General features: G+C 48.7%; 1 long non-coding RNA gene across 1 annotated transcript; it reads left to right on the forward strand.

Moving 5' to 3' along the window:
* The first annotated feature begins 14,895 nt into the window (after positions 1–14,895).
* LOC143824894 (uncharacterized) lies at positions 14,896–44,237 on the forward strand. Its single transcript, XR_013226906.1, has 3 exons — positions 14,896–15,028; positions 15,217–15,409; positions 43,933–44,237. It is a non-coding gene; the product is annotated as an uncharacterized LOC143824894 (long non-coding RNA).
* The last annotated feature ends 27,852 nt before the right edge of the window (positions 44,238–72,089 follow it).

Raw genomic sequence — 72,089 nt, forward strand, 5'->3', positions numbered from 1 at the left:
TCCAGTCCTCCGGGACATCTCCAGTCCTTAAAGAGGTCCCGAAGATGATGGACAAGGGCTGTGCAAGTTCTCTGGAAAGTTCTTTGAGCACTTTCGGGTGCATTTCATCCGGACGAGGGGATTTGAACTCATCCAGTGCAGCTCTCGACAACCTCTCTATCCATGTTAACCTGCCACCCAGACACTATCCTTTGGCTAGGGCCATCTCTAGATGTGCCTAAACCCTTTGACCTGTGGGAAAAAACAGATGTAAAATCATAGAATCATAGAATCATAGAATCATAGAATCATAGAGTTGGAAGGGGCCATACAGGCCATCTAGTCCAACCCCCTGCTCAACGCAGGATTAGCCCTAAGCATCCTAAAGCATCCAAGAAAAGTGTGTATCCAACCTTTGCTTGAAGACTTCCAGTGAGGGGGAGTTCACCACCTCCTTAGGCAGCCTATTCCACTGCTGAACTACTCTGACTGTGAAAATCTTTTTCCTGATATCTAGCCTATATCGTTGTACTTGAAGTTTAAACCCATTACTGCGTGTCCTCTCCTCTGCAGCCAGCAGAAACAGCATCCTGCCCTCCTCCAAGTGACAACCTTTCAAATACTTAAAGAGGGCTATCATGTCCCCTCTCAACCTCCTTTTCTCCAGGCTGAACATTCCCAAGTCCCTCAACCTATCTTCATAGGGCTTGGTCCCTTGGCCCCAGATCATCTTCGTCGCTCTCCTCTGTACCCTTTCAATTTTATCTACATCCTTCTTGAAGTGAAGCCTCCAGAACTGCACACAGTACTCCAAGTGTGGACTGACCAGTGCCGTATACAATGGGACTATGACATCTTGTGATTTTGATGTGATGCCTCTGTTGATACAGCCCAAAATGGCATTTGCCTTTTTTACCGCTGCATCACACTGCCTGCTCATGTTTAGTTTACAATCCACAAGTACCCCAAGGTCTCGTTCACACACAGTGTTACCTAGAAGCGTATCCCCCATCCAGTAGGCATGCCTTTCATTTTTCTGACCCAGATGCAGAACTTTACACTTATCTTTATTAAATTGCATCTTGTTCTCATTTGCCCATTTTTCCATTGTGTTCAGATCTCGTTGAACTCTGTCTCTATCTTCCGGAGTATTTGCCAGTCCTCCCAAATAGACACTAAGCCTTTCTGCTTTCTCTGCATCTTCTGTTACAGTTTGTCCATCTGCACCCAACAGTGGGCCTATTGCCTCCTTTATTATACGTTTGCTCCTCACATAACTGAAAAAACTTTTCTTGTTACAATGGGCTTCCCTGGCCAATCTTAGCTCACTCTCAGCTTTGGCCTTTCTGATGATTGATCTACAGTGCCTAGTAACCTGTAGGTACTCTTCTTTAGAGCTCTGTCCTTCCCTCCATTTCCTGAACATTTTCCTTTTCTTTCTTAGTTCCTCTTGAAGTTCTCTGTTCATTTCTTAGTTCCTCTTGAAGTTCCTCTTGAGGTTCTCTGTTCAGGTGGTTAAGTGACATCACCCAACATCCACTGAAGAAATGGCTGAGAAGAAGGATAACTGAATACAGCGGGGTAGTTCTTGATCTTATTGTTTCTGTTGTATTTTAACTAGAATTTTAATATGTTGTAAGCCGCCCAAGCCTGTCCGCAGAGGGTGGGGGGTGGGGGTGGGGTCTATAAATTAAAGATGTCAGTCTAGATCGGGGGGAGGGAGGCTACTTTGATGAGCTGCACCTTAGTTTCCCGGCCTCCGCTCTCTACCCGGAGATAAAAATAATAATCCACTCAACCCAATGGCTAATCGCTGCCAGGTGGCTGTGGGGGGGGGGGGTGCACACGCTCATTTTTCCGCCTAATACACACATTCATATCAGCACTCTATAGGAGCCACAGAGCCTGTCACTGCGGAGAAGCCGCACAGCCTAAGTATAACAAATGCTCGCTCCTTCGGCAGCTCTCCTTCCTGGAAGGGGCCCGAGTCAAATTCAATCTGGGTGCAAAACGCCCAGGGCTGCCGGAGGAGGGGAGCCACACAGGGGTGGGTCTCGGCAGTACATCTAGCTAGGCCTGGGGGTCCTCCCCTTTCCCCTTGTGGTGCACATCAGTCATGCTTGCAGCTGTCCGCTGAGAAAGGCAGGAGCAATAGACACAATCCGGTGTGGGGAAATGGAGGGATCCCCAGTGCGGTGTTGGTGGGCATTGTGGCATCTGACAACACCTTTCCTGATGCTCACCAAGGTGGGCAGCAGGGCTTCTGATTGGCCATGCAGATTAAGAGGCAGCCTGTTAAACAGACTTCTGCTTGAAATATCAAAGAGTTACTATTACATTCATTCATTCATTCATTCATTATATTTATATACCGCCCTCCCTGGAGGCTCAGGGTGGTTTGCATAACCAAGGCATTTGGTGGGCTTCACCTCCCATGGCTGCCATTTTGTGATTGTGCACGTGGTCCTGTGTCAGAATTCCAAAGGCACCCATGGGCTCAAACTGGTTGGGACCCCTGATGGAACAGAGAAACCCATCAGCTGGAAATCCCCAGGCTGTGATAATTATTTATTTAAACTCCATTTTCTCCCCCAAAGTGGACTACAACAGCCTGGTTCTCTGTCCCTCCATTTTATCTTTGCAACAGCAACCTTGCAAGGTAGGCAAGGCTGAGTGACTGACCCCAGGTCACTCAGCAGGCTTCCGCGGCAGAGGGGAGATTGGAACCTGGCTCTCCCGGAGCCTAGTCTGGCAGTCCACACTGGTCCAGTCCCCCACCAAATTAGGCAACCAGTCGCCAGAAGGCAGCATAACGGCCAGTCGTGGAATAATTTCTGAAGGGCTGAAATGCACAATCAATTGGAGTTAAGAACGACTGGCTGGAAGACCAGGTGGACATGCAAAGCTCTGTTGGGCAGGGAAGCTGACGGGATGTGGGGCGGGGCCAATGGTGTATTTTGGGTATCGTGACTGGGGCGTATGCCCTGGATGCCATATTTAACGTGGGCGCTGTCAAGCCCCCATGGGTGGGGGGAGGCATGAACCCCAACCAGCCCACACCCAGTGACAGCAGACAGAAGATGATGACTTGAAGGCACATGTGCTGGCCACAGGCAGCCTGGCACTCCAACGCTGTAGACCAGGGGTAGTCAAACTGCGGCCCTCCAGATGTCCATGGACTACAGTTCCCAGGAGCCCCCTGCCAGCATTCGCTGGCAGGGGGCTCCTGGGAATTGTAGTCCATGGACATCTGGAGGGCCGCAGTTTGACTACCCCTGCTGTAGCCCCACGACTGCGCATGGCAGGTTCTCACATCAGACAGAGAGACACATGACGGCTGCTGGCATGAACCTCCACAGTCTTCCCTCTGGCGCAGGATTCAGTCTGGGCTCCCCCTCCCCTGATGGCTCCACCCTCCTCAATCGCTGCCACTCCCCATCCACCTTTTCCAACGGTGGGAACAGCCAAGGGGGTCCTGGTTTGGGGGGCCGATGCTTCGGCTGGGTGGGACAGGGGCCGGTTGTGGCGGACCCTGCTCTTTCCCCTCACTTTGAGCGGGTCAGGCTGTGGGCAGGAGTTGTCTCTGAATGTGGAGCCAGCCACAGAAGTGCCCCCTTCCCGTTAAGCATGGAATTCTCTCCCCTTTGCCTTATTGCGAGGAGGGTCGGTTGGCTAGACATGCCAAACGTTCATTGATTTGTTTGCTTATCTAATTATTTATCTAATTATTTATCTATTTGGATTTGTTTCCCGCCACTATCTGAAGCCGTCTCGCAGCAGGTAACAGTCATACAAACCCCACATAAAAAGTAAAACAACATGAAAACCCACAATAACCAGCGGCAAGCTAAAACCCCGTCCTCCCCCCAGCACCTCAGGGGTCTGGGTCCCGGTTGTGTGGATGTTGCTAAACATGGAGGGGCCCCTCGATCTTCCTGGCTCTGGCCTCAACCAAAGACCTGGCGGAAGAGCTCCACCTCGTAGGCCCTGCAGAATCTAGGAAGTGCCTGCCGGGCCCTCGGCTTCTCCAGGAACTCATCCCACCAGGCCAGGGCCAGGAACCACCAACATGTATTTATTTATTACATTTCTAAACCGCCCTCCCCTAAGGCTCAGGGCGGCTCACACGGAACGAAAACAAAGAACAGTACAACGAACTCCATGACTATATCAAATAAGGGTAAGAGTAATAATAATAGCAATAATAATAATAACAGTAATAACAACAACAATAGCAATAATAGCAGTAGTCATAATAATGACATGTTCCTAAGAACCGGGCATCACCGCACCTGAGGCCAAGGCTGCTGAGGAGGGACTTCTGCCCACTAAAAAGAGAGCGGCTGGAAGGGCTCGCGAACATGCAGGGCAATCACTGGACAAAACCAGGCGCAGGTGTCAGTTTTGGGGGGAGGGTGTGTATGTGTGGGGGGGGGGGGTGGAAGGACTCCTCAGAGGAGAACTGGAGTCAGCCAGGCAGCCTCTGAGAAAGGGCCTTGAGGGCAGCGCTTCCTCGTCGGAGACATGAAGGACTTGCGGCTTATTTCACAGCCGTCAAAAGCTGACCAGGTCTTAGTAGTGGGAAGTGGTCCAGACCGGTGCCTCTGACCTCATAAAACTGAACTGGAAATGCAGGCATGATTAACTCCCCATAGATTTATGGTTCTCGACATAGGTCTTAGAAGCGCTTGTGTGTGTGTGTGTGTGTATACGGGGGCGAGGGGGCTTCATTCTCATTCTGTGAATTGTTCCGGAAAGCTCCCCATGTCGGACGCTTTGGCGTGGCGACCCAGCAGAGGTGGGATCATGTGGGGGATTCTTAACGTGTTCACAAAAGGGTGACTGGGGTGGTGGAGGGTTCAGAGTCCAGGCCTTACCAGGAGAGGCTGAGAGAGCTGGGTCTGGATAGCTCGGAGAAGAGGAGGAGAAGGGGTGACAAGAGACCTGTGATTAACTGTGTAAAATGGCAGACAAGTTAAACTTGTTTACTGCAGCTTTAGAGACATGGACTAGGAGCTGTGGGTTCAAATCACAGGAAAGGAGGTTCACTTAAATATTAGAAATCAGTTTCTGACAGTGAGGGCTGCTTGTAGATGGAATAGACTGCCTCGCAGGGCGGTGAAGTCTCCTTCATTGGACGGTCTTGGGAGGAGATTGGACCAGTATCTGTCAGGAGGGTGCGATTTTTAAGTTCCCAAGGAGGCTGGACTGGATGACCCTTGCGGTCTCCTCCAGCTCTGTGCAATTCTGATGCCTCGGAATGGGTTTCTCTCATTCTGCTGGGTCCTGGGAGTCAGCTGTGCGCCTAATCCTCCACTACATTTTGTGAGGTTTAACTGGGAGAATTTCTAAAATCTAATTAGAATCATAGAATCATAGAATCATAGAATCATAGAGTTGGAAGGGGCCACACAGGCCATCTAGTCCAACCCCCTGCTCAACGCAGGATTAGCCCTAAGCATCCTAAAGCATCCAAGAAAAGTGTGTATCCAACCTTTGCTTGAAGACTTCCAGTGAGGGGGCACTCACCACCTCCTTAGGCAGCCTATTCCACTGCTGAACTACTCTGACTGAGAAAAACTTTTTCCTGATATCTAGCCTATATCGTTGTACTTGAAGTTTAAACCCATTACTGCGTGTCCTTTCCTCTGCAGCCAGCAGAAACAGCATCCTGCCCTCCTCCAAGTGACAACCTTTCAAATACTTAAAGAGGGCTATCATGTCCCCTCTCAACCTCCTTTTCTCCAGGCTGAACATTCCCAAGTCCCTCAACCTATCTTCATAGGGCTTGGTCCCTTGGCCCCAGATCATCTTCGTCGCTCTCCTCTGTACCCTTTCAATTTTATCTACGTCCTTCTTGAAGTGAGGCCTCCAGAACTGCACACAGTACTCCAGGTGTGGTCTGACCAGTGCCGTATACAATGGGACTATGACATCTTGTGATTTTGATGTGATGCCTCTGTTGATACAGCCCAAAATGGCATTTGCCTTTTTTACCGCTGCATCACACTGCCTGCTCATGTTTAGTTTACAATCCACAAGTACCCCAAGGTCTCGTTCACACACAGTGCTACCTAGAAGCGTATCCCCCATCCAGTAGGCATGCTTTTCATTTTTCTGACCCAGATGCAGAACTTTACACTTATCTTTATTAAATTGCATCTTGTTCTCATTTGCCCATTTTTCCATTTTTTTTTTTTCTGTCATTGGTGCCTGCACAGCTTACTAATTCCTTTGTTCCATTGACATTGTTCTGCCCTACGTGTAGGTGCCATGGCATCAAAGATGCCACTTATTTTATCAATGGGCAAGAACACATGTGCTTATCTGTAGTGGGGGATGCTCAAAGCTGTTGCAAACAATGGGTTCACCACGTTTTGGGGGAAATCTGGAAGTAAAAACCCAAATGAGTCCTGGCAGAATAGGGCATGGGAATTGGTGCTCTCATAAAACAAAATAGGGGAGGGAAAAGAAACAAGCTCAACCGATCAAAGAAGGTAGGACTAGGGATGTGCGCAGCATCAGCGTCCGAAGTGGCCGTTCTGCGCCTCCCCTCCCCCCCTGCGCCACAGCGCTGGCTGCACATCCTGGAATGGCCGCTTTGGACACTGACGCCGCACACAACCTAGGAACCAAAAAGGCTGAGGAGTCTAAAAATTATTATCATAAACATCTATTAATTGCACATTTTATTGCACAGTGCTAAAGGTTTATAAAACGATGCATTAAAATTAATATTCAGGAATGCTAGGATCAGTATAAAACATACTACGATTTGATGTGTTTCCCAATGTACCTGGTGCCCAATGTACCGGCGGATGCCCTGTTGGGCCTGCTGGAGGCCCACCAGCCAGTACCAAGCCTCATCACCTTGGGACTCTTCAGCATCCATGCGGAGGTGCCTGCATCCGGTTCAGGTCCAGGCCTAGCATTTGTTATCAGCCCAACCCACCAAGCAAGCCATGCCCTGGATCTCATCTTTGGTGCAGGGCTGGAAGTGGAACAGATTGCTAGTAATCCAGTGTCATGGTCAGACCGCTATACTCGAAGGGCCCGGCTCAAGCTTCCACCTCCTCCCTTAGTGGGCAGAGGGCCTGCAGAGCCTTAGGGGTTCTAATGGTTTCCTGAATGCTCTGCATGACCCAAAGCCTCCAAGTGGGATGCTAGATGAGATGGTCAATGACTGGCAAGACAGGATGTCAGCCACCACCAATGTAATCACTCTCCAACATCCTCTCTTCCTCCAACCTAAGCCAGCCCCCTGGTCCACAGAGGAGACAGGGAGGCATCTGGAGCAAGTATGAAGGAAGACTCATAATGAGGCATCAAGAACATCTTACAGGATGCTTATAAAAGCCTATGAGATCATAGAATCATAGAGTTGGAAGGAACCTCCTGAGTCATCTAATCCAACCCTCGTTGCAGGTACAGAGCCGATCCTTGAGAGGGAGTCCATCAAATTTCCCACTCAAGTAAGCAGAGGGAAGGGCATTGTGACGAAGGAGGGTAAAGGATCTAGTAAATACTCTGTTTTCTCTTCAGATTGCATCTAGTCCAACCTCCTGCACTATGCAGGACACTCATAACCCTATCGCTCATGCACTGTAACCTGCCACCCCCTTGAACCTTCACAGATGGTGTTAAGCATGGCAAAGAGAGAATTCTATGGAAGCTCACACCCAACTCAAATAGTAGTAAATTGCACATAAGCTGTGAGGCCTTTGAAAGCTATTTTGCAGGTAAGATCTCTCCGCTCTGCCAGGACCTTCCCCCAACTGTTGATGCAATAAATGAGCTAGAGGCCCTTTGGCCACTTTCAGAGGGAAACCTTTGTGGTTGCAGACCACTTAAATAAAGGGGGGGCACAATGGCACTGCCAATGACAACAGCCCCCTCTCTTGAAAATCCTGATTATTTAAGGCAGGGGTAGTTAACCTGTGGTCCTCCAGATGTTCATGGACTACAATTCCCACGAGCCCCTGCCAGCATTTGTCCATGAACATCTGGAGGACCACAGGTTGCCAACCCTAATTTAAGGCATGCACAGGGAGAAATTACCCCACAATTGCAAATACACACGTGAGGAAGAACTGCACAGAAATGAATCGGTGAAAAGCTTCTTTCAGGGCCCCTTCTGCATGATGGAAAAGCTGATGAAAACTCACTAAATACAGCATGGTTTTTCTGATCTGTGCCCAGAACAGTTAATTTACTCAGCAAAACTGATTTCACTCTGCATGATAAACTGCCTCTTCAGTGCTTTAAGCATATTTTAAGCATTGTTTCTGAAAGAAGCTTTTCACCGATTCATTTCTCTCCTGCCTGCCTCATGCTTCCTATTAGTCATGCAGAGAAGCTCCTTGGTTATGCAGATTAGTGACTGCATTAGAGAACAAAGCATGTCACTGGCAAAACTGCAGGGGGCTGGGCTATGAATTGTTCCATGCAGAAAGCATTGCATCATTGTTTTTCTACAGACTATATTCAATGCAGAATGATTGTAGTATAATTGAGCAGTTTGGTGTAGTGGTTAGGAGTGCGGACTTCTAATCTGGCATGCTGGGTTCGATTCTGCACTCCCCCACATGCAACCAGCTGGGCGACCTTGGGCTCGCCACGGCACTGATAAAACTGTTCTGACTGAGCAGTGATATCAGCGCTCTCTCATCCTCACCCACCCCATAGGGTGTCTGTTGTCGGGAGAGGAATGGGAAGGCGACTGTAAGCCACTTTGAGCCTCCTTCAGGTAGGGAAAAGTGGCATATAAGAACCAACTCTTCTTCTTCTTCTTCTTCTTCTTCTTAACTGGTTGTTTTTAAAACTGTTTTATTTGGCTCCGTTCAAAATACCTCCAGAAACAACACTTAAAAGATGCTTAAAGCACTGAAGGGTCAGTTCACCATGCAGAGCAAAATCAGTTTTGTGGAGTAAATTCACTCTCCTGTGCAGAGATGAGAAAAACCATAATGTATTTAGTGAGTTTTCACCAGCTTTTCCATCATGCAGAGGGGACCTTGGCTAGGCCAATTAACATTTGAAGCCAGTGATTAATGGTGCCCCTCCTCTCTTCCCAAAGTTCAGAGGGCAAAAACCCCTGTGTCATTTGGAAATGGGGGGTGGGGGTGGGCCAGTGCGGGATTCACCACAAGAACATATTTCCCACCTGACATTCCAAACAAGTGATCCCTCGGTCAATTCTAGCTTTCAGTACCCCTATTATTCAAGCTGTGATAACTGCTACTAGCTAGGAATACCCCTAACTTCCCAATCCCAAAAGAGGATATTTTCATTTATTTAAAGATCCCAAAAGAGAATGGAGACCAAACAAGAAGACGGGTCCTCTTGAAAAAGGACATTTGGTCACCCTAAACTCTTCACTGGATTGATCCCATTTTAGCACACGGAAAAATCGAACAGCCCCGTCTTGGTAAATAAAGCAGAATTGTAGCATACGGTCTAGCTTGTACCATCACAGCAGGCATCTATCTATCCCGAGGGCGAAGGCTGGTACTGGTAAAGTGACTTTCCTTTCAAGCATACCTCCCTTGCAGTTCACCCTCTCTGTGCACCTCGGCAGTCAAATGCATCATTTAAACGGTCTACACTGCGGGGAGGATGTTGGGAAATGCCAGTCCCCATGAGGCAGTGATGGTTGCAGATGGGGACAGCTGGTCTGCCCTCAGCAGGCCGTGAGCCAGGCAGCCAGAAGGGCTCAAAGGAGACTTCTCTCGGCCTGAAGCTGGACAACCTGAGCAACATGTTTTGTGCTTGGTTAGTTCAGCCTTGTTGCTTCCCATTTGAGACTTCCTGTGCTGTGTCGCTGGGTGACTTCCCGTCAGCTCCTGCTCTGCCTTTTCCCGACCACTTCATTTTTAATCCAAACACTCTTTCCTTCTTTTTTCTTGCCTTTTATAATAAACCTTCTTATGAAGACATTGTTTGGCTGCACTTAGTACAATTTAATTATCTGGGATATTGCTCTTAATCTTTACTGCACGTGCTCAATCACACAGGCACTGCACAATTGGTTCTACGGTGTTTTCTAGGGATTCTAACATGTCACTGTGCTATCGTTCTAATGCTGTCCTAGGAGGAAATTGTCTCGGTGGGTCAGTCTACATTCGAGATGGGCAAACCGTGGCTCTCCAGATATCCATGGACTACAATTCCCATGAGCCGCTGCCAGCACATGCCACAGTTTGGACACCCCTGGTCTGGTTGTTCTTCGGAGGACTTGAGTGGTGGCAGCTGGTTACCAGCGTGTTACTAGTAAGAGAATGCTTGCTCTAAGGGAGTTTCCCAGCAAGGAAAGGCGCTCTCTCCTTCCGGGGTAGTCAAACTGCGGCCCTCCAGATGTCCATGGACTACAATTCCCATGAACCCCTGCCAGCATTCGCTGGCAGGGGCTCATGGGAATTGTAGTCCATGGACATCTGGAGGGCCGCAGTTTGACTACCCCTGAATTATACCTTTGACTTCACTGGATTTCAATAGATTTCAAAGGGTATGTTTAGGAGGGCACTGTAACATATTTTAAAAATGGGTAGAGCTAGGGGATGTGGGAAGGGAAGCATTGGTGGCTGAAGTCACAGGAAAGCCCATGATCATGCCCATGTACAGCCAATCCTTCTTCTGCCTTTGTACAAGGGACATATGCAGACCTTGGAAAGACAACTAGTTTGTCAAACATTCCACTATGTTGGTTGCAACTGAGATCCAGGCAAGGCTGCACAGCCTGGTGACCCTGAGACCCACAGTCCCCACCAGCCCCTTTCCTGGTGTTAGGAAGTAGAGGGGAGTTAGGAAGTAGAGGGGAAGTAGAGGGGAGTTAGGAAGTAGAGGGGAGCATGTGGGGCTCTTCCCCAGCAGGGCGTCTGAGTGGTCACCGGACATCTGATGGACTGGACAGATTCAAACAATGTCATTTGGGGACTGCTGGCACTACTGCCTTGGCTTCCTTTTCTCTCTCCTCTATCCCTGATTGATTCAGTTTCTGCTCTTCTCCCTGCACTTGGGGTTCTTGTGTGCATGGATCCCTCTCTAGTTGCCCACCAGGCTCTGTTAGAATTCCAAAGATGCCCACAGGCCCAGAAAAGTGGGGAACGACCCCTGGGCTGCGGTGTTGGACAAGGATCTCGGTGACCTTAGGCCAGGCACATAACCTACCTCACAGGACTGTTGTGAGGATAAAGTGAAGGAGAGGAGAGTTATGTAAGTCCCTCTGGGTTGCCATTGGAGGAAAAGGGCAAGGTATAAAAAAGGCAAAATAAACTTGCAAAAGGGTCACTAACCCAATTGTTTGACCATTTCTATATCTGATGCACATTCTATTAATGAGAGGAGAGAGGTTTATGAAATGCTCCCTGTCCAGATTTTCCCCCAGATTTAGGTTCTGAATCACTTGGCCTTCTGAGAGCAGCAATGGGCCAGGGTGGGGGGTGGCACAGGCATTCTTGACAACCCCTGGAAGGTTTTCCAGACAAGAGAGGAGCAAAAGTGGCCTGCCAGTGCCTGCCCCTGCAAAGCTGCCTCAGACTTCCTTGGCGGGCTCCCACCCAAGTGCTCCATGCAGGCCAGGGCTGGGAGCACCAATATCTCAGCAGAAAATATACAAGGATGCTAGGAGCAACGCAAAAGATGACACAGGTAACAAAACGACCGGATGCATTTCGATCCACACAGAGAGACTTTCTGTCACTCCAGCAATGTGCTAGAATAAACTCTGGTCCATTACATCAAGCAAATCTGCAAAACGCTGGAGGGATTTTGAAGGGGCAAACAAAAAAAAGGGTTACTCAGAGGGGTGGTGGTATTTCTTGGGAGATTTCATAACGCATCTAACATCCAGCAAACCCTGCTTGCCCGGAGGTGACAACCAGGAGGCGTATGGCACACAAAACAATGCACCTTTACACCCCCCTTGCAAGCTCACCCCAACCTGAAATGCCTCCAACTTTGCATGGTCTTTCAGCCCTTGAGCCTTCTTGTTTTCCTTGGAGGAGAAAGGGTTACAATTTCTTAGGCTCAGCAATGCAAAAGGCAAAAATTAAACAAAGGATTAAGCAATGCATTCAAAAGGCCGATGAGATGGGGTGGGGACTGGTAAAATGAGTTGGGGGGTAAGCCCAGGGAGTGAATGGAGCGGGGGACTGGTCTACTTTCGATTTTTGGCTTCGAGGAAGAGGATGTAAATGTTCCAGTCTGTTCGGCCACGGGCAGCTATTTTTATCCAGTGCTACAAAATGCAGCAGGACAATGCAGGGAGGGTGGGGGGTGGGGGAGCAGGGGGGACGCCGGTAAAAGGAAAGGTTAATAGGAAACCTGCGGAAGTGGCGGGGGAGGCCTCATCAGCATGGGCGGCACGTCAACAGCCTCGCCACTCGGTGATGGGTTCGAACTGAGAGCTGACATGAGATATAGAAGTGTTCATTGAAAATAATTCAGAGTGACGTCTGAAAATGGAGCGGGCTGCAGTTGCCGAACGGGAGAGCTCGGGGCCGCGGGCCCTTCGGCCAGCCGTGGAAGCAGGCCCTGCGTGGCTGGCCAGGGCGACGGGCAAGGGTTGGATCGGCCAGCACGCTTAGAGAGCTCGGGGCTAATGCATCGACTCCAAGATTATTAACAGGGCTGGAGCTATAGGGGCTAGGGTTGCCACCCTCCAGGGAGTAGCGGGAGATCGCCTGGAATGGTACTGGGGCTCCAGGCAATAGTGATCAGTTCCCCTGGAGAAAAGGGCTGCTTTGGAAGGGGAACTCTCTGGCCCCACACCTGTTCTGCAGTGCCTTCCTCAGGCCCCTCCACCCAAAATCTTGCGACCTAGTTCCCAGCCTAGACCTCCAGGGGGCAATCTACACATTTCAGTTCAGCATTCAGAACTGGGGGGGGGGGGGTGGTGGAGGCATTTGGGAAGCCTCTTCTCTACTAGGGTTGCCACCGTCCAGGTGGAGCCTGGGGATCTCCCAGAATTGCAAGTGATACCCAGACGACACAGTGATCAGTTCCCAGAAAGGAAAGTCTGTAAGGGGGGGGGGGGGAGTTGGTCTGGAATTTGCCCTGATAGTCCCACCTTCTCTCAAACACCTATGCTGAGTATCACGGGATTTCCATAATGAGCTCAGGGGGACACACAAGGCTCTCTCCTCCTCCTCCGCTCTGAGACTGCTTTGGGTAGAGAAAAGCGGCATATAAGAACCAACTCTTCTTCTTCTTCAGTAATCTCAGGGCTCTCTCAGCCTCCCCTCCCTCACAGGGTGTCTGTGGTGGGGAGAGGAAAGGGAAGGCGACTGGAAGCCACTTTGAGCCTCCATTGGGGAGAGAAAAGCGGCATAGAAGAACCAACTCTTCTTCTTCAGTAATCTCAGGGCTCTCTCAGCCTCCCCTCCCTCACAGGGTGCCTGTTGTGGGGAGAGGAAAGGGAAGGCGACTGGAAGCCGCTTTGAGACTCCTTTGGCTAGAGAAAAGCAGCATATAAGAACCAATTCTTCTTCTTCAGTCATATCAGGCAAATGTAAGCCACTTTGAGATGACTTTGGGTAGAGAACCAACTCTTCTTCTCCATTTTCTTCTCACAACAACTCTGTGAGGTAGGTTAAGCTGAGAGAAAAGCTGGCCCCAAATCACGTGTGGAACTTGAAAGCAGAGTGGGAATTTGAACCCGTCTCCCGCAGTCCAAGTCCAACCTTCTAACCAGTACATCATACAGACTCTAGCCTGTTTTCAGTCTTGGCCCCTACTTGGTGAAATGGGCTCCTGGAGGAGATCCAGGCCCTGTCGGAGTGGGCACAGTTCCGCAGGGCCTGCAGGACAGAGCTCTTCGGCCAAGCTTTTGGTTGGGGCCAATGACTCAATAACATCTATGCCCCTCTCCCCTACAAAACACCCCCACTGAGAGACATCTGGCCTGGAGACTTCTGGGCAGGGAATACCTTTGTGTCTAAAGGGAATGCCCAGTTGAAAACAGCTGGCTACCTCAGAGGAGGAGGTCTGGCTTGGAACTTGTTTATTTATTTAGAGCAATCTTATGCTGCCTTTTCACCTGATTAGGATCCCCAGCGCTCCATACAGAAAAACATCAAAACAATTTCAAATGGAAAAATTAAATTTTATTATAAATTTATTTTATTTATTTATTTATATTTATATACCGCCTTCCCCGGAGGCTCAGGGCGGTTTACATAAAGCATATAAACAATACATAACAGATAGCCATAAGATTAATACTGATACTTGTAACAGTGCAAAGTCTAGGGTTGTGCGATTCGGCAGCCAAAGCAGCCGTTTCCGCTGGTAGCAGCCAGTGCCGCGCTGCGCCTCAGCGACGTGCGCTGGCTGCTACCGGTGGGAACAGCTGCTTTGGTTGCTGAATCGCACAACCCTAGTGCAAACAGTGCAAACAGGTCCATGAGCAGAGCGCACTGAAGGAGTTCTGGGAGGGAGGGAGGGAGGGAGGCAGCAGGGGCCCTGCAGATGCTGTTGGTTAGGCCTGGTCTGACAAAGTAATGCAAGAAAAACACATAAACAACACCAGAACCAGAGAGGAGGGCCAATAACCAAACCTAGGTATATACCAAATGGAATAAAAAGCTTTCCGACTGCTGGTGAAAGACACCGATAGAGCGAAACACACAAAGCTCTGTGGGAAAATGTACCAAAGTTGGCTGTAAAGGCCCTTTCTTAGGCTGCCACCACCCGTCTCGCTTCAGGTGGTGAGGGCACCTAATCAGGACCTCCGAGTATGTCTGGAGTGAACGGGGAGGTCCATTTGAGGGAAGGCTGCCCAGGCATTCTATGACTGTCCTCAGCTTCACCCAGCAGCCATTTTGTGTAACCCCCCCCCCCCCCCCGCCCCAATGACACCCATTTTGTGGTGGTGCCCCCTCCCTGTTCCTTAACATTCCAAAATTCCCCACCGGCTCATTAAGTTTGTGGAGCCCTGTTCAACTCACCATAGCATGTCTTTGCAGTGTACCAGGGAGCCTGGCTGTGGAGGCGGCATTGTCAACATCCAGGTGGTGGTTGGAGATCTCCTGCTATTACAACAGACCTCCAGGTGAGTTCTTCTGGAGAAAATGGCCACTTTGGAAGATGAACTCTGTGGTTTTATAATCTGACCGTTTCCTTCCCAAACTCCCCTTTTCTCAGGCTCCACCCTCAAAATCTCCAAGTATTTCCCAACCTGGAGTTGGCAAACCTATATGGTTAGACATAAGTACACAAATATTTGGTTCTCCTTTTTAGGTGAAATCAGGCCCAACCCACTGAGGGTTGGCCCCACAACAAGGGACATTTTGGCACTTACTAATACAATATTTATTAACTGAAGAGACAATCTACATCAAGGCATACAAAATGAAGAGCAATGGAAACAAGCCCCAGAAACCTCAGTCCGGATTGATTTGGGGCCTAGCTGACTCCTGAGGATTGTAGCCAGGTATGAGCAAAGCTTCTATGTTCGATTTCTTTTATGCTTGTTTATATGTTTGTCAGTGGACGGGGCACCCCAATTTTCATGGTTGAGTTTGCAGGTTTGTTTGTAGGGTGCATCTCACCAGCATATTTTAAATTCAACTTTCCCCATGAAGCCAGGGCAGCCCTTGTGACTCACCAGCTCCAGCTTGAAACATTCTTGAAGCTTTGGGGGCAGTGCTTGGGGCGGGTGGAAAGGGAAGGAGCTCAGCGGAAGGGCGATGCCAGCGCCCCCCTTCCTCGTGGGAACTGATCTCTGTAGTGTGCAGAGCTGAAGGCCCCATCTGAAGGTTGGACAGCGACTTGTCTTGTGAGGGAGGTTGGACTAAGAAATGGTCTGAACAATACCCTCCCTCACCCTCAGGAGTTTCAAGTAATACATGTCTTCATTTGTAAGAGTTCGTGTGCATTTGGTGTGTTGAGTTGCTAGCATGCCCTGATGTTGTGACCTGGTCTTTTGAGCCCAGTTCATTCTGCACATCCATTTATCTATTTAGAATATTTCTATGCCACCTTTCCACCTAAAAAGGGCTCCCAAGGCGGCAAACATTTGCATTACGCTCTCAGGACGGATGGGGCTGGCCACCGGTCTCTTCTAATTATTTCTTTCCACAACTGGGAACATGCCTGCCATTAGTCACTAATCTTAACATTTTTATTTCCCCTTGTTTTTGTGAATGACAATTGAACCCAAAGGACTGATTTGTTATTCTAGCAAGGAATGATCCAATCTTCATTATCATGCTGCATATGTGTGGAAATCTCTCTTTTTTAAATCCTTTATACCATGGAATGTGTGTGATCATTTCCAAAAAGCCACACGTGGCAAGTACCTATGACTACTTTTACATTACCAGCGAGGAACATCCCTGACAGCACGTAACTGGCCCAGGGCTACCCAGATTCACAGCACTGGAGATCTGAAATTCGCAGATCCTTGTCTAACAGGCTTCCTCGGGAGGTGGTGGGTTCTCCATCTTTGGAGATTTTTAAACAGAGGCTAGATAGTCATCTGACAAAGAGGCTGATTCTGTGAAGGCAAAGGGGTGGCAGGTTTCAGTAGATGAGTGATTGGGATGTGAGTGTCCTGCAAAGTGCAGGGGGTTGGACTAGATGACCCAGGAGGTCCCTTCCAACTCTATGATTCTATGACTCTAACTCCCAAAATACGCTGAAACTTTTCAAGGAATGTATTGGTGCAAAATGTGGCAGCCCAAGTCCTAACTATAACTTCTTGGAGGGCTCACATCCAACTTGACCTCTGACAGCTGCACTGGCTTCCAATTGCATTCCAGGTCAGGTTTAAGGTGCTGGCTTTAATCTTTAAGGCCATCCAGGGTCTGGGCCCAGCATATCTATGGGACTGCCTCTCCAAATACATCGGCAGAAGAGCCTTGTGCTCAGCCAATACCAACAGGTTAGTGGTCCATGGCTCCAAAGAGATCTGTCTGGCCTTGACCAGAGCCAAGGCCTTCTCGGCTTTGGCTCCTGCCTGATGGAATGAGCTCCCAGAAAACATCAGGGCCCAGTTGGGACTCAGTGAGTTCAGCAGGCCTGCAAAACGGAGGTCTTCCACCAGGCCTGGGCTTGAGACCAATAAAATGACTACCAACAACACTGTTCTGGCCTCCCTCCTGTACTCGCACAGAATATTATATCTGTGGGCAGAGTTGCTAGAAGTGTTTTAGAAATGATTTTAAAATTCTGAATTTTGATTTTGAACTGCGCTGTTTTTATACATGTTGTTCACGGCCCCGAGTCAATTTCAGCAGGGAGAGCAGTCTAGAAATTCAAAGAACTAACATAAAAAATAAAGTAAATTTGTGTCCTCTGAGAGGTCCAGAAAAGCACTTTCCATTATTGAGATCCCTTGCCATAATTAAAATTTAAAAATTACAACATCTGATACATTAGGATTGTGAATTTGGGGAGAACGCTAGAGCATCACCTGATCCGGTCATGCTGGATCTGACATCACGAAGCTGCCATGCTAATTGCACCCTCCTCTGCCCATGAATGTATCCCACATGTCCAGTTTAGCAATACGGTTGCCGGGGAGTGCAACTGGCAGGAGGGCTGTGGGCAGGGACAGGAGGAGGCTGAGAAACTGGCTTTGGTCTTACATCTTTTCTGGTAGTAAAACCAAGGGGATATAGGAATTGCTAGAAACAATGAAAAAAAGTAATGTTTCCAGTGATTCCTAGAGCTACCCTTTGTTGCTTCCTGTTTCTTACCAAAAGTGACATGATGTCACAGCTAGCATCATTTTTCTTTAAATATCTCCCTGCCGCTGTTCAGTATGGTGGTGGGTAATAAGAGCAGGGCAGGGGAATCCCTCACCCTGGCTGGGGGCTTGTTTAACAGCAGTGACAGAGACTGTGGCCAGGGATGGTTGTTGTTGTTGTTGTTAGGTGCGAAGTCGTGTCTGACCCATCACGACCCCATGGACAATGATCCTCCAGGCCTTCCTGTCCTCTACCATTCCTTGAAGTCCATTTAAGTTTGCACCAACTGCTCCAGTGTCTCCATCCAGCCACCTCATTCTCTGTCGTCCCCTTCTTCTTTTGCCCTCGATCGCTCCCAGCATTAGGCTTTTCTCCAGGGAGTCCTTCCTTCTCATGAGGTGGCCAAAGTATTTGAGTTTCATCTTCAGGATCTGGCCTTCTAAGGAGCATTCAGGGCTCATCCCCTTCACCTCTGCTGCCTTTTCTTCCCTGCTGAGCTTAAGTCACCTCTAGGACTGACTGATTTGTTCACCTTGCAGTCCAAGGGACTCACAAGAGTCTTCTCCAGCACCAGAGTTCAAAAGCCTCAATTCTTTGATGCTTGGCCTTCCTTATGGTCCAACTTTCACAGCCATACATTGCAACTGGGAAGACCATAGCCTTGACTAAACGCACTTTTGTTGGCAGGGTGATGTCTCTGCTTTTTAAGATACTGTCTAGATTTGCCATAGCTTTCCTCCCCAGGAGCAAGCGTCTTTTCATTTCTTTGCTGCAGTAATCTGCAGTGATCTTAGAGCCCAGGAAAATAAAATCTGTCACTACCTCCATTTCTTCCCCATCTATTTGCCAGGAGGATGGGAGAGTATTAAATGCCAAATAATGAATAGGTGCCTATACTAAAGGTTCCCTTTGAGCTTGAGGCACAAGCCAAATGCCTCCCCACCCACCACCTACCCCACCCCGGTTGGTCCTCCCAATGTTTTATATTTAATGCCCACTGCATTTATTTGTACAATGAGCATCATTTCTGCATAATGATGTATGTATAATGCTGACTTGTTGATGAACAAATAGCGCTGATAAATGCATCTCTGTCAGGCAAAAGAAATAGAAGATGGTATAAAATAAAGCAAGTCTGATTCACACACGGAAGAAGGGAAAGCAAAATGGATCTTTTCTGCCTGCAGCGGGATGGATAAGAGCGGGGGTAGTCAAACTGCAGCCCCCCAGCAAATGCTGGCAGGGGCTCATGGGAATTGTAGTCCATGGACATCTGGAGGGCTGCAGTTTGACTACCCCTGGTATAGAGAATGTAAACCATCCCTTAGCACAGAAAACTAGCAAAATCTGAAAGCAGTCTACCTATGCCAGAAGTGGCCAAACTGTGGCTGTCCAGGCCTCCGGACAGCCACAGTTTGATTACCCTGATCTATGCAGACATTCAGGGTTGTCAACTTCCAGAAACCTGCCACAAATGAACTGCTGAATTGCAGCTAGGCAAAGCACCAATTGCAGCTAGGCTAAGGTGACCAGACATAACGATTTTGGTGGGACCATCCCAATATTCAGCAACTTGTCCTGTTTCCCACATCCTTTTACAAAAATCCAAATTTTAAAAAATCTGCTGGCCGGCCGCAGGATCCGGTGAGGCCGGCCCCTGCTGTGTGGGCTCCAGGCTCCAGGCGCTGCAGCAGGAGGCCAACGAGGTCAAGGAGCGTGCCCAAGTCCTACAGCCCCAGCGCAACCAGGAGCAGAAGCTGCACGAGAAAGTGAGCCCAGCCTGGACGGACGGCGCTCACTGCTCGCCCGCCTCCCTCCTGCCCACCCACCTGCTTTGCTCCCTTCCGGGCTGCGCCCCGACAGCTGCCTGCCTGCCAGCTCGAGCAGGATGCGGCCCGGCCCCCTCGACGGCTGCCTCCACCGGCGCACCGCCTCCAAGGCCATGAGCAAGATGGGTGGGCGAGACCCAGGCGCTAGCGGATGGACGGCCAGACGGAAGGGCTGGAGGGCAGGCTGGGGTGGCCAGACGTGCCTCCGGGCCCAGCCCGTGCTACCGTCCAGCGCCTCTCCTCCCCCTGCAAGTGGTGGCGCTTTCCCGGGAGCCGCAGGAGTCACTTGCTCGCTGGGCTGGTGGGCTGTCCGTCGGGTCGCTGCTCTCTCTGTCTCTCTCTCGGCCTGTCCCCTTCACTTCTCTGCTGCCTTTTCTTCCCTGCTGAGCTTAAGGGGGCTGCGAGGAGGGTGTAGGGAAGTGTGCGTCCTCACGGGCGGCCAGGTGAGCCCAGCCGGAGGGAAGGCGGGAGGGAGCTCAGCTGGGCCTGGGCCGCCACCTCCGCCCCGTGACCTTCGGGCCAGGCTGGCCCCCTCCCGGGATGGTGTCCCGCTTTATCTTGGTAAGAATCTGGTCAGCTTAAGCTAGGCACTATTGCACGTGGCTTGTGGAATTCACACATGCACATGTAGTGACAGCAACACTGTTCCTGTTAGTCAAAAAAACAATGCCCACTTTTGGCCACCAGACCCTAGCTGCCGGCTTCAACATGCGCACGCGCACAGAGTCTGGCAACTGGCCCAGAGGCTTAGGAAGAATAGGTAGGCCCGGTCGTCATAGCAACCAACAGAGCCATGTGCTTGAGGCCTCTTGGCTTTCGGCATTAAAGCCCTCAAATCCACACGGCCATCCTCACCTGCTAATGCAACATGGTTTCAGTTGCAAGCCTTTGGAAAGTCTTTCATTAAGTCTTAATTCTGCCCAGCCGCAGAGGGCGAAGGAGGCGGCCTGTCAGCCATGGGCCCTGTTCTGAAGAGGCACTTGGCCTTTATCCTTGCCTCTTGGCCACATCTGCAGTGGCCGTCGCACATCCCACCTAAGGGGAACTGGACTGGCTGCTTCCGCTTCCCCCGCAAAAACAAGAGAAGAAGAAGAGGAAAAGAAGAAGAAAGTTGCCTCTGAAATCATAAATCTGCAGGAATTGAGCTAGCAACACGGCCTTGACAATCAAAGTGCTGCAAGAAATGGGCTGGCTTTCCCCCGTCTCTGAAATTCTCATCTCAGAGACGAAACAGTTTCAAATTAAACCAAAAGAAAAGTTAAAAAAAAAAAAAACAAACCCAGCGCTTCAACACAAAAGGACATATTGAAGATTTAAGTAGCAATTAAGGTCTCGTGGAAGATGGTGAAACAGTATGTTTGATTTCTATCTTTTTTGTAAAGAGAAACAGGAATAAACAAAATCCTAGCAATTAGGAAGGCAGACTGAGGGTTAAGAAATATTAAATGGCTTTCGCTGCACACACATGCATCCCCCCCTCCAAATATAAATAAATAAAATAAAATACCCTGCCTGCCACAATTTCTGCTTTGTAAAGGGGAAATTGTTGCGGCGCGATGTGTTTACATGGCAGAAATCGGGGGGGAAATTACGCTGTCATACTGACATCTGTAGGAGAAGGACAATTTTAAAATTACACTGTTCAACACCTTTAATGATTTGTAACACAAGAGGTGTGGCTACTCCTATTAAATGTGTTGCCAAATCAATAAAAGGCATAATTGGAGTTGTTAGAGCAAATTATAGCGCCACCGTTATGTTGCAATACAATGTTCCCTTGTAAACTGCTATTACGGGCCGAGCTGTATTTCTCTCTTATTGGGCTGTTTTGTAATGAGTTGGCATTTTGCTCCATAATGGTCGCCCACTTTCTTTTATGGAGCGTTCACTTTTTTACTTTCCGTCTTTTGTGCAGCCTGTAATTTCCCCTTTTCCCTCGACTGCCTCGCCGCCTAGTTTTCAAAAGTGTGCAGACTGGTTGCCAACCACATTGACGTTACCGGCTATATTATTTAACAGCATTTGAAATCTGCCACCCACCCTTCCTTACTGGGTTTTCGGGGAACGACCAGGGCTGAGAAAGATTCCAGCCGCCTATCAATGCCACAAATGGGGCCTTCCAAGAGTAGCAGGAATTCGGCAAAGGCACCAATCATCTACTTTGGAGGTCTCGATATAGCATCTCCACACCTCTTCCCCATTCTTGCAGGCACAATCTGTGTTTACGTTTTTTCTGATCAAGGCTCAGTCAGATTGGCTGAAGAAGTCACGTGCTCAGTGATGACATATATGTTTCTAGAACTGCCAACCTTCAGGTAGTGCCTGGAAATCCTCTAGATTTTCTTAAAATTTGATTTATACCCTGCCTCCCCTGACCAGGTCACCTCAAGGTGGCTTACAAGCAATAAAAAAGTACCCCATAAAATAGACTAAAACTTGAAACCCACAATTCCATACAATATGTATCCTAAAAAACAAATCCCACAGATGGCATTAAAATGAGAGTTATCCTCTATTCTAATCTGTTGTTTTAATCTTCTGCTGCATCTTCAAAACCAAACTCACTCAGGCACAGCTCTTCTGCGCTGGATATATGGTGCTCAACATTGGGCGGGACCCCAGTTCGTAACTCTGGGCACCCCCTGGCTCCATCCAAACGCCTGGTGGAAGAACTCCATCTTACAGGCCCTGCGGAACCTTGATAGCTCCATCAGGGCCCTTAGCTCATCTGGGAGCTCATTCTACCAGGTTAGGTCCAGGGCCAAAAAGGCCCTGGCCCTGGTTGAGGTCAGGTGAATGTCCCAGTGGCTCGGGACCACCAGCAGATTCATACCTGCTGAGTGAAGAGCCCTGCGGGGGGCATAAGCGGGTAGGTGGTCCCTCAGGTAGGTAGGAACCAAGCCGTGTATGGCCTTAAATGTCAAAATCAAAACCCTGATCTTGATCCAGAAGGAAATTGGCAACCAGCGCAGCTGTTTCAGCACAGGCTGAATATGAACCTTCCATGATGTCTTAGATCAGGGGTAGTCAACCTGTGGTCCTCCAGATGTTCATGGACTACAATTCCCATGAGCCCCTGTCATAGGAATTGTAGTCCATGAACTTCTGGAGGACCACAGGTTGACTACCCCTGTCCTAGATGACAGAGATCAGTTCCTCTGGAGGAGATGGCTGCTCTAGGGGTTAGACCTCTGGCACTATATGTTGCGTCTGTAGACCTGCCAAGGACTGAGTGTGAGGTCCGAGGCAGGATTGTAATCCTGCACTGTAATCTGCCAATGCACGGCTAGATCCTGTCTGCTGGATCCAGTCAGTTTAAACTGAAAGTGACCAATAGCATGCACTGTCCAGAAGATCTATTGTGCTGTACTGTATATAAGTTGTGGCTATTGGAAAGGTTTTCTAGTTCAGGTTTTGCCTCTTGTACCATCATGCTGGGGTCACAATAAAGAGCTGACATGAACTCTCAGTGTCCTAATCTCTGAACCCACGGATTTAACACCTGGATGAGGGCCCTCCCTGGGCTCCATCCTGAAATCTCTAGGCATTTCCCAGCCCAGCATCGCAACCCTGTATGCTTCCCATCCCAGGTGAGAGAATCAGCAGTAAAGCTGATCAAATATTTGTGTCGAAAGCACTCAGGACTAAACACATCATTCTTTGCAACACTGGAAGGAACGCTGACGTCAGCCTAATGTAGAGAAGGCTTCATTCCCACTTTTCTCTTCACATATGGAATCCATCATCACCCTTATCATGGTATAATGGTCCCAATGGGAGCAAATAGCACCCTTTAGACTTGTGCCAAAGGTGAGAAAACCTGCCTCATCTTATGCCAAAACTGACTTTGGCACTGGTGAGCTCTCATGACCTTGAGTCAGGATGATTCTTGATATGTTCTAAGGCAAGGGTAGTCAAACTGCGGTCCTCCAGATGTCCATGGACTACAATTCCCATTCGCTGGCAGGGGCTCATGGGAATTATAGTCCATGGACATCTGGAGGGCCACAGTTTGACTACCCCTGTTCTAAGGACATAAGATTCTCCTCATTTCATGCTCTAAAATTATGAAAGGTCTGCAGCCAAAAAACACGTAGAAAGCCTTTGTTGAGAAAAAAAAATTACAGTAAGGATGCTCCGTCTTTCCTTCTGTTTCTCTCCAGCCTGTGACACTTGTAGGCAGCTCCTTGATGGAACAAAGGCCACCAACAAAGCTTTGTTGGAGTTTCAACTTGCACATTTCTTCAAACAAAGATACCACAATGCCCAGTTCACCACAAGGTTTAAGGGCCAAAGCCCTAATTGAACAGCCACAACAGAGCTGCATGCCTTTCCCTCCCTCTCCCTCCTCTCCCTCTCTCTCTCTGTTTCTCACCCACCCACACAACAAATAAATACATTTGTCTGCCTGCTTCATTAACAGCTGTAAGAGGAAAATCCAATACAGGTGTCACTTTTCACACCCAAACAATTCAGCAGCCAAGAGCACCGAGCATGACAAGGATGACCTGATTCCGCATACAAACACACTGTCAGCCCTATTCCAGAACAAAGGATGGCTGGTCTGACACCAAACTGGCAGTCGGGCAACTGAGGTTCAGCAGCCAGGGTTCCTTGACAAAGGGCCATGCAGCATTTCATGCTTCTGTGTCACTCGAGGTAGAAGTGGGGACTTAGACCCCTTGTTTCTTAATCAATGCAGGTGTGCAAAGGGGACCTAACCTCCCGTTGGAGCCTGGAGATCTTCCATAATTACCATTGATCTCCAGGTGACCAAGATCAGTTTCCTTGGAGAAAATCCCTTGGAGAAGAGGGGTGCTGTTAAGAGACAACACTTAACAGCACCCCTTTGTTTTGCCTGCAGGGAGCCTGTTCGACAACCTCGAGAAGCATCTCCCACTTTCCTTGTGCCATGCTTTGCTCTGCTGCATGTCTGTTCTTGAGCTCCATTGAGTTTACACCCCCCGGCTGTCAGAAAGACATTTATTTATCTATTTATTGCCTATATGTATAGTCAGCCTTTGGTCTAGTGGTTAGGAGTGTGGACTTCTAATCTGGCAAGCCAGGTTTGATTCTGCACTCTCCCACATGCAACCAGCTGGGTGACCTTGGGCTCGCCACGGCACTGATAAAGCTGTTCTGACCGGGCAGCGATATCAGGGCTCTCTCAGCTTCACCCACCCCACAGGGTGTCTGTTGTGGGGAGAGGAAAGGGAAGGCGACTATAAGCCACTTTGAGCCTCCTTCGGGTAGGGAAAAGCGGCATATAAGAACCAACTCTTCCTGTTCTTCTTCTTTTTCTTCTCACTGAGACACAGAGAGCTATTATTCATGGCGGCAGCCGTTCTGTTGCAGTGGGGCAAAAAGCCCCGCCCTTACCCGCATATGCACCGGAAGGTGCTCCCCCAGCACATGTTGGCTGCCCCAGTGCAATGGCCCTGCGCATGCAACACAGTGCCAGAAGCACCAGGAGCGCTCCGAAGTGACAGCAGCAGCAGCAGTAGCGGGGGGGATCTGGGTCATGGGCCCCCCACTGCACGATGGTGGGGAGCAACATGCTGCTCTCCCACCATGGTGGGGGTGGGGGATGCCCCTGTCAGCTTCAGAGCTGGCAGGGGTGAAAGACCTCCCTGCAGGGATGCTATAGTTTGGAGGAGGAGCCGGCACTGAAAGCCCGGCTCCTCTGATTATGCACAGGGCTAACCCAACCTGACCCTCGCCTGCACCCATAGTGGTCCCAGGCCTGTGGAAGAATCCGCACCACTTTCCCCCCTCCCAGCAACCCACCCACCCACCCACCCCCAGAAGTCACCGCCGTGCTCCCCCCAGCCGCCGACCCAGCTGTTGCCTTCTTCCCCCCAACTCCTCAAAACTCACCCCGCCCCCCCATGGATCCCCTGCCCGCCCACCCACCCATCACCGTCTTACCTGGACACCCCCCACAGGCACCTCCACGATCTGCGCAACTACGCACCCACCCCTCTCCACCCAACGCTCTTCCCCTCCAACCTCCCCATTCACAACCCCCTCGCCACTCCCCCCACCGGACCCTTCGCAACCCCCTCCTTCCCCCCCCACTCCTAGTCCACCTATCTCCCTGCCAGCCTTCCTTCCTTCCTCCTTCCTCTTTCTGACTTCCTCTATTTCTCTATCTACTTCCTGCCTCTCTCTGCCTCTCACTTCCTTTCTTTTCCCCTTCCTGTCTTTCTGCCTTTATGCCCTCCTTTCTTTCTCCCTTCTACCCACCCCTTCACCCACCCCTTCCCCTCCTTTCTCACTCCCATCCCCTCTTCTACTTTCCTTTCCTTCCTTATTCCTCCAAATTCACTAGCGCCCGCTGTATTTTAGCTACAGAGGGCTTACTTTCTAGTATTACAATAAATAATCAAGCCCTCCCCACCAGATCCCTCTCCTTCCTCCCCCCTCCCCTAGCTGCCAATACACAAAAAGATAATGCGATTTAGATGGGGAATGATGGGGAACAGTTTAGGAGGAGGGGCCTACGATGTCCAAATGAAAATACAGTGCAGAAAAAAACTAGCTCAGTGGCAGAAAATCTGATTGCTGTGTGGACGGTCTCTGACATCTTGATTTTAAAGGGATCCGGTAGCAATTGATGTGAAAGATCTCAACATGAGCCCAGGCAACAGGTGATGTGGTGATACAAAGCCCTGGACAGCCACTGTCCATCTGAACAGAGCAGACTGGCCTTGATCGGCTGGTGGTCTGACTCGGCAGAAGGCAGCTTTGTGTGTGTGCTATTCAGCATCAAGAGGCGACCTTGGGCTTCCCAAAACACTGAAAAAGCTGTTCTGACCGAGCACTAATCTCAGGGCTCTCCCCACCTCCCCTCCCTCACAGGGTGTCTGTTGTGGGGAGAGGAAAGGGAAGGCGAATGTAAGCCGCATTGAGACTCCTTGGCATTGAGACTCCTTGGGCCAATGGACCAAGCCCTATGAAGATAGGTTGAGGGACTTGGGAATGTTCAGCCTGGAGAAAAGGAGGTTGAGAGGGGACATGATAGCCCTCTTTAAGTATTTGAAAGGTTGTCACTTGGAGGAGGGCAGGATGCTGTTTCTGCTGGCTGCAGAGGAAAGGACACGCAGTAATGGGTTTAAACTTCAAGTACAACGATATAGGCTAGATATCAGGAAAAAGTTTTTCATAGTCAGAGTAGTTCAGCAGTGGAATAGGCTGCCTAAGGAGGTGGTGAGCGCCCCCTCACTGGAGGTCTTCAAGCAAAGGTTGGATACACACTTTTCTTGGATGCTTTAGGATGCTTAGGGCTAATCCTGCGTTGAGCAGGGGGTTGGACTAGATGGCCTGTATGGCCCCTTCCAACTCTATGATTCTATGATTCTATGATTCTATGATTCCTTCAGGTAGGGAAAGGCGGCATATAAGAACCAACTCTTCTTCTTCTTCTTCGCTTCTGGTGACATGTCCCTTCCAGGGAGTGTGACAGGGAGGCATGGCCAGCTGACATCACTTCCAGGGGTCTTCGAAGCTTGAAAGTGTATTTCAGGGGCTCCTGCATAGTCAAAGGGGTGGAAAAGGCTGTCCTAGATTCTACCTGCGAAAGCCTCCGTTTTCTCCAGGAGATCTCTGCATTCTGGAGCTGAGCTGTAGATTGGGGGGATCCCCAGGGTCCACCTGGAGGCTGGCATCCATAGGAGCAGATGGATCTGCAAAGTGGAAACTAGAATGAACTTTCTTCACTTTCTGCTGTGTTGAGCAGAGGGGGGAGTGGTGGGACTGGGAAGCCCTAATGCCTCCTGCTGGTCTCTATCCAGGCTGATCTTTGCAATCAAGTTGGGTTTAGTGGCAAAGCCAGCTCAAATATGCATATCGTATGCACAGATTTGGCAAGAGCTTAGGAAGCCCCCAGTGCCCGTCTCCCAGCCCCCACCTGCCTCCCACCATCCTGGGGCCAGGAAGCCACCTTGCATTGAGCCAAATTACCCCCTCAATCCAATCCAGAATATCAACGGAGGGCAGGGCTTGAACTCAACTCTGGCCTGGCTGTGTTTTGGGAGCTCTTCAAGAACAACATTCAGAGCCAGAAACGCTTGGCAGCTGCAGGATTTTGTGCAGGGGGAAGGATTGGGCCTGCTTGTCCCCTGTGCCCTCCGCTGGCACCCACGCCCTTGATTCCCCATCCCCTTCCTCTGTGGGGTTGCCAGCTCCAGATTGGGAAATACCTGGAGATTGGAGGGGGGAGCCTGAGGAGGGCAGCGTTTGGGAGGGGAAAGATTTCAGTGGTGCATGAGATCATAGAACCCACCTTCCAAAAAGGCTGGAGGTGAGTTGTAATTCCATGAGATCTCCAGACGCCACCTGGAGGTTGGCAATCCTATAAACCTCTGCCAGGGACCCTGGCACAAGTAATGGCTTCTACGAGCAGCAGCTGCCATTCAGAGGGGGAAATGATGGCTGCTGATCCTCATGGCGGCTGCCCAACATCCACGAGGGCAATTCGGAGTCTCAGCTGCCATTCACTTCCAGGGGGTCTCTATTGGTGTTGCAGTTACGGGGCTCAGTGCAGGGTACCGGCTGCCACACAGAAAGTGCTTCATGCCCTTGGTCCCTCATACCCATGGGCATAGCCTCTCCCGCTATGCTTCACAATAGCATGGTTGCCAATCTCCAGGTGGGGGCCTGGAGATCCTGTGGAACAGCAGCTTCTCACGGACCAGAACCAATGGGATGAAATTAATTCAAAATAAATTCTGTCTAAACTTCCGGAAGAAGTTTCTGACAATCAGAATGGTTTCTCAGTGGATCAGGCTTCCTCGAAAAGGTGGTGGGTTCTCCCTCTTTGGAGATTTTTAAACAGAGGCTGGAGAGCCATCTGACGGAGAAGCTGATTCTGTGAAGGCTCAAGGTGACAGTGGATGAGCGATAGGGTTGTGCATAGGTCAAGGGGTTGGACTAGATGACCCAGGAGGTCCCTCCCAACTCTATGATTCTATGATTCTATGATTCTTTGATTCTCTGGACAGCAGAGAAAATGGGTGCTTCAGAGGGTGGGCTCTGTGGCATGGTACCCAGCTGAGGCCCTTCCCCTCTCCAAACTCCCCCAGGCTCCACTACCCTGGAATCTCCAGGACCTGGCAAGCAGGGGCCAGCCTGCATTTGGGCACTCTGAACAACTGCAGGGCCTTCCCTGCTGTGCCCCACCCCCTTCCCTGGGGAGGTCAAAAAGCTTCTGCTGTCCTGGGCTGAATCTGCACTGACTTTGTTTATTCCATTGTCAATCCTGTTGAATTCAGATCGATTTGAACTCAGGTCTTCCTCTCCCCCCCCCATTGAAACAGGAGTCTTCTGCATTTGGTTAGGGTAGTTCAGAAGGGGGGGGGGAGAGCCAAGCCTCTTTCTTTCTTTTCTTGAAAGGTGGGGGGGGGGGAGGAACCAAGCAGGGAGCCTCTTTCTTTTCTTGTGTGTGTGTGTGGGGGGGGGGGGGATTGAAGAAGGCAGAGGAGGGAGAAAAAATCCAATACCAACAGAAGTTGAGAGAAATTAGGGGCTTCTCCTTTAAGGCAAGCTTGTCACATGGCCACCTTTGGCTAATCAGGGGTTCTCTACCATGGAGCAAAGGCCAGATTCAAAACAGCCTGCTTTCTCAATTCAATTTTTAAAATATTGAGTATTAAAAGCACAAGATATCGCACAATAAAGGTAGGGTCACTTCGGATCAATCCTTGTTGCAGAAGGAAAATTTAAATCGCCCAAAATCAAAACTGAAATTGCATTCCGTGTAGACGGCAGGGACTGAATCGACCTGGGATTGGAATAAAAGCTCCATGCAGTTTACACCCTGGCTCTCCATGCAAAGCTGAAGGACTGAAGATAGCTTTTTGCACAGGTTACAGGGGCATCCTGTAAGAATGGATTTAGAAGCGTGGACTATCCTAGGCTGCATCATTCCCACCGTCTGCTGCTCTATCTGGTATCCTATGGTGTTGCTCCTGCATCATTGAACATGCCCTGTTCCTACTGAGCCTTTGCTTCAGCTCAGAGGTCTGGTGGGTTCCAGACGTCTGCAATCCAAATTGAGTTGTGTTGTTTCTTGGGTGTCCCATCCTGTTGCCTGCAGGACACATTCTGTGTGATTCGCCTTGAGTCCCAATGAGGAAGACAGGCTATAAATAATGTCAATGAAAGAAACAGAAGTGACCTGAGCTGACACAGCTATCAGTTAGGGATTCCCCTGAAATTCCGGATTCCTCATTCACAGCGCAGACTCCTCCAGTTTGCAGAATTTGGCTGTAGTCAGCATTGCTTAAGAACCCCTTCCTAGTAGGGATGCCAGCTTCCAGGTGGAGCCTGGGGATCCCCAGAATTATAGCTCATCTCCAGACTCCCCTGGAGAAAATGGCTGCTTTGGAAGATGGGCTCTGTGTCATTGTGCCCCACTGAGGTCCCCACCCATAAATCTCCAGAGGTTTCCCATCATGGATCTAGTAACCCCACTCCTCCATCCCCCACCAGTGGCCAAGGGGAGCCTGGCAACCCCTGCTTCTGAGGCACATCCTCAGCTGACTACAGACTTGTAGTAGAGTTGTTACGCCTCCCCTCCACCCCGCAGCACGGGGCTGGCTGCATCAGCCTGGAATGGCCTATTCAGATGCCGGTGCGCAGTACCCTAAAGAGCTGGCGATTCCTAATTGGTCTATAGTAGGACAAGTCAGATCTGAGTCCAGCAGTGCCTAGAGATGAACAAGATTTTCAGGGAATAAGATTTTAATGCTCTCAAAAGCTAATATTCTGAAAATATTGCCATCTTCTAAGGGCCTACTGGACTTAGATCTAAGTGCCCCCCCCAAGAGGTATTGGGCTTCTTGCTCTAACTGGGGTAGTCAAACTGAGGCCCTCCAGATGTCCATGGATTACAATTCCCATGAGCCCCTGCCAGTGAATGCTGGCAGGGACTCATGGGAATTGTAGTCCATGTACATCTGGAGGGCCTCAGTTTGACTACCCCTGCCCTTGAGAATCAGAGCCTTCTCCCCTGGCAACATAGTGAATGTCAAGGCATGGGCTGAAGCTCTCCCCACCCCCCACGAATCCGTACAGGAGAAGGGTGCTTAGGTGCTAAGCGAGTTACCATCTTCAAATGCCTTTGACCTCCACGTTCAGTGGCTTCGTTTACCACGACCAGACTTCTTTCACGGATCAGATCTGATTTGGTTCTCTCTCTCCCTTCCTCCACGTCTTTTAAAATATTTCCCCATAGCTTCCCAATGACAATCAGCTTTACCATTAGGAGAGATCAGACGCATAAGTAAGGCAGAGAGAGCTGCATGAATACCAAGTTATTCATTAGTGGCAGAGGAGATGGAAGGACTGCGGAGGGAACAGATCGCGGAGAGGGCACCTAAAATTAACCGTTATCATAGCTTCCGTCCTCCCGCCCGCAACAGAACCTTTCGGGGGCTCAACCTCTGACCTCTAAACAGGGGACCCTTGTCCCTTAATCTGGAATATATTAGCATGATTGACTTATTCCCCCTTTTCCAGCAAGATGCCGTGTTCGCACACGGGAAGGAAACGGCTTTCACTTACATTGATGTCACTGTCATCCAACTGGCTTTTGTAAGTGTTTCTTCCAAAGCTCTTGTTTTGTAAATGTTTCTTCCAAAGCTCTTATAGATACACCTCCTGCTCCCACCAGTCTTAGGGGACTGCAAAGTGAACACTCAGGGAGTTAATTTATTGGTTGCCTTCCTCTCTACCATGAGCCAAAAGTGGCTTAGAACAAAGAGAATTAGACACAATACAAATACAAGTTAAACCTATGAAAAGTGAAGACAAACCCAAACCAAATTACCCTGGGCGGTGAAGGTGGCTTATATCAAATCAGACCATCATCTATCTCTGGTGTGTCAAGAAGGAGAGCTACAAAGATGGCGAGGGGTTTGGAGACCAGGTCATATGAGGAAAGGTTGGGGGACCTTGGTCAGTTCAGCCTGGAGAGAAGATGACTCACAGCTGATAGGATCACCATCTTCAAATACTTGAAGGGCTGTCAGAGAGAAGATGGAGCAGAGTTGTTTTCTGTTGCCCCAGAAAGTTGAACTAGAACCAATGGGTTTAAATTAATTCAAAAGAATTTTCGGCTAAATATCCAGAAGAAGTTCCTGACAGAGTGGTTCCTCAGTGGAACAGGCTTCCTCGGGAGGTGGTGGGTCCTCCTTCTTTGGAAGTTTTTAGGCAGAGACTAGATAGTCATCTGACAGAAATGCTGATTTTATGAACTAAGGCACAGGTAGTTGTGAGTTCCTGCATTCTGCAGGCAGCAAGATTGGTATTGGCCAGGAAATGGAAGTCGCAAGATCTACCTTCTATAGATGATTGGTTAGACAAATTGGCAGACCTTGCCAAAATGGCAAAATTGATTGTTAATGGCAAAACAGAAGATGCTTTCCAAGAACAATGGGGTCCATACTTGAGCCATTTAGCAAAATTAATCATAAAGGGACATTATAAGGTGGGGGAATATTATAAGGTAAAGGTAAAGGTATCCCCTGTGCAAGCACCGGGTCATGTCTGACCCTTGGGGTGACGCCCTCTAGCGTTTTCTTGGCAGACTCAATACGGGGTGGTTTGCCAGTGCCTTCCCCAGTCATTACCGTTTACCCCCCAGCAAGCTGGGTACTCATTTTACCGACCTCGGAAGGATGGAAGGCTGAGTCAACCTTGAGCCGGCTGCTGGGATTGAACTCCCAGCCTTATGGGCAAAGCTGTCAGACGGCTGCCTTACCACTCTGCACCACAAGAGGCTCGGGGAATATTATAAGTGATATTATAAATTGTATAATTATCAGTATTCACAATCAGGACTTACTGTACTTTATATTGTTATTTCATGCAATATGACAGGCCTTGTTAATGTACTCGTATTTTTTTATCTTGTGTAAAATGAAAATAAAGCAAACAAACAAATAAATAAAAGATCTTTCACATCACCTTCTACCCAATGCTTTAAGGTTTCAGAGCAGGGGTAGTCAAACTGTGGCCCTCCAGATGTCCATGGACTACAATTCCCAGGAGCCCCTGCCAGCAAATGCTGGCAGGGGCTTCTGGGAATTATAGTCCATGGACATCTGGAGGACCACAGTTTGACTACCCCTGTTTCAGGGTTTCCAACTCCCGTTTGGGAAATTCCTAGAGATTTGGGGCTGGCACCTGGGGGGCATAATGCCACAAAGCTGACCCTCCAAAGCAATATTTTTTCCAGGGGGGGGAATCTCACTCAACTGGAGATCAGTTGTAATTCTGGGAGATTCTCATGCCCCACTTGGAAGCTGGCAACCCTAGAACCAGATTCTAACAGTAGCTTGGTTCAGACACCATGACATCATGTCAAATATTGCTTTAATTTAAATATAGCCAGCATGAATGTATCCAGGAGGTCTGTATCTGGAACGTATCCAGATAGTCTGTCCCAAGGCAGTTGTAACTCCTGGAGATCTCCAGACTTCACCCAGGGGCTGGCAACCTTAGGCAGGGTGGCACCTGTTAGAATCACAGAATCATAGAGTTGGGAGGGACCTCCAGGGTCATCTAGTTGAACCCCCTGCAAAATGCAGGAACTCACAACTACCTTTCCATCCACAGTGACCCCAGTTTCATGCCCAAGTGATCCCCCCACCAGAATCCAGCCTGGCCGAAGTTCAGCTAACAACCCACAGTGGCCATCAGCGATTCCCTGGGTATGCTAGGAAAGGCCACAAGAGGCAAATGCTGGCACATCCCTGCTCACCCAACACAATCTGCCTAACTTCATAAAATCAGCATTTTTGTCAGATGACTATCTAGCCCCTGCTTAAAAATTTCCAAAGGAGAACTTCCAACCTCCCAAGGAACTGCTCTGTCAGGAACTTTCTCCGAATGTTTAACCAAAAATTATTTTGAATTAATTTCAACCCATTGGTTCTGGTCCGACCTTCTGGGACAACAGAAAACAACTCTGCTCCATCATCTATATGACAAGCCCTTCAAGTATTGGAAGATGGCTATTATATCACCTCTTAGTTGCCTTCTCTCCAGGCTAAACAGACCAAGCTCCCTCAACATTTCCTCATATGTCTTGGTCTCCAAATCCCTCACCATCTTCGTAGTCCTCCTCTGGACACACTCCAGTTTCTCTACATCTTTCTTCAGTTGTGGTACCCAAAACTGAACCCAGTACTCCAAGTGAGGTCTTACAGGAACGGAATAAAGTGGTAAAATCACCTTGCATGATCTGGCCACTATACTTCTTTTAATACAGGACTCCCAGACCACTTAAGCCTTTAAGGATTAACACCATCACCTTGAACCTGATTTGGTCTCCAATCTGAAGCCAATGCAGCTGAGTGTTCTATGTGCTTTCCACTGAATCCCTGTCAGGACTCCTACCACTGCAATTTGGTCCAGCTGGAGTTTCCGGAGCAGTCTCAGGGGCAGCCCTACATAGAGCAGCTTCATAGAATCATAGAATTATAGAGTGGGAAGGGACCTCATGGGTCATCTAGTCCAACCCCTGCACTATGCAGGACACTCACAACCCTATCCCTCACCCACTGTCACCTGCCATCCCCTTGAACCTTCACAGAATCAGACTCTCCGTCAGATGGCTCTCCAGCCTCTGTTTAGAAATCTCCAAAGATGGAGAGCCCACCACCTCCCGAGGAAGCCTGTTCCACTGAGAAACCGCTCTAACTGTCAGGAACTTCTTCTGGATGTTTAGACAGAATATATTTTCAATTAATTTCATCCCATTAGTTCTGGTCCATCCCTCCGGGGCAAGAGAGAACAGCTCTGCTCCATCCTCTATATGTCAGCTTTTTAAATACTGGAAGATGGTTTTCAGATCCTCTCTCAGTCATCTCCTCTCCAGGCTAAACAGAACAACCCTTCCTCATACGTCTTGGTCTCCAAACCCCTCATCATCTTTGTTGCCCTCCTCTGGACACGTTCCAGTTTGTCTACATCCCTTTTCAACTGGGGTGCCCAAAACTGAACACAGGACTCCAAGTGAGGCCGAACCAAAGCAGAGTAAAGTGGTAGCATCACCTCCCATGATCTGGACATGACACTCCGTTTGATACAGCCCAAAATCCCATTTGCCTTTTTAGCCACTCTGTTCTCTCATGTTCAATGTGTGGTCTACTAAGACTCCTAGATCCTTTTTGCACATGCTACTGCCAAGACAATTCTCCCCCATCCTATATCGGTGTAGATGTTTTTTCCTCCCTGAATGCAGAACTTTATATTTGTTCCTATTGAATTTCATTTTATTTAGTTTAGACCAGTTCTCGAGCCTGTCAAGATCATCCTGTATTATGATTCTGTCTTCTATTGTGTTTGCTACCCCTCGCAGTTTAGTATCGTCTGCAAATTTAATACATACCCTCTGATCCTAATCATTTATAAATGTGTCAAACAACACAGAACCCAGGACAGATCCCAGGCTTGCAGAAGTCTAGTCTAGAGGTGACCATTGCATGGATCACTCTCGCTAGGTTGCACTCCAAGAGACAGGCTGCAAGCTGCCTCCCCTGAAGGCCCTCTCTTCTGCTCTAAACAAAATTCAGAAATTTAAAAGAAAAGAACAACTGGGGAATTCCTGCTTTCCCCTTTGATAAGAGTAGCAGGTATTCTGAAACTCTAAAATCTGGGGGGAAATAAGACGAGGATTTTGGAAGGATCCTTATGGCAGATCCCATGTTCCTGCTGCAGATTTCTCCAGGCCCCCAAAGCGGCCTAATGCCATAACCTCATTTTGAAAGTTTGAAGAAAAGAGGGTGGAGTCAGGGTGATTAGGGGCTTGAATGGCACTTGGGACCCAGAGCAGCAGAGCATGTAGAGCAGGGGTAGTCAAACTGCGGCCCTCCAGATGTCCATGGACTACAATTCCCAGAAGCCCCTGCCAGCAAATGCTGGCAGGGGCTTCTGGGAATTGTAGTCCATGGACATCTGAAGGGCCGCAGTTTGACTACCCCTGATGTAGAGACTGGGGAGGAAAGATAAGTAATTCCTTTTGGTCTTTTCAAACTTTAAGCTGATGGCGAAGTGTTGCTAGAGGAGATGTCAGAGGCATCACAGCGCCCTTGAGGTCATTTGACGAACACGTTGAGTGGGGGGCGGGGGGGGGATTCCTCTACTAGCATGGAGTCAGGCTGAGCCAAAGAGGACTGTTCTTTGTCCGGAGGGCTCTTCATTGTGGAACAGACAAAATGGCTGCCGAGACGCCCTCCCTTGAGAGTTCTTGGGGGGTTGAAGGGTCTCTTTGGGAAGCCATGACAAAACACAACCAGGTGGCTTTGCTGATAACACAGGCCCTTGTCCCCCAAGGGCAGACAATAATGGATATCTCTTATTTCAGAACAACCCAACTCTATAGAAATGCATGGATCTGACATCACATCTCCACGATGACCTTTGTTTTTGAAATGTGGATGAGGCAACATCCTTTCCGCGAGTCCACGCTGGTTTTGACGCCGGCTCCTTGTCTGAGGGAGGGTACACGATAGAGGCAAAGGGTGCCAGATGTGAACTGCAAAGTTTTTAGCTTCACTCTCACCTGAGCCATAAACTTTGTTTAGGCAACTACAGCAGTGCTCCCTGGTATATGGGGATAGCACGATTGTTCTGCCTTACAGGGTTGGCTCTCTATTTTAGGGCTCTAAGAGCCAAACAAAGATGTTCCAGTGGGAGATCATTGAAGGGATGACGCATTTAGGGAATTCTCAAACAGGTGCCAATTTGGCTGGTGCAAACAAAGAGCACACCTTTTTAATGATAGGTTTAACTGTTTGTTGATGTTTCTTCACCACCTTCCTGAAGGTGCTATACAGCACTGCAGACTTTTTCTTGAAAAGAAATATCGCAAAGTGCACATTAATAATTTAACGATATAGTGCCAGTTTTCATTTTAACAAAACCCTTGTCTTGTGCTCTTTTCCTTGCAGAGTTATAAGGGGAAAGGCTCATGCCATTTGTACACAATTACCCAAGGGGAACTCTTTTTTTTATGTCATGATAGCTGCTGAAATATCTCCTGGTGCTTGACAAGTGTTTTTAGAAGGTGGAAGGGATCAGGGGGAGCTTTTGCCCTGCAGGGCTTCCAATTGGCCACTGGAGATCTGTTTGGCTGTGCAATTTTTTTCCAAGTATTGCCTCATCAGCTACTTATCAGCCAACACAGCATAGCGTGTATGTAAGGAAGTATTTTTAGAAACAAGTTCATGTTCAAAGGCCTCCTGTCAAGCAGAGCTCCTGCCTGAACTGTTCAAGTGACTATTATAGTTATTCATTTGTGACATCTGACATGTTGGGGTTGGCTCTGCTTCCTGCAGCAGCCATTTTGTGGCAGCGCCCACCATCCTGTGTGGCGATCTCAAAGGTACCTGCAGGCTCAACATGATTGGGGACCCCACACTGGAAAAACATTCAGATATCTGTATTTTCATCCCATGGAGGGGTGGGGGGAATTGAGATCTGGAAAACAGCATAGGTGGAAGGGATATAGCGCCCTCTCTACATACTGGGCTCACAGTCCAAATCAGGCGTTTATGTAGTTCCTATTGACAATTGTTAAAGACCTGAGACCAGGGCCTAGTCTGCACACATGAGATAATGCACTTTCAATGCTCTTTAGAAGTAGATTTTCCTGTTCTGCACAGGAAAATCCAGCCGCAAAAGCACATTGAAAATGCATTATCTATTGTATGCAGACTAGGCCCAGGTCATATATCACGTACTTGTATCCCATCCTACCCTTCTGGTTGGGCTCTCGGATGCAGGAAGGCCAAGGATGACTCGGAGGCCCCTTCCAAGCATGTTGGGTGATGTCTCCACTCCTTTCCCCTTGCCATCTTCTGCAGGGTGTGATGGTGGTGGCTTGAACTGAATATCCCTCAACTGGGATTGGGATACTCCCTGTGATCCACTGTGATCCACTGCAATCTCGCATCCTGGTATTACCTGTCCTGGAGTTCCGTGGACATCTGGGGGGCCGCAGTTTGACTACCCCTGCTAGAAGTATCAATCCGGCTGTGCTCCTGATGAATACCTGAACAAGTCCTGCCACAAGGGATGTCACATCCCCCCAGACACAATGTTTTCTTTGATTCACCCATTAATCCGTGAGAGCATCCATGGACCGATAAAGCAAGCGATGCACAAACCAGTTAGGAAGTTGTAAAAGCCCCACTTAAAAAATGTTGTTAGCTGTACTAGAGCACTTCAGAATTTTAAGTGGGAATCTTCACCATTGCCTTGAATTTCACTTCGGATGGCCTCCTAAAGATGCAGAAGAATAGAAAGGCCCTTAGATTTCTCTTCGGTAGCAGCTCCAGAATGGGCCTTTGTTCTGCCACTGCAGCTCATGAAGTGCAGGTTGTTTCTGAAGGGTAAAACTTTTGTCTTGCCTATTAAGTGGTGGGTGGGGGATCACGCAAAGAGCATGACAAGCAACCTAGACCGCATGTGCCTTAAAGCAGGGAGCTACTTGGCTGCTCAATGGTGGTATAAACTTTTGATCCTAAGCGTAGCCTGCTGCAGCAACCAGGGTTTCCCCGGATCCCAGGGTTCAAATCCCCATCTAGCCCGGAAGCTCAATGAATAATCTTGACCTGCCTAAGTGCAATATACTTTCCAGATAGACCGGAGCCTGACAATTTCTTGAGAGTATAAGCTCCCTTTGTTGGACACACCCAAAATCATGTTGGCAGGCTCATAGCCACGGGAGGGCTGATGGGGTTGGTGGCCCTCTTCAAGGCCCACTAGCCTCATGGTCACTGGTAGGATTGGGGCACTTAGGTGCACCTCCACTGCCGCTGACTTGCAACAGGAGAGGGGCAGAGGAGAGGGGCTTCCTGGTTCCCACCCAAACTGTGGCCCAGGTTGCTGGTCAGCCATGGGTGGGACTGTGGTGGGCTGGTGCTTGTTGAGCAATTGACTTTGGCTGTGACCAAGTGGGCAAGGCTGAAGGAGGGCTTGGCTTGGGGCAAGTAGTGCCACAGCTATGCCTGCCCCCGCCTCGTCCCCAGCGGGTTGCCCGGAATGGGCCTCCAATGGGGTTGGAGGGAGGCCGGCCTCCACCAGTTGGCTGCTGTCGCAAGGCTTCTAGATGGCGTGCACAAGTTGGGCTGCTGTGCAAAGGCCTCCCTTCTGCCACATCCACCACAAGGAGGAGGCAGAGCTGCAGGCTGACCTCCAAGAGGCACTGGGGGGGTAGGGCCTGGAGGACAGGGCTTTAGGAGTTGATTCAGCATGGCAGGAGGGGTAGATGCTGGCCCCCCAACCTCAGGGGTACTTGCCCTGTGAAAATGATGGTCAGCAGACTTGGGGCAGACCAAGTGAAGCACTGGCAGCAGCTCGACGTAGGTTTGTCATGGTTGGAAGAATCCTTGTAGATTTGAGGGAACTCTGTCCCAATTCCAGGAGGTCTCCAGCCCTCACCTGGAGGTGAGCATCCCCAGGTGGGTCTTGGCCTCCATTACGGCCTCTTTAATAAAATTTTGCTCCTTTAACAAAAATGTTTTGGCTCTGGGTCTGTATATTGGCTGTGAAGGTGCTCTTGGACTCGAACCTAGCTGCCCTCTGAGACATCCTTTGCAGGGCTGGGGTGCAGTTCAAACAGGGGGCCGTACAGGTCTCCCTGAACTCTCCGGAGGCAAGTTTAACCATCTTAAAACTGACAAAAACGATGGCAATAACCAACAAGCAACTTGTTCCACGGAGCACAAAAATAGAGAGGCAAGAAGAGCGGCCACTTCCAGCTGCAGACAGATGTATGTCCTGCGCAACAATCGATGGGGAGCCAATGCCGGCCCCTCCACAGTCCCTTCTCTTCATATTTATTGCCATCCTTGGAAGCAAATGGGTCGCGAGACCACGGCGTGTCATTAGAAGCCACCCCCCCCCCCAAATAATGATGCCGCCTGTCCGGGTTGGCTCCCCCCCCGGCCCCCCCGGCCATAATTCACGTCCAGCCCCAGCCGTCCAGCACTGCGGCGCCTGCAGAGGGGCAGATAGTTCTTAATGAGAAGAGGCTCAGCCTTTATCGGCTCGATGCCGCAACCATTATCTGCCGCTAGTCCATAACCAGGCGGCTCGCCCCGACAATGGCCCTCGCCGCCCCCGGCCGCTGATGAGCTTCCCGCGCAGCCTCCGCAAGAAGTCTATCAAAAGCTCCCCGCCAAATGATGGGCCCCGGTGGCAGGCACACAAGCGGCCTTCGCAGCCGGGATATGGCGCGCCTTTTAATTCTTCCGCCTTCCCCTTATCGCCGCGGTTCCTCTTCTGCTTGCGAGATAACAGTAATTCTTCTGTGCGCTCTTTTGGGGGGCTGCCCCCCCTCCGACTGAGTAAGATGTTCCTCGTGTCTTTCTGCTTGCTAAAGATAAAGGGTTAAAGACCAACGTGTGTTGGTCGCTTTGCGCTGGGAAGAGGCGGGGGGGGGGGCGGATATAGGGGGAAAAAACCCTCATCAGTATTCAGGAGATCGTTATCGGAGGAGCAGCAGAGAGAACAGTAATTTTGCCTGCTTCAGTCAGGAGCCCCCCCCCCCCCCGCCCGCTCGCTCGCTCTTTCATGGGAAGGCGGCGCGTAATGCCTGGAGTGTGGAGGCCAGATAAAAGAATTAGTGGCGGCGCTGGGGGACGAATGCGCCGGGGACGCCGGAGAATTGCAATGTCGCTCTTTGTCTCTGGCAGCTCATCCAGGCAGACGGAGCTCGGAGCTCGTAAACAATTTAATCTTTTTGTTACACTTAAAAATAAAAGACAGGCGAGCCTCCCGTTCGCTGCCTGTTTGGGGAGTGGGCCGGGGGGCCTGGCGGCGGCGGGGGGGGGGGGAAAGGGAAGCAGAAAGGTGATGCTGGGTTGACTGGAGGCCTCTTCGGGAGGGGGAAGCGAAGAGCCGCCCGGATTCTATTTTGTAGGTAAAAAAATATATATATTAAGGCTGGCACGAACTTTCCGGCTTTTGGACTCCACCCCAAAATCCGGTCTTGCTTTCAATGGGTGCTCCGGCTAGGTCGTGACAGCCCGCCCGCCCACCCACCAGTGGGACTGTGCCCCGGGCAGCCTTTGACTTTTCCGGATGGGGCAGCCATGAAGCCAGGTTAAGGCAAAGGGCTGCTGCTTGGACCACGGTCAGGGGCCCTCCAGCGGGTCCCTGCGACGGCTCTGGACCAGTTCTAGTTTCTGGGTCAGCGATAGGGGCAGGCCTGTGTAGACCTCGTACAGAAGTCTAGCCTAGAGGGCATGCATCCCAGTGGCCAGCAGCCACCTTCTCTGGGGAGGTGGTATAAATCTCTAGAATGCCAACTTTAGCAGGCACACAAATAGTTTTTTAAAGGCATTGCCAAGGATAAGAAGGATTCTACGTTCTTTCTATTTTGACCTGTGCTTCTCCTTCATGCCAACCAACCCTGAGATTCTTTAATTTATTCAGTAATCACCGGCCTTCCATCTATTTACAATACCAAAAGCGCATGTATGTATGTATGTATGAGTGTATGTGTGTGTGTATGTGTGTATATGTATGTATGTATGTGTGTATATGTATATACATATACATATATATATACATATATATATATACACACATATACATATGTATATGTATATGTATGTGTGTGTGTGTGTGTGTGTATGAAAAAACTTATATTCTCAGTGATCTAAAATATGAATTAGCCACTGATGTGTGTGACTTCAGGTTGTGTTCTATATCAGCCCTGTGCAAGTTAAACCCAGGGTTCTTGGGTTTTAGGCCATTTTCAGTTTCCTCACATAAGTTTTTTAAAAATATGGAATCTTCCATATTATATCTGCATCAGACAAAAAGATTTATATATTATGTCTATTACTATATAGGTATAAAGGTAAAGGTGAAGGTATCCCCTGTGCAAGCACCGAGTCATGTCTGACCCTTGGGGTGACACCCTCCAGCGTTTTCATGGCAGACTCAATACGGGGTGGTTTGCCAGTGCCTCCCCCAGTCATTACCGTTTACCCCCCAGCAAGCTGGGGACTCATTTTACCAACCTTGGAAGGATGGAAGGCTGAGTCCACCTTGAGCCGGTTGCTGGGATTGAACTCCCAGCCTCATGGGCAGAGCTTCAAACAGCATATGAGCTGCCTTGCCACTCTGCGCCACAAGAGGCTCTTATATAGGTATACATGGAAGCTCCAATCCTTCAGATCAGAAGTCACCTGTGGGTGGGGTCCCGGTGCCGCCTCCCACCATTTCTACCATCTTTATTTTCTCTGTCCTTTCCCTCCCCTCTGTTTCTTTACCTCCAATTGGATTAAACTTCTCCAAAACTGGATTAATATTCATATAACAACTTTATTGGGACCTGTTAGATATTTTGAAAGATTTTGGTTTATATACATGTTATAAAAGGGCACCAAAACAGTAGACAATTGGATCTTGGCAGCGAGGCATTTGCCAGCCACTTTGCGGATAAAGTCTTGTTGCTCCGCCACGACCTTCCTGTGACAATTGGTACAATAAATGAACTGGGGGCCTGTTGGCCGCCTTTGGAGGTGACGTTTGATGGCTTCAGATGGCTCTCTTTACCCAAAGTGGACAGGTTACTGGGGAAAGTGAAGGCTACCACTTGCCCTCTTGATCCCTGTCCATCTTGGCTCCTCAAGGGAGGTGGCCTATGAATAGGAGGTCAGCTTAGGGACAGTATCAACTGCTCTCTGTTGACTGGGGAGTTCCCTTAACTGTTCAAGGAGGCAGCGATTTGCCCTCTCCTCAAGAAACCATCTCTGGACCCATGGGATCCAGCCAACTATCGACCAGTTGCACATTTAGCTTTTCTCAATAAGATGGTTGAAACGGCCATGGCCGACCAGCTCCTGGAGTTCCTGGAAGAAACTTTGGCCCTCGACCCATATCAGTCTGGCTTTTGTCCTGGCCACAGGGCAGAGACTGTGCTGGTCGCCCTGATGGATGGCCTCTGCCACTAGTTGGATTGAGGCGGATCGGCTGTGCTTGTTCTATTAGATCTGTCAGCCGCATTTGACTATGAACTGGTGGCTCACTGCCTTTCTGGGACGGGGACATGGGACTCAGCTCTTAGCTGGATACTCTCCTTGCTCCATAACCAGATCCAGAGAGTAGCTGTGGGGGGGGGGGAGAGTTTCCGTGCTCCTATAGGCTCCCTTGTAGAGTCCCTCAAGGCTCCGTTCTCTCCCTCACTCTATTTCACATCTTTATGCCCCCTCTGGCCCAACTGGTGCAGAGGTTTGGGCTGGGGTGCCATCAGTACGCTGATGACACCCAGCTCTTTCTCCTCATGGACGGCCACCCGGACTCCCCCCCAGAACCATTTGCCAGATGTGTGGAAGCCATGGCTGGAGCAGAATCGTCAGAAACTCAACCCCTCTAAGGCGGAGGTCCTGTGGCTGGGGAGGAGGGGGCAGAGAACATTGAAAACTAGACTTATTGATATGAAAAGAAATTAAATGGAGAATATTTACTCGCCCTTAAGTGTTTTCCTTCAAGGCTTCCATAGCAGCCCATCCGGAAGAGGGCATAGTCTGTTTCCTTGTTACAAGAAAAGCTTTTGATTCCAAAAATGCTGGCATAGAGGTGTGGGTGCATGCGGAATTCCTCTGCTGTGTCTAGTGAGGGTGCGTCCTGCCACAGGGAAGAGGTCCTGGGAGTCCTCAACTTGGTACTGACCCACATTTGGTGAGGGTCAGAGAGAAGAAATTTCCCCCAGATTTCCAGTCTCACCCTCAACATTAGCAAATGCAACTGATATTTACTCTGGTCTATCACTTTATTGTTTTGGCAGGATATCAAATACACAATCCCATAAGCTGTCAGCTGCTAAATACTAACTGATGCTAAATATAGTTACATGCTAATGATGAAATATTAAATGCCTCTGTCTGCAACTGACATATACTTAGGGATAAATGAATCCCCCAGGTCCCCTTCCGCCAACACAGCTCTACTTATCTGCGCACAAGAATTCTGTTCCTCTTGTCTTCTCCAGCACTCTTTAGAATTTCTTTGGGGGACAGTTTGCCCAAATATGTGCATTTCAACAATGCCCTTTTTTTGTTCATTCCTGTTTTGTTGGTTGTGGTCCCAATTCAGTGGGTTTTGTGCTGTTTTTATAGCACTCACATGTAGTTGATGTCAAAACAACCTTTCAAAGGGCATGCATTTAATGGAAAAAATCCAGCATAGGGCATCAGGAAAAGGCCAAAAATTAAGAGTCTTTGGCTCAGGAGTCAAAAGTGAAGTCAGAATTTTCAAGTCAAAAAGCAGGAAATTCAAAAGCATCTGTAAATTAGAATTCATATTTGAATACAGACTTGGCTTCATAGCTCAGTGGGATGTTTCCTGTGTATTTTGCACAGTTCCCAACAACCTTATTCGAATATAATTTTTACTTTATCTTTCTGTAGCCAGCAAAAATGAGCAGACTGAATTGGAACGCTGTCAGGTCCATTTTGCTGTATTGTGCAGACAAATCAAATTCAGCAGTGAAATTCGGCGGAGGAGAATTTCAGGAGCATCCCTAAATATAACACGTCCTGAAATCAGATAGTCGCATACAACAACCAGATATTTCATGAATTTTCAACAAATGTTTGAGCAAAGGAGAATATGGACGGGCACATTTCAGCTCTGGAATGGCTCAAAGGAGCGTCAGCATTTAATGGTATCTGGAGGGGAAGCGCTACTAAAAGATTTTGTAGGCTAGTAAAAATTTCCACCTTATTTGCAATTAAATAAATGTCACCTGATAGCATTTTTTATTGTGTGTTTCTCTGTATATTTAAACATAGCTGTGCAGTAAATGTTAGGCTAACATAAAAATGCAAGTTACATGTGTTGGAGGGTATTTGGGGGGCTAAATTTGTGCTGTTAGGAAGGAATATCTGGAGCCACCTGCAGAACACCTATGAATGGGCTGACTAACAAATATGCAGTCCGTCCAAAGTCAGCTCCATGTTCACAATAGGAGAGCAAAACGTCTACTAAGCTGGTGGAGGTCTGAGTCCATTTTCACACATCAGCTAAAATAGCATCATGCCTGCGGAACGACAAAGCACAAAATTATATCACGCCTCCCTGGCCCTCCTCACCTGTTTTCTTGTCTCGCCTTTGTCTGCCATCTTTACACATGTCTTATCCTCCTCATCTGCTGCTGGAAAAGGCGGAAGAGAGCAACACACCTTATACATGTTGTGCTTCCCCCTTTCAATCAATCCAGGCAATCAATCCCCTTCCTCCATTTTTTTGAAGCAAGTTAAAGGTCCTGTGATGCTTACTTCTTTAAAAATTCAAACTTATCCATTGCAATGCCTATGCATGGAATCATATTTGCATAGTGCTTTTGAATGCCACTTTTGAGAGCCATGCTTTGTGCCACAAACAAATCTTTATTTGTCTTTATTTACCACTCGGGGCCCCAACACCACCTTCTTCCCCCCCGCCACATCTGTATCCGTTTAAGGTCTTTTATTTCTGGCATTGCCTACATATATGCCCACCTATTCGTTGCTCCAGGCATGTTGCCATTTTTAAAAGAAATTCCCATCCCCAGGAGAGGGAGGGTGGGACAATAGAGACGACTCTAGCATGTTTCTGCCTCCATACCTTCCTTCTGCTGGTTGCCTGCTGGTTGTTCTCTGGTAGCTGGTACTTTATGCAATTCCCAAAGAAGCGCTTAAAAATGGAGGATGTAGCAAGCTGTCAGCTGGCCAGACACTGGATGTGGGTGACATCATGTGAAGGGGCCGGAATATGACGCCTACATTTGACTGGCATGACACTACATTTAATGGGTGCGGAAATCCCCTGCGTGTCCCTGACTGGATGGCCAAGGCTGGCTCAACCTCATCAGATCCTGGAAGCCTCACAGATCCAGCCCTGGTCAGTAGTTGGATGGGAGGCCACCAAGAAGTCCAGGGTTGATACACAGAGGCCAACCAAGGCATGGCACCTCTGAACATCTGTTGCCTTGAAAACCAAGGGGTTGCCATGAACTGGCTGTGATTTGACAGCACTTTCCACCTCCAGTTGTATGGCTTGTTGTTCGTTGTGGTTTCCTGTCATTTGCCTGATGTTGCTTTTGCATCTTGTAAGCCCATTAGGTGAATTGAAATAACAAGTTAACGCAATCCAGTCTTCCCTAAGAGCCGAAATGAACACTTTATGGCCATTTAATAAAGTTCTGTTAAAACGTCTGCCTCCATCATCCAGCCTGAAGCATGTTGAAGTGGTAACCAGGAGAGAAGCAAAAGTCTGCAGCCACTGCAAGAGAAGGGGGGAGATGGAGATTGTGCCAAGTCTCTAGATGGAAGCTGACAACACTCTGAAGCCCAAGTCAAAAGTGAGGAAGGAGAGGAAAGGAGATTTGCCCATGAGACTTGACTAGACAGGAATCCCCGGACGTCCTAGGGGCTTGTAAACAACCTTTCCCAATGTATTGACCATGGAGGAACCCCTGAAATATTTTTCAGGCTCCGAGGAACTGCAGAAGTGGTCACCTGCCCCTCCAGAGAAGTGGGCACAGAAGTAAGACGTGGGAGCCAGCCAATCAATTGATCGATCATTTCCTTTTTCCACTGTGCAGAAAGAGACTGGGCCTGTAGAGCAACAGGGGAAGGGGCCCCCGGTGGTGTTAGTGGCCAAACAAACTTCTGGGAAAGGCTGCACAACCCCTGGGGAGTTCTTATGTGACCCCAGGAACCCCTGGGAATCCCTGGGCTACTATAATGCTTCCAGCTGCAGAAAGCCAGTGGGGAGTGGCTTAGACGCCTAGGATCTGAAGCCTCTGGAATTCTTCCCACCAGGCAGAAGAGCTCCTCATCTAAAAGGCCCAGCAGCCCCAGTCAGTTACCAACCCAGATGAACACGCGTGAAGCTGCCTTCTACTGAATCCGACCATCCAAGTCAGTCTTCTCTACCCGGACTGGCAATGTGTCTCCAGGGTCTCAGGCCGAGGTCATCACTGACCACCTTTTAACTGGAGATGTCAGGGACCGAACCTGGGACCCTCTGCATGCCAGCCAGGCACACACCCTACTGGTAAGCCACAGCCCCACCCTTATTTCTCTTTTGATTTATGGGCATGTTTATAATGCATCTTTGCCAACTGATGACCAAATGGCCTTCTCAGAAGCTTACATCGCCATACCTCCGTTAATCTTCAAGATGCCACAAGAGTCTTTTATTTATTATTTATTTATCATACTCCAACATTTTTATTCGTAAATATGCCCTAAAGGGCACTTTTTACTGCAGATGCTACTGCAATTGGGATATGAAAGCATGGGGGCAGCCCCCCCCAACAACAAAAACAGTGAAATTCAGGAAAATGGGGAAGGTGTCTGTGGACTTTCTGTTTCCAGTTTTTCTAATGGAGAAACCAGGAATTTGGGGGAGTTCTCTTTTAGAATAAGTGAATTGCTTTTAAAGAAGAGATAAGCATGCTGTAGATGTATACAGCTCTTAAATCCAAGGAGCATTTCTGGAAGGATCTCAAATCTTCATTATGGGAGCCCTGTTTCTCACCAGTTGCATGCCTTCTGTTGTCTTTAGTATAGTCTGCATGAGGCTTTTAACCCAGTTCCAGTTTGAATGAATCCCTCCCTACACTGAATTTGATTTGCATTTTGATTTTGGGCACATTAAATTTTCCCTTTGCAACAAGCATGATTGATTCGTGGTGACCTCACCTTTTCCCTGTGATATCCTGAAGTGGACATAAGTCTTGATATTTCAAAAACCACCATGAGTAAATGTGCAGCTTTCTGCTCTTTGAGAATTAATTTGCTGCCTCGTGCCTCCAATGTTGCAGTGAAGCAGTCTTCCCTGATTGGCCAGGGTGTCAGTTCAAAGTCTTCCTGGTTCCCAGTTGCAAGGCTTGTCTTAAAGTGACTGCGCTCCAGAAGCCTAACTTCTCTCAGCAGAGATTTGTCCCTTGGTTCCGCCCCTTCCTCTGCTGTTTCTACCACCTGCTCTCTGCTCTCCACCACCACCACCCCTCGTTCAAGAAAAGAAAGAGGCTCCTGTTGCACTTGGATCTCCCCCACCCTGTTCTGAACTTTCCCAATCAAGTGCAGAACACTTTATGATTCAATGGGGGGGATAGAGAAATAGAATAATAGAATAATAGAATCATAGAGTTGGAAGGGGCCATACAGGCCATCTAGTCCTACCCCCTGCTCTATGCAGGGTCAGCCCTAAGCATCCTAAAGCATCCAAGAAAAGTGTGCATCCAGCCTTTGCTTGAAGACTGCCAGTGAGGGGGAGCTCACCACCTCCTTAGGCAGCCTATTCCACTGCTGAACTACTCTGACTGTGAAAAATCTTTTCCTGATATCTAGCCTATATCATTGGACTTGTAGTTTAAACCCATTACTGCACGTCCTTTCCTCTGTAACCAACGGAAACAGCATCCTGCCCTCCTCTAAGAATGACCCGAGTTCAAATCGATCTGAAGTAAGTGCAGAATCAGCCCTTCTGAGCTGCCATGATTGACCTTTTCACCGCTCCCTCAAACCAGGGTGACACATTTGTCCACAGACTGGGTAGCTTGTAGCTAGTATCTTGCAGGAAGGAGAAGAGAGATTAGAAAAAGGTGGGACAGAAATGCACCAAAGCCTCAGAGGAAAAGAGAAAATTTCATTGAGAACTTTGCTCTCCGTGGCCAGGCAGCAAAAATCTTCCATATTATATTTGCATCAGTCAAAAAGATTTATATATTATGTCTATTACTATATAGGTATACAATATGATGATGTCATCCGTTCAGTCGTGTCTGACCCTTGGAGATTCTTTAGGAAAGTTTTCTCCATTTGTCTCTGTCTCTGCTTCTTTCAGTTGGTTCATAGTCATCCCTGTATCAGCTTTGATCGTGTTGAGCCAGCAGATCCTTTGGCAACCATGTTTCCTTTTGCCTCTGGCCATGCCGTGCATTAATGATTTTTCTAGTGACTTTGATCGCATGATGTGTCCAAAGTAAGTGAGCTTCCGCAATAATATCTTCCCTTCTAATGACCTAGTTGGTTTGCTCCTCTCTAAAACTATCTTGTTGGTAACTTTGGCTGTCCAGGGTATTTGCAACACTTGTCTCCAACACCATAATTTGAAAGCCTCTATTCTCCTCCTGTCTTCCTCCTTCAGGGTCCAGCTTTTGCATCCATAGGTTGTTATGGGGAAGACAATACCATTGACCAGCCGGCACTTTGTATTAAGGCTGAGATCCTCACTGGAACATCATGGAGGGCCCATATTCAGCCGGTGCTTCGACATCTGCACTGGTTACCAGTTTGTTACCGGATCAAGTTCGACGTCTTGGTTTTGACCTTTAAGGCTATATGCTTAGTTGCTTATGCCCCCTGCAGGGCTCTTCGCTTTGTGGGTATAAACGTACTGGTAGTCGCCAGGCCTTGACCCGGGCCAGGGCCTTCTCGGTCCTGGTCCCAGCCTGGTGGAACAAGCTCCTGGAAGAGCTTGGCGTTGTCAACTTTCCGCAGGGCCTGCAGGACGGAGCTCTTCCGCCAGGCATACGGTTGAGGCCAGGGCTATTCAATCTGAGATCCTCCACGTCCTTCTGTTAATAAATAGATCTGTCTCCCCCTCTCACCAGTAAGACAGTCAGAAGGCTGGCCCTGGCTGGTCAACAGGGTGACTTTAGTTAGTTTTTTCACTTGCCGTCTTGTCACCTTTAGATATTGTAATTCCGGGCTTTAATGGGCTTTATTGTGTTTTTATTCTTTTATTATGTGAACCGCCATGAGGCCAATCAGGAACGGCAGTATATAAATTTAAATAAATAAATAACAACTGCACAATGCTGTGAGCTCCGGGTGAGGGGTATGTGAAAAGTGGGATATAAATTTTCCAGTCGATTAAATAAATATTGCAAGCGAAATGTCAGCAGCCAGAGCTGTCCAACAAGAGGCTCTTTGGGAGCTCCAGCCGCTACAGTCAGCGGTGACTCTGTTGAGAAATGACAGGCAAGCCTAACAGAAGCATCTTTTTGAGTTTTCAAACGCTAGAGCAGGAGTGGCCAGACTGCGGTTCTTCAGATGTCCATGGACTAGAGTTCTTGTGAGCCCCAGCAGGTTTCAAAGTTGGTTTCAATTCTGACCCATGTAACTTTATACCAGGCAACAAAGAGATAAGTCTCTAGCCAGGAACCCCATCCTGCAACAAGGTGCTGATGGTACTACAAGCCTGGCTGAGTTCATTGAAATGAAACTCACTGGGTGACAGTGGGGTCAACAACTCTGTCCAAATAACCTCTCCCACAAGATTATATTCGGGATGAGAGGCCACAAAGAGGGACCAAAACATAAACTTTCCCCCCATAGTTTAGGCCAGGGGGAGTCAAACTGAGGCCCTCCAGATGTCCATGGGCTACAATTCCCATGTGCCCCTGCCAGCGATCACCAGCGACTACCCCTGGTTTGGGCTATAAGTTGAGAATTAATGTGTTTGGAAGGCAAAATCGCAAGGCTTAAAAATACTGGAAACACACATAAGGGGAACTAAAACCGCAGGTTGCTCACTAACCACAAGTTAGGTAAGAGAGCCACAGAGCAAATGGTCCGTTGCTCGAGAGGCATGCTTGAAGTCTGATGAAGAAACTAGCAAAAAAGCCCATGGTAATTAAAAATACAATGGGCCCTAGCCTTCTCCCCCCCCACACACCACGCCTCGGGCAAGTCCACTGAGGTCTGGAGAGGCGGTGGCAGGCCTTTTTGGGATCGCTGGTGGGGACTGTGGCTTTCCCCCCACACACACACACACACACCAGTGAGGCCAGGTCTTGCCTCCCTTCCCTCCTACGAAAAAAAAGGACGGTTCAAAATTATTGTAACAGAAAACAGAACCTATCCCCGGCTATACTAAACAATTTCACAATAAATATAAATAAACATTTCTTATCTCTTCTTTTATATATATGTGTGTATTAGAACAACCAGAACGGCCTCTAGATTGAACCGTTTTCAAGTGGGTTTTCCTCAGTGGTTGTTTTTCTAAAATATAAAAGCATACAATTAATACAGGCTTATCAACCATTTTTACAAAACAGAAGAGAACATATTTAACTGAACACAGCTTTTTGGCTATTATTGTAAAAATTATAAAAATTATACTAAAGGGCCAAGTCTTACCAACTTATTGTATTGTTAATGAAGTCCTTCAAAAGGATCTAAAATAAAATAACACTGTTTTAAAATTTATATATTTATAAATCTATTATCATTTGAAAATATTGTTTGAAAATATTAATCCTTAGTAATAAGCTCTTACCAAGTTTTCCTCTCAGAATTTAAATTAATATATGTGGCCTTTGGCTCCCAAGTTCGGGGAGATCTAGTCAAAAGACTCTTCCCACTGGGTTGTAAACTGCCTCTGGTAATTATACTCTAGCTGAGAAACTTACTCCATGCTACACATATACCATATAAAAATTTGCAGTCTCATCTAAAAGCGAAGAGTTCCAAATATATGTAAAAAATTATTTTAAGGGCTCTAAATTCTCACAATTGGCCATGAAGCCTATCAGTTAGGATTTAAATTATAATAAACCTTCTTCCAAGGTACCCCTGTAGAGGCTATTGATCTTGTACCTAGCTTGAGTTCAAGAAATCACAGCATCATTTTGCAGTCCTTGTGTTTGAAGGGGCTGCCTCACAGGAAGCAAGAAAGTTCCAAGTTCGTGTTTAAGCCCTTGGGGCTCATAGTTTCCAGTGAGTAAATATAAAAACTTTCACGTTGTCTCAAGATCTTATTGATGTCCATCTTGTGGTGTCCAACAATTGAGATTTGTTCAAGTCCAAAGAATAGTAAATCTTCTGGTTTGTGTCCCTTTTCCATAAAGTGAGTCACCATCAGAGCATCTATTATCCGGTGTCTAAGTCTGGACTGGTGTTCCTGGATCCGGACCCTAATTGGACGGCTGGTAATACCAATGTACAATTGCGCACATGGACATATAACACAGTATACTAAGTTTTTACTTGAACAGTTAATAAACCGATTGATCCTAACATAAAAGCCATTACTTGTTGCTCTGTATTCCTTGATAGGTAACAAATACTTACAAACCCCACATGTACCACATTTGTAATCCCTTCCCTCCTAGGCAGCGGTCACTGGCTGGAGGCCACCAACTGTGGTCCCAGGCCCTCCCTTCACCTCCCAGCTCGTGCTTACTGGCTGCCTTACCTCTCGCTGTCAGTCAAGTGGAGTGGGCTGGCAGTGGAGAGAGATGCAGCCAGGGGCGGGACAGACTACTTGACAGGCCATTTGTTGGACAGACAGCCAATCAGATAGGCGATGAGTCCCAACTCCTCCCACCACACCTTTCCCATTCTATTTATATTAAGACATTATAATATTAACCTCTCCTCCTAGAGGCAGGTAAATAGCTCATTAAATGTACAGGTGATGTATGAAATGGTATGTTTAGGGCATATAAGGAAAAGAGTGTGAGCCCAGCCCAGGAATGCCCTGTTGAGATGTGATCTTCCTGGATGAACAGTACCAAAGACTGCTTTGGAACAGAAATATTTTGTGAAAGATCTAAATCCTCACCAAAGAGAGAGAAGGGTTTCTCCTGTTTGCGCAAATGTAAATCTTTCTTTCTTACGGAAGTCAGTTTGTAGAATTAATTTGGCCTAACAAGGATTAGACAGAAGGGAGAACTTGGTGTTACCATCTTCAAGGTGGGGTTCTGGCTGAATTGCACTTGACCTCCAGGGGACATTTATACCCCACCTTTCTCTAGAAGTTCAGGGCAGCTTACAAAATTTAAAATATACAACAGTAATAAATAAGTTTTAAAACTCTATAATTGATGATTAAATTTAAAATCAAACCCATCTAGTCCACCTTCAGGCAACCTTTTCTTTATGGGAGTTAGATGGCTGCAGAACTGAGGGGGGTCGTACAAATTCTTAGAGAACTTGTTTGAGGTGGACTTTCAAGCAGAGAGGCCTGTATCTCGATGGCAGAACAGCCCTGTTTTACAGGCCCTGCTCAATGCAGGATCAGCCTCCAGCATCCAGGATAAGGATCCGTCCAGCCGCTGCTTGAAGATGGCCAGTGAGGGGGAGCTCCCCACCTCCTTAGACAGCCCATTCCACGGCTGAACTACTCTGACTGTGAACATTTTTTCTTGTCAAGGTCACTCTCTGGGTTGCAGTACCAGCCCCACCTTCTCATCTGAACTGAAGGACCCATCCCTTTCCATCAGGTCTATAAAACTACCAGGCTGAGATCTGGCCCCCCAGTCCCTCGGATGAAGGTCTGTTCTTACTTGGTTCCTGGGCCTTTGTGTCCTCTTGCTCGCTAACACGGGCGTCCTCCTCGTGTGTTTGTCTGTGGATACCCTTCTGTGAAGCTTCTGAAAAGATCCTGTAAATGAAGACCAGCTGGGTTAGATCTTTAGCACTGCGTGTCCTCTGACTCTTTGTAGCCTGGGATGGGTGTGGGCTGTTTCATTCCGTGCTTGTCCCGAAGCTTTGCTGTTCCATTCCGTCTCCTTCCAAAGATTTGCTGTACGATGGCTGTGAACTGTGAGTCAGTGTGCAGGCGCTGCCTGCTTAGGCGTGCATTTTGCACAGATTCACTGGGTTGTGGTTCATACTTCCACAGGGAGGACACATTCTCTGTCTGGGATGCACTAACAGAATACAGGTGGAAAGCATTAGGAATGAGACACTGGTTCACAAGCATGCTATTTAGATTTAAATATCCTCTTTTGAATTGTGTTTCTCCCTGGTAGAGAGAGGGGTCCGTCGACCCTTTATTTTTACACCGTCTTCTGTTTTCCAGGGTAATTCCTGCAGCGATTGCACATAAAGGCATCAAAGTGGCATCAAAGTGCAAGAAGAGACATAAAATACACACAAAAGAGTCGTCAACAAAAGCAACAATGATGAGACGAAACAATGTGAACGTTCACTATCAAAGGGGAATGATGAGACGCCGGCTAGATCAGCTCTTGCCTAAAATGAATACTCCGCCTTTGTATTCCATGACATGGACCACTTGGCTCATGGGGGACAATTCCCGTCAGGCACGAATTCGGAAACGTCCCTAAAGGCTTGTCACTTAGCACAGGCCCCCTGAGCCGCAGAGGTCTGCCTGTGCAGCTATTCTCTGTTGCCAGTGAGCAGTGGGGGACGAGTGGCAACCGTTGTACGGCACCTGATGCTTTCTCATATTATCATCTCTGCTCTTTGTCGGCTAAGCTTTAATTAAGGATCATAATAAACACAAGGCGCGACGCAATCATATTCCCCCTCCTTCCCACCCACCACCCACCTACCTCCGCCAGCCCAAGCAATGGCCCTTTAGTCTATTAATTACGTTCCTGCAGGCAAAAAATAGAGAGAGAGAGAGAGAGAGAGAGCACGAGGCAGCAGATTGGCTAAATCCAAATCGAAAAAGACCTTGCAAATATTAAGAATGCTCCTTTGGTTGGGAGGGGGGAGGGTCTTTTCCAAACAGGCATCCGGATTGACCAGGCAAACGCGGGAAGAGGGGGAATCCGCTGGGCACCGCATGCATGCAAAAGGGTTCTTGATAAACTGGTGCTCCTTCACGCAATTTACAATCCCACTGAATTCATTTGCATGACAAAATTGGCTCGGGTATTCATGTGTGGCAGTAAGACAAGTGTAATATTACAGAGAACAAGTAACCATGGGGAAGGTTAATGCAGACAATAAGGAAAGACAATGACATGAATTGGGTTCCTCTTTCGCTAACCTTTCTTTCCTTTTTGTGACAAAACTCTGGAATGGGGGGGGGGGGGGAATCTGTTTCTTCCCCTTGCAGAAGCCTGGCTCCTGAATAAATGTATGCAAAGAAAAAGAGGGGGATTAGTGGCCAGGGGTGGGGAACTGGGTGTTTATTCGCTTAATATTCTTTGCAAAAGCCAAAGGGGTGCAGTCGATTAGTGTCCAATCTTCACTAAGGGGCAAACCATGCAAATTGCAAGGAATTACATGTCTGGAGTTCCCTACACTTTGTAAGAATGCACGGGCCCAAGTGGGGGCTAGATCTTGCCCGTTTTGTTTCGCATTTGTGTTATTTTATCCATTTTCATTGCTTGAGTTCTTTTCTCAAATACTTGTTGGCCATTTTGCTTCACTTCATAGAATTTCCACTCCATTTATATGTTCTGTGTCATACTTACACACCTGATGCAAAACAATACCATAACTACAACCGGAAGAATGAGCAGGGGCATGCTGAAAATGGGAACAAAATAAAGACCCAGGTTAATTTCTTCTAAGGGAGGAGCAAATTCCAAATGGGGATTCTCCAGGGATGGTGGTATGAATCCCCACCCCATCCCCAACTGGCTTCTCTGGGCAGGGAATGAGGCCACGAGAGCCAAGGAGACACAGCTACCTCAGCAGCTAAGCAGAGGCCAAGGAGGGAGATGAGCAGCAACAGGAGGAGAATTTGACTTTGTGCAGCAAATTGGAGGTCGCCAGTGAGCCTGCAGTGCAAGCAACAAGCTCTTTAAAACGGCTGGGATGACGGTCAACAAGGGAAAGCCTGAGCATCCGCTTCAAGTGTCACAGGACAGGAGTTGGCAAAGGAGGGAGGAGCGGGGTGCAAACACCCACTCCCTCAGACCAGAGGCACTGGGGAGAGCAAGGAACAGAGTAGGGACAGAGACAGAATACTGGTTGCAAAATGTGGCAACACTCTCCCAGTGCTCAATCTGGTGGCGGTAGTGGGACCTGCCATCTTATGGCAACGCCATGGAGTGAGTGGCTTGCCTCAGCGTGGCTGCCTGGGTCTTCCTGCATGGCCTGCCCTCCAGGGCTGGCCCTGCTGAGCTTCAGAGAGCTGATGAGATTGGGTCAGGTATTTAAAGGGCCAGTCTCCCTTTAAATACCTGCAGGCTGGAAGCCTCCCTAAGTTAGAGTCGCCTGTTTAGGCCAGACCGCAGCCTAGTCATCCGCTGACTTAGATCTGGTGATCATGTGCAGGGAGCCCTTTGTTTTGCCCGGCTATTTCCATCAGCCAGCTCTGGCATGGCCAGACGGACACAAAAAAGTGGGCCACTCAGGCTGCCCACGGCTGCTTTCAAAGCCGAAGCCGCAACTCCAGAGAGGCCACCAAGAGCAGCCACGGGTCCTGCAGGGATAAGACGCCAATGCTCTCCATTTCACTTTGCTCCTTCGTTTGTTTCAGCGCTCAGCTTTTCACACGGTGTTCTCGCACTGGACGGTTTTCACCCACAATTTGTGTTGTGTTTCCATTGCCATATATGTCATGGTTGGGATCCGCTGGAGCCAGGCCCGAGCCCCAGCAGGGGTGCTTGTAGTTGGGGAAGAGCCCCCAGAGAAAGCCTCAGAACGGAGCAAGAGGAGAAGGTTTCTCTCCACCGTCCCAGGGGAATCGGTTTGGCTGTTCCGCCCTGGCTACTCCTGGACCCGCCTTTTAAAGGCTTCCCCAAGGAAGGGCCCACCCTGGGCTCAGCCAGTCCTCTCTCCCCAACCCAGACCTGGAGGGTGACAGGCCCCTGGCCCAATGGCCTGGTGAGCTCATTGGCCCTTCCTCCTGGACTTTTATAAAGAGCAGGATGTGCCCCCCCTCCCCTAAGGAGGTCAGTGTGGCTTGTTCTGCTGTCTCTTGGTCAGAGCTCCCCAGTCTCAGTATCAGCATCATCTCTGGTAGGAACCTGGGGGGGGGGGGTTCTGCTGTTGAGTAGGCCACCGAGGGTAGCCAGCTCAGTCAGGGCCAAGCCCTGCTGCAACCTGGCAGATAACCTCCCCCACTCTGAGGCCTGCTGGTACAGCGTGCCTTCAGTGGGGCTTGCAATCCCCTGGGGTCAGTGCAGGGGGGGGGGGGTGACACTGGCCCCAGGCAGCCATTTATATGTATATTCTAGGTATAATGTTGTTTTATTGATACCCAGGTAATACCAAAAATTCAGTGCAGTGCAGTGCAGTGGAGCAGAATACAGCACAAAAATGATCACAAGTTTTATTTACACTATAAGGGACAAGTGAAATTGAATGAAGTTTTCTTTTTGGCCCAAAAGGGCAAGGATGAAAACTTTCCTTCAGATGCCTTCAGATCCCTAGCAGTGCCTGGAGATCTCCTGGGGTTGCTGCAGATCTCCAGGTGGCAGACATCAGTTCCCCTGGAGAAATCGGGTTTTTTTAGAGAGGGGCTGAGGCCCTTCCCCTAAATCCCACCCACCTCAGCCTCCACCCCCACCCCCACCCCCATCTCCAGGTATTTCCCAGTTCGGAGCTGGTGACCCTAAGCTGACTGGTTACAAATCCATTGTGTTGCTCAGGCATCTGAGAAGTGGTTTTAGGAGAAGCACATCACAAAACTCAGGGGGAAACGGGCAGGCATTCTGCTTCCTCTGCTGCCACGGTGCATGGAGAGGAATCTCTGCAGCAGGTTCACAGGGGCCTTTGGAGGAGAGAGAGACTGAAGTTGGTCCCCCGCCCAGTGCCTGGGGAAGGGAACCACCGGCAAGCAAGTACGAGCTCAAAGTGGGCCGAGCCCTCTAGAAACCACAAGGCTCTTAGCACTCTGCTTTCCTGGCAGCCGTCCCTCTGAGCACAGTTTGGAAGATCTTTCCTGTCTGCCTTTCCACAGGCTCCTGAGCGCCAAGCGAGGCACGCGGAGAGCAAGGAGGTGGCCAAAGACTCCTCCTTGCTGTTCCGACAGTCCCCTCCGGTCACATTGTTCCCCGCCATAAACTGAATGTGCAGTGCTTCCCCCCCCCCTTTGCCTCCTTAAACATGTCAGCACTTTACACTGCGTGAACATGATACCCACACGTATAAGCCATATGATGGGTGTGCTTGAAGCTGCACAACAGTTAGGGAAAGGGGGAGAAATCTAAAAAAGAGCAAACTAGGAAACATTCAACAACCAGCAAACCCTGCTGCTGTGTGCAGAAGGCCTGCAAGGGGAGGAGGATCTCTGGTAGCTCCCTGCTTGGCGGGTCAGTGGGTTGGTGGGAAGAGCCACGTGAGAGCTGTTTCTCCAGGCCTGGCTCAGTCCAAACTAATGCTCTCCCCTTCCCTCCCCCCCTCCCCCACTTCAGAGGCACCCACCATTAGGGCGCATAATTCTCCTGAACAAAACAACGTGGAATTATCTGAAGAGGAGGCGGCCTGCGAGCTAATTGATTAAACGGGTGAAAGGGGGCTGGCGCAGGCGGCACAAACAAAACACTCCTCCGAAGAAGGCCACGTTGTCAGGAGGGATCTTTCCCTACCCTCTGCCTGAGCCCCGAGGGAGATTATACCGTATGACAAAGAGCAGGGGTAGTCAACCTGTGGTCCTCCAGATGTCCATGGACTACAATTCCCATGAGCCCCTGCCAGCGAACGCTGGCAGGGGCTCATGGGAATTGTAGTCCATGGACATCTGGAGGACCACAGGTTGACTACCCCTGACATAGAGCGCTCGGTGAGTAACAGGAGTCCCCCCCCCACCGCTTTCTCAGGTGAATCCAACCTGTGAAGAATCCAGAGCTGGTTGAAAAAAATGGCCAGGGAGGGAGAAGGGCCCCCGTCTTGCTGACGTCCCAGCTGGACTGAGTGCAGATGGCAAGAGGGTGGCTCCCGTCCCCAGGCCTTCCTTGCATTCGCTGGCAGGGGCTCATGGGGATTGTAGTCCATGGTCATCTGGAGGGCCGCAGTTTGACTACCCCTGACATAGAGCGCTCGGTGAGTAACAGGAGTCCCCCCCCCACCGCTTTCTCAGGTGAATCCAACCTGTGAAGAATCCAGAGCTGGTTGAAAAAAATGGCCAGGGAGGGAGAAGGGCCCCCGTCTTGCTGACGTCCCAGCTGGACTGAGTGCAGATGGCAAGAGGGTGGCTCCCATCCCCAGGCCTTCCTTGCATTCGCTGGCAGGGGCTCATGGGGATTGTAGTCCATGGTCATCTGGAGGGCCGCAGTTTGACTACCCCTGTAGCCAGCTCCATCTTCTCAGAACTTGAAAACTAAGCAGGGCTGGTTATTTTGACCAGAGTTGGCCAAAGTGTGGCTCTCCAGATGTCCACGGACTGCAGTTACCATGAGCCAGCATGGCCAGCTGGTCACTGTAGTCCATGGACATCTGCAGAGCCACAGTGTGGTCTCCCCTAGGCAGTATTCAGAAGGGAGACCCCCAAGGAATATCAGGGCCCTGAGGCACACGTAGGCAATGGCAAAACATCTCTGACTGTCTCTCACCTTGAAAAGTCCACCGGGGCACCACAGGCCAGCTTAACTTGATCAGCGTTTCTCAACCTGGGGGTCAGGGCCCCTTTGGGGGTCGAACGACCCTTTCACAGGGGTTGCGGCAGGGGGAGCAGCTTGGCCAGGGGGGCGCCATCCACACAACAGCCTTGCAAGATAGATCAAGATAGAACGTTCATTTCTCTGAAGCAGCGGAAAAGAATGAGATGGGCAGGGTGGGGCAAGAGGCAGAACTGAACTGAAAAACCTTGAAAAAAGAACCATTGATATACAATCCTGAACCATGGATCTTCACACCATTGGTCAGTTTTGGTTGAATTTCTGTGAAAGAACCCTTGCATCATTTTATGGTTGGGGGTCACCACAACACGAGGAACTGTATTAAAGGGTCGCGGCATTAGGAAGGTTGAGAACCACTGAACTTGATAACCCCCACCCCCCCAAAAAAGATTGTTTTTTTGGTTGTTTCAACAGATTAACACAGCTAACCCTCACAGCCCACAAAGTTCAGTCAATTGATTGGTCAATGGAAGGGGCTAAAAAGCCCTCCTGGAGACATAAACAGTATCTCCAGTAAAAGAGCGAGCTATCTCAAAATATTTTCATTATACTTAATGAAAATCCAAGATGGGGAGCTGCCAGTGTGGAATTGGCATTCCCTTTCGCCTGTACCGGTTTAACAATGTGGCACATGTTGCATCTGCTATGGACCCCACACTTTGAAGGCCCCCAAACATTGCCCCCCCCCCAACTATTTACTTCCCAGTGCTGAGAGGAGGGAGATAAAAGAAGCTGTGGATCCCTCTCCAAACTAATTTCTACAGTGCAGGACAAAACAGCCTGCCCTGCCTTAGGACCCTCCGCTTCTGACGGGATGTAGTGGCGGGGGGCGGGCGGGGGGATTCTCAGACTCCTTGTTGCTGAGCACACGGGAAATTTTACTTCCTTAAATGCACGCTCTTTGCACCTGCCTGCTTGGCGACAGAGTAGCACACACACACACACACACACACACACACATATTCATGACTTGTTTAGTCCTGGGGAATAATAACAACAGCCCCAAGTGGGCCACCAGATGCCTTCCTTTTGCTAGAAGGCTGGAGGTCACCTCATGAGCAAGTTTATTCCTTCGGGTGCTGCTGTCGCCTCTTCCTTCCCTGCTCTGCTGTCTGTTCCAGCAGGAAGTAATGGCTGCATCACAAGTAGCATGCTCAACTGCTGGGGGGGGCAGGACAAATGCCCCCCCCCTTGACATTTCTTTACAAGATCATTGTGTGTCAAAGGCTTTCCTTAAAGGGTGTTTTTGCTTCCCTCTGAAGCAGCAAAAGAATGGGAGTGTTTAGCTCAGGGGTAGTCAAACTGTGGCTCTCCAGATGTCCGTGGACTACAATTCCCATGAACCCCTCCCAGCGAATGCTGGCAGGTGCTCATGGGAATTGTAGTCCATAGAAATCTGGAGGGCCACAGTTTGACTACCCCTGGTTTAGCTTCATTTGTGGCAAATTTGATGGCAAATTTCAAAATGAATCCTTTCCTCCCCCCCTGTACACAAAGTGTGCAGGTACATGTAAGTTTTTACCTTGAATAAAAAAAGGTATCTCTCTCTCTTGAATAAAAATGTGTTGATCTTAAAGGTGCTCAGTGCTCCTTTGGCCTAGCTTGTTCTGACACATGGCTCTGTGTGGAAGGATGCAGCGTCATCCTAAGCATGCTTGTGTGTACATTTGTCTGGTACCTACTGCCAAGGTAATGTGGGTAGGGCTTTTGGTCTTAAAGACATGTGGATTGGCTGTACATAAACCTTTGGTGAATTTGGGGTGGCCCAATGCAAAAATCCTGAGGATCCGTGTTTTGGAACCATATTTTTGCCCTGTGATGTCGCCATAAAGGCATGGGTCTCTGATTTTTGTGTTGTAAAGGTAAAGGTATCCCCTGTGCAAGCACCGAGTCATGTCTGACCCTTGGGGTGACGCCCTCTGGCATTTTCATGGCAGACTCAATGCGGGGTGGTTTGCCAGTGCCTTCCCCAGTCATTACCGTTTACCCCCCAGCAAGCTGGGTACTCATTAGTCGACCTTGAGCCGGCTGCTGGGATCGAACTCCCAGCCTCATGGTCAGAGATTCAGACAGCATGTTGCTGCCTTAAAACTCTGCACCACAAGAGGCTCTATTTTTGTGTTGTATGCTATGGCTATTGATAGAATAGGTGAGAGAACCTGCTGCATCCATTGTTGCAGTGGCCTGTCAATGTAAGGATATCCTTGTGCTGATTCCCCCCCCCCCGATTAATAAAAGCCCTAATGGGCCGGGATAGGGGGGTGGTCACTTCTGGGGGTGAGGAAACTGCAGGGACAACTACCATATAGAATCATAGAGTTTGAAGGGACCTCCAGAATCATCTAGTCCAACCCCCTGCACAATGCAGGAACTCCCAACTGCCTGCCCACCCACAGTGACCCCAATTTCATGGCCCAGTGACCCCAATTTCATGGCCCCACGCATACATCAAAAATCTCCAGAATCCAGCCTGGTCTGGAGGAAATTCACTCCCATCCCACAGTGGCTGAGGTTTGAGCCTGGGGCTTCCTCCACACAGATTGTGCACTCTGGCACAGAGTCAGATCAGAAGGACTGAAAGGCAGGCCAGGCAAAATCCCAGAAAAATTAAGAAAACAGGGAAAACATACTCCTGCTTAAAAAAAAAAAAGAATGATTGTTTTAATACATATGCAGATTTAACCAATTAATCAATCACATTTCAGCTCATTAACTGGCTAATTATTCTTTAGTCAGAATATAGCTCCAGTTCAACTGAGGGAAAATTAGAAGTGTGTGTCACCTTTCTAAATGCATCCCTCATTTAGCAATTTAGCATCCAACCCCCCACCGAAGCCACCACCCCTTACTTAAAGTAACACGTATGCAGCAACATGATAACCTATAAAAATCTTATGGTCCTTTTAACAACATGCCGAACATTTGATTGGCCCTCACTGGGGGACATGCCCCCAATAGAGTGATAGCACCCTCCCACTGAGGGCCAATCAGAAGCTCTTCCCCATCCCTCCGCCTCCTTCATGCCACTTCCTGGCACTTGGCATGGGGAGGAAGAGCCAGCAAGAGCTAAGCCTGCCAGCTGGGAATGACCGTCCAGCCGTGTTCTGCTGCGGTCTGCCACAGTTGCATTGTGCTCCCCAGTCTGCTGGCTGCAGGGAGGACAAGGAAAGCTGTTCGAGCACATTCCACCATGCTGTCCACTCCTGCCCCCTGGCCATCAGGAGCATGGGGAAGACCATCCGGTCACACTCTGCCATGGCCACCGGGGTATCGGGAAGGCCTGGGCACACTCTGCTGTGCCACATTGTGCTCCCCAGGCTCCTGGCCCCTGGGAGGGCTTGGGGGCATCTGGTCCCACCATGCCAACCTCGGCAGCCCGCCTTGCTGGCAGGTCTGCTCTGGTCTCCAGGAGCCTGTCCACCCTCCCTCCGCCTTTTCAAAACGGGCTTCCCTACTAATTGTATAATAAAGGATATATGTTCCACTCATGCCTGTTGTTTTACAAAGCTGTTATTGTTTAACTGTTTATTTATCATATTCATCATACTTCTATACCGTTTTACATGTATCACAAATAAGTACAGAGCAGTGTCTCTGAACATGTGCAACGTCTTTTTGTATCACTTGCCTACGAGCAAAGAGCCCCCACTGACATAGAATGAAGGAGTAGTGGGCAGACCTAGTTTTCATCCCTCTTTCTTGATAGAAGCATCCCCCCTCGCCCATGACCCTGTATGTACAACACCTTGAAAATATCACCCATGAACATTGTGTAGGGTTTCCAGGCTCCAAGTGGTGCAGAGAGAGCTCCTGGAATTACAACTGCTCTGCAGACTACAATGATCCATTCCCTATGAGAAAATGCCCCCCCCCCCACACACACACACATGCTGCCCTGCCCAGATTCTGCCCTCCTCCCAAATCCCCAGGAATGTCCCAGTCCGGAGTTGACAAATCTGGGGCCCATTGTAAAGCTTACGCTGGTTCTCCTGGCTATGCAGGTATTCCATACCTGGCCTGACTGTACCTTCTGATTTTGTCTCGGATGGCCAGCCTCTAGGTATTGGGGGGGGGGGCTGGATTTCTGCCAGAATCACAACAGATATCAGTTCCCCTGGAGAGAAGTGCAGCTCTGGAGGGCAGAAAGTATCATTTACCATAGGAACTAGGAGAAAAGGAAGTTCCCCCCCCCTGCCGGGTTTCTGCCCCCAAATCTCCAGGAATATCCAAACCAGGACTGGGAAGCTAGTGGTAGGAATGGGGGCAGAAGCAGCTTGATGCTCTTTTAGACTCAGTAATGGAGACACTCATCTACTGATTAAATTAACTGTTAGATTCACTCTGTTAGTGCAGTCTTATGACTCAGGGGGGTCTAGTGATTAAGAGCAGCGACCTCTAATCTGGAGGGCTGGGATTGATTCCCCACTCCTCCTCCACATGCAGCCAGCTGGGTGACCTTGGGCCTGTCGAAGTCCTGTTAGAACTGTTCTCACAGAGCAGTGCTGTCAGTGCTCTCTCAGCCCCACCTGCCATACATTTTGCCTGTTGTGGGGAGAGGAAGGGAAGGCCGCTTTGAGACTCCTTCGGGTAGTCAAAGGTAAAGGTAAAGTTATCCCCTGTGCAAGCACCGAGTCATGTCTGACCCTTGGGGTGACGCCCTCTAGCATTTTCATGGCAGATTCAATACAGGGTGGTTTGCCAGTGCCTTCCCCAGTCATTGCCGTTTACCCCCCAGCAAGCTGGGTCCTCATTTTACCGACCTCGGAAGGATGGAAGGCTGAGTTAACCTTGAGCCGGCTGCTGGGATTGAACTCCCAGCCTCATGGGCAAAGCTTTCAGATGGCTGCCTTACCACTCTGCGCCACAAGTGGGATATAAAACAACTAAGCAAAATTATACTCTTCCAAGGCCATTGATTCCAATGGACTTAGAAAGAAGTGTATCTGTTTAGGATTTCTCTGTTAGGTAATTAATCTAGTGGGGAGGCAATTTCTACAAAAAACATTTCTTTAATTTTTTTTTAAACGGTGCATCTGACATGACACCCCATCAATGAATATCAAAGAAAAATCATTTGAAGAACGGTCTTTTCTTCTCAATAACAAGCGGTAGCTTTTATTTTGTGTATGCTATCTTTCAAAGATGCCTTTATGGGAGTATTTTTTTTTAATATGCCAATTTAAATTGGTAAAACAATCACCTGATCAGTGAAAGGGTGGATGATTGATCAACTAAGTATTTTTTAATTGGTTGACAGCCCTAATGATTATTAAGCAGGATTTATGCATGTCAGTACAAAGAGAGGGAGCACAGAGCTTAAAACTCTTTTTTTTAAAACCGGAGAGCAAAAGGCAATAGTTGCAGCAGGCGTGTTCACACACAGCCTTTGAGACTTGTGGTACAACTGTGGGGGGAGACACTGCTTTCCCTAGACCAGGCTTTCTCAACCAGGGTTTCATGAAACCTTGGAGTTTCTTGATGGCCCTGGAAGGTTTCTGCGAATGGGTGGAAGTTAATTAATTTTTAATATATTTTTAAGATTTATTACACATTTATCAGGTGATATGACCCTATATGGTCACATTGACCCACCTCCCCCCAAAATGGCCAGTGATGGGCCTGGAGGGGGCGGGAAGGGGAGGGGCCCCGTGTGGGCGTGTCCACAGCTCTGCTTCCCAACAATATTCTGCACAATAGGACCACTTCTGGGGTTTCTCTAAGCCTGAAGAATGTTTTAGGGCAGGGGGAGTCAGACTGCGGCCCTCCAGATGTCCATGGACTACAATTTCCATGAGCCCCTGCCAGCGAACGCTGGCAGGGGCTCATGGGAATTGTAGTCCATGGACATCTGGATGCCCACAGTTTGACTACCCCTGTTTTAGGGATTTCTCAGTGGTAGAAAAGTGGAGAAAGGCTGGTCTAGACTAATGGTGGATATAAGGTCACTCCGGAGTAACCAGCCACTCTCCAAGAAATTCCAGCTCCTCTCTTCCTACTGTAATTGTTTTCTTCCCTTTCCCTTCAAAGCTGAACCAGCAGCTTCTCTGCTCTTTCTTTTTTGCATGAAGGAGCAAGAGGCCCATGGGTGCACGTACCTTTTGCTTTGGATGGAAAACTACCGCACCAGAACACTTTCTAGGGTCGCCAACTTGCAAGTGAGCACTGGAGATGACAGATTCATGTCCTCTCAGAGCAAAGGGTTGCTTTGAAGAGTGGCCTCCCTGCTATTATACCCGGCTGATGTCCCTCTCTTCTTCAAACCCACCCTCCCCAGAATCAGTCCCCAATTCTCCAGGAATTCCCCAACCCAGAGATGGCAAGCCTAACCCCTTCCCATCTGTTTCATCTCCCCTTTTTATTACAGACACACATTTCTTTGCTCTGAGTGGGAAGTGGATGTTCTTGACTCTTTCCCTCGGCAAGAAAGCTATTTGCTTCTTCTCAGGAAAATATAAAGGGGACAATACACTTTCCCTTGTCGGGCAATGTACAGTTTGCAGAGAAAACCCAATAGGGTTGGGAAATACCTGGAGATTTGGGGGTGGGATTCTTATGGGCAGGATTTGGGAAGGGGAGTATAATGCTATGGAGCCTGCCTCCCACAGCAGCCATTTCTACAGGTGAGCTGATCTCTGTCACTTAGAGATGCAGGTTAATAGTGGGAGATCCCCAGACACCACCTAGAGGTTGGCAACCCTATACCCAAGCACAGCTAAGCTGCCATTTTGTGATTGGCTCTAACCACCGAGACGACATTTTGTGGCTGGTAGCTCTAAAGCAGGGGTAGTCAAACTGCGGCCCTCCAGATGTCCATGGACTACAATTCCCAGGAGCCCCCTGCCAGCATTCGCTGGCAGGGGGCTCCTGGGAATTGTAGTCCATGGACATCTGGAGGGCCGCAGTTTGACTACCCCTGCTCTAAAGGCTCTTAAAACAAGTTAAGTAGTTACCTCAAAGCCCTTCCCTGTCTCTCCACAACCCTACCTCCTCTCTCCTGCCAAACGGGGTGCACCTCCTGAAACAGGAAGCGGGGAGGTGATTTTGGCTACTTGGCCTGTCCCACTGCAGACTGGCCCATCTCTCTCCTCTCACAGATTCCATGTTGGTCTGAAGCAGCAAAACAACGTTTGAGTCCAGACCAGCCAGGGTCAAATCTGACCATAAGCTTTCAAGTAAGAAGTCAATGCTTACACCCAGAATAAAAATGGTCTTAAAGGTGTCATAGACTGCACCTTTGCTCCCTCCCCTCCTGTTCATTTAGTGCGATTCCTGTTTGCTTGCATCCCATTAAACACACACACACACACACACAACAGGGTTTGTCCCATCCATTTTTCATCCCTTCTGGATCCTGACTGGCTCTCAAACATTTAAATGAAATTCAAATTGAACCATCTGTCGGGGGGGGGGGGAATCATCTCTGAAAAAGCCCTAGAAAATGAAGCAGGTTTGTACCTGCTTTTAAAAAATCACCCCTGGTGGGGCATTTCCTCCGTCTATCTAGTAGACGGCTTTCCCCCATTTTATTGTCAAATTAGTCCTATGGCGTCATTTATCTCGGGACAGAGAGAGCTGAGATGGGTCCAGAGTCACCCAGTGAGACGCCCGGCAGATCAGGGACTTGAAGGTGGACCCCGTCTGGCATCCTGACCTATATACCTGCCACGGCGGCGAGAGGCTGGAACAATAAGAACCACACAGGCTGAATAACAAAGTCTGCAGGGGAAATCCCAAATTTTCTGTGGGTTTATTTGAGAAGAAGGAGTCACCAGAATGAGATCCTAGGTACAGGTCTCGTTTGAATATAGGAACTTTCCTCCGTGGTTTCTCCCTAAATATAACAGACATTATTTGTGAAACCCAGCCTAATGGCTACTCATAACCAAGCCACATTCCTTAGTGCTGGTAAATATAAATGCTCTTCCGTTGAGATAATAATTGGTTGATCTATAACAAAAAAAATTTAATTTATGTCTCCATTATACACCATTCATAATGCACATAATAGTACAATAATTTTCAACAAAAATATTTTACAGAACAATAACAAATGTTTTTTGACATACCTTCAAATATCACTGAGGCAAAAGCTCAAACAGTAACGGGAATTGCTGAGACCGAATGAGCCATGCGGATTCATCTATCTGTCTATCCCATGACCTGGAGAAGAACAAAGCCCAGTGTGAGAGGGGAGGAATTAATAACAACAACAACAACAGCAACAATTTATTTGTATCCCTGATCAGTGCAGAGTGGCGGACAACAAGCTTAAAAACAGTCATAGAAATCATCAAAACATTTTAACATTAAAAAGACACCTCTCCCTGATAAACCTTTCTGAGGGTTGGCCAGAACTTGGAGGGTTTTTTAAAAATTGGTGCATGGGTTCCCAGGGAGGGAGTTCAGCAGTTTATGCTGTCCTTTCCTGGCCTCAGCCATGGGTCTGGCAGAACACCTCCATCTTGCACGCCCTCCGGAAGTGATCACGATCCCAAAGGGCCCTGCTTTCTTCAGGCAGAGCGTCCCACTAGGCCGGGGCCAGGGCTGGAAAAGCCCTGGCCCTGGCTGAGGCCAGTTTGATCTCTCCAATGGTAGACTATAGGGTGGTGTGCGGTGGCGTCTGAATCGGCCGTTCCAGGCTGATGCAGCCACCGGCACACCATGGAGGGTGGAGGAGAGGTGTGGGCACCGGTGCGTAACTTGGCTCACACACGCCAGTGCAGAGCCCCGTGGTGTGGCACTGGCTGTATTGCCCTGGAACAGCCAATTCGGATACCGCCGCGGACAACCCTAGTAGACAATTCATTGCTGCAAGACCTTTGCCTCCTTCTCTGAGGCCCTCCCAGGAAATCTTGCCAGCAAAGGCATTTGGGTTCTGTTGGTTTCTGTAGAAGTATGAGGACTAGTCATTTCTGTACTGCCCTGTCGATTGAAATACTCTGCACTTTTCTGCACACAATAAATATTGTGAAATGCTTACCTAATCTGGGCATTATATTCTGGCCGCGTCGCGTGACATCACCCACATCCAGCATCTGGCCGCCGGACAGCTCACTACATCCTCCATTTTACAGTGCGAGTTGGGGAATCACATTAAGTGGATTCCCCAACCTATTTAGCACGAGCTACCAGAGAGCAATGAGCCTCTTGTGGCAATGAGCCTCTTGTGGCGCAGAGTGGTAAGGCAGCAGACATGCAGTCTGAAGCTCTGCCCATGAGGCTGGGAGTTCGATCCCAGCAGCCGACTCAAGGTTGACTCAGCCTTTCATCCTTCCGAGGTCGGTAAAATGAGCACCCAGCTTGATTGCTGGGGGGTAAACGGTAATGACTGGGGAAGGCACTGGCAAACCACCCCGTATTGAGTCTGCCATGAAAACGCTAGAGGGCGTCACCCCAAGGGTCAGACATGACCCGGTGCTTGCACAGGGGATACCTTTCCCTTTTTACCAGAGAGCAACCAGCAGGCGACCAGCGGAGGGAAGGTATGGAGGCTCAAATGCACTAAAGGCCTCATCCCACCCTCACACCTGCCTCCCTCTCCCTTGTTCTCGGGGATGGGCATTTCTTTTTTAAAATGGCTAACTTCCTGGAGCGATGAATAGGCAGGCAAGTGTGCAGGCAATGCCAGAAATAAAAGATTTTTTTCAAAGTTGTGACACAAAGCGTTCCTCTTGAAAGTTTTCTCTCCCCCCCCCCTCCAAAAACAGGAACAAGATTATTTTTTAAATGTATCAAAGGACATGTGATCCCATAAGAGGTGGCGTTAAGAAAGCATTATGCATCTATGATTCCATGCACAGGCATTTCAATGGAGAAGTATAGATTTTTTAAAAGGAGAGGAGGGGCTGGGAGGCGCAATAATATTTAGTGCTTTGCCATTCAGCTGGTGTAGTTTTTACCCAGGTGCAGAAATGCCCTCCGTTTTTTCTTTGCACCTTTTGTTCAAATCTGCTGCTATGAAATGTGATTGTCTGTTTTATTCTATTTATATGTTTAACAAATTATAGATACATATTTCGTATCTGTCACTTGCATTCTCTCTTAATTAATTGTTTGATTCTTTTATTGTGGACTGCTTTGGACATTCCAGGTCAATATTTGCTTAAAATACCAAAAAAGGTTTTTCCCCTGTCAGAGGGGGCCCCGGCTGTCTCCCAGGCTTGGGGGTGGGGACTCTCTTTGGAGATAAAACAGTATTTTTCTCACTGCTTCATATAATGAAACACTAAATGTGGAATGGGTCAACTGGTTTCACCAATTATAACAAAACACAGTGACCATTTTTTAAAAATCTTATCAAATTGTATATGCAGCACAAAGTGTTCAAGAAAAGAATGCATTCCAAGATCAGCCCCAGGTCTAACTAGCCTCAAATTCTGCTTCCAGTGGAGGTCAGACAGATGTCTCTGGGATTACGGCTGTCACTCTTATTGTTTGCTCCCAGCATGTCATATTCTCAGGTAAACTGCTACTGTGCATGGAGTTTCCAGGTAGCCAGTGTGGTGTAGGGGTTAAGAGCAGCAGAATCTAACTGAGTTTAATTCTCCACTCATCCTCCACATGAAGCCTACTGGGTGACCTTGAGCCAGTCACAGTTCTTTCAGAACTCTCTCAGACCACCTGCCTCACAGGGTGCTTGTTTGTGGGGAGAGGAAGGGAAGGCACTTGTAAGCCTCTTTGAAACTCCTTGAGGTAAAGAAAAGTGGGGTATAAAAACCAACTCTTCTTTGATTGCATCAAATCGCTGTCACTAAATATCCTTCACCAACTTGTCTAATGTTGTTTCTCAAGCCATGAAAGTTTCAGAAACAGCCAGGGTGGTGTGGTGGATAAAGTGCTGGACCTGAGAGATCCGAGTTCAAATCCCCACTCTGCCAGCTGGTGCCCTGGGGCTAGTCAGCCTAAGCCTCCTCCCAGAACGGCTGTGAGAATTAAGAGTGAGGGGAGAGATTGATACTGGAGGTTGCTTTGGGTGTCCATGTGGAGGGGTTAGGCATAAATATATATATTCCATTAGATTAAATTAAACCACAGCCTTTTCACATCTGCAGCTAGATAATTCCATAAAATGATTACACATTGATTGAAAAACTATTTCCTCGCACTCATCCGAGCCTACCATCCATCAAACTTTTTTGGGGTGACCCTGAGTTCTAGTATTATGGGACAGAAATGGCTATCTTTCCCCGCATCATTCATAATTTTATGTCCTTTCATCATGTCATCTCTCCTCCAAAAAACCCAGCACTCCCAAACTCTTCAGCCTTGGATGGGAAGGGAGGTGATCTGAGCCACAGCTGCCTATAACCGGACCAAAAGAACTTTGGCATTTCCCCCCCTTTGCTTTTAAAAAAGGCAACCAGAAGAAAAAGATTTTTCCCTCCCCCATTTCTAAAGAAATTTCCCCAGATTAGATTTGTAAATCAAAAACCAATATATAACATGCAAGAATTGATCTGTTTTATATTCCTCAGTTACATTTTTGTGAAGCACATTTAGAAGATTTAGAACGTATTTGCTCCTGCTGCTTGAGCCATTATATGCTTGAGCTGAGACATCTATTTGTGAGGCCATAAAATAGGCATCGACTACCCCATGTAAATTGTGTTCTCCACAATAAATTAGATGCATACTTGCAAAAATACATAACCGCCGTTGGTCGGCTGACGGAGGAGGAATACTAATGAGCACGGAAGTTGCATTGTGCCTCTTCTCTGGCCCAATTTAGCCTTTACATCAAAAATTATGAAGGGAAAAAACACTTTATACTCTCACCGAGAAATAAAATAGCACTTACGGCTAAGCCGCGCATCTCACTCATATGTGTATATATGAAATGCCGCCGTTTTCATACTGATTTGAGCTAGGAAGAGTTCACGGAGGAGTCCACCTCAGCCAAGGCTGTGCAGGGAAAGAGCACCATATACCCACAGAGGTTAGGGGGTTTTTTAAAAAGGAGGGAGCGAGAGGGTGGAAGAGGCCTGACATGTTCCACGCAGAATCTGCAGTTTGTGACTGAAGAGAACTGGGCAGAGAGACAAAAGGCAGAAATGAAGAGTTACTTTCATAGAGCGATGGCCAGGGTAGTGCAGGATCTGGGAAACCCACATTCGAATTCTCACTCTGCCTTGGAAGCTCCCTGGGTGACTTTGGGTCAGTCACACACTCTCAGCATGACCTACCTCACAGGGGTGTTGTGAGGATAAAACAGAGAACAGGTGGTGTTCTTTTACTTATTTACTTTATTTAGATCTGTGGGGCCCAGTCATGGCTGTGATTCTCCCCCTTCCCACCCATGGACCACTTATCAGGGTCCAAAACAGGCTGAAGATGCTGCCGATGGAACCGGGGGGGGGGAGGGGGGACCTGCTAAGCAGTCCCTGAGAGAGGTGGGGCACAGCACCCCTTTTCCGTGTGTGTGGGTGTGTGTGTCTGTGTGTGTGTGTGTGTGTGTAGTGAGGGCAGTAGGGACGCCAATTTCCAGGTGGGACCTGGGGATCCCATGGCATCCAGCTCATCTCCATATAGAGCTCAGTTCCCCTGGAGAAAATGGCTGCCGGGGAGGGGGGGACTGTGGCTTGGACCTCACTGAGGTCCCTATCTGCCCCAGGCTTCACCCCCAAATCTCCAGGAGCTTCCTGAACTGGAACTAGCCACCCTACCCACCGATCCCCAAAAGTGACCAGGGGCTCCGAGGTGGCAGCGATGGGAACAGAGTCTGCTGGCCCAAGGTCATCCAGCAAGTTGCTGTGGCAGAGCAGGGATTCGAACTGAGGTCTTCCAGATCCTGGTCTGACATTCTTATTTTATTTTATTTATATTTTTCCACATGCATACCGTCCTTCCGCAGAGGGCTCAAGGCAGCTCACAACAGTCATAAGTTACACAAAAGCGCATCAAATCAATAAAATCATCAGTCTTAAAAATGACTAGCATCGAAAGCAAATCTTGACGTTTCAGACAAGCCGTTCCTTCTCTTCTGACAGAGCGGGGCACCAAAAGGGCATCCATATTGTTGGTGACAGATGTTTACTTGTAAGTTGGGCACTTTAGTAGGGGAGCCAGATTTTCAATGCCGTTCCCTCGTCTTGGAGGTCTGGCAGAACAGCCATGTCTGACCACCACATCACACTGGCTCTCAGTCAGTCCTGATACGTTCAAACAGATGCTGGTCCCGCCTCTATTACTACAAAACTGGAGAAAAATATTTCATCAGCAAAATAACCGGTTGGCCAAAATAACATGTGGGGCCTGGAGAAAATGGCTGCTTTGGAGGGCGGACTCAACCCCATT

Source organism: Paroedura picta, chromosome 15 (assembly GCF_049243985.1).
Source record: "Paroedura picta isolate Pp20150507F chromosome 15, Ppicta_v3.0, whole genome shotgun sequence".
NCBI classification, from domain to species: domain Eukaryota; kingdom Metazoa; phylum Chordata; class Lepidosauria; order Squamata; family Gekkonidae; genus Paroedura; species Paroedura picta.